The 50,649-nt window shown below is 33.9% G+C and overlaps 4 protein-coding genes across 4 annotated transcripts; 3 read left to right on the forward strand and 1 right to left on the reverse strand.

Moving 5' to 3' along the window:
* Positions 1–8,069: 8,069 nt before the first annotated feature.
* Positions 8,070–14,334, forward strand: LOC147400970 (putative methyltransferase PMT9). The gene is made up of 8 exons (XM_086442037.1): positions 8,070–8,498; positions 8,625–8,789; positions 9,226–9,408; positions 9,504–10,098; positions 10,776–10,888; positions 10,981–11,201; positions 13,197–13,547; positions 14,007–14,334. The coding sequence occupies exons 1-7, from the start codon at positions 8,244–8,246 to the stop codon at positions 13,375–13,377; spliced, it is 1,713 nt and encodes a 570-aa protein (XP_086298163.1). The 5' UTR covers positions 8,070–8,243; the 3' UTR covers positions 13,378–13,547; positions 14,007–14,334.
* A 3,821-nt stretch (positions 14,335–18,155) lies between these two features.
* LOC147400971 (manganese-dependent ADP-ribose/CDP-alcohol diphosphatase-like protein) lies at positions 18,156–23,602 on the forward strand. The gene is made up of 2 exons (XM_086442038.1): positions 18,156–18,296; positions 22,301–23,602. The coding sequence occupies exon 2, from the start codon at positions 22,324–22,326 to the stop codon at positions 23,284–23,286; it is 963 nt and encodes a 320-aa protein (XP_086298164.1). The 5' UTR covers positions 18,156–18,296; positions 22,301–22,323; the 3' UTR covers positions 23,287–23,602.
* Positions 23,603–26,435: 2,833 nt separating this feature from the next.
* LOC147400972 (high-affinity nitrate transporter-activating protein 2.1-like) lies at positions 26,436–29,301 on the reverse strand. The gene is made up of 2 exons (XM_086441546.1): positions 28,961–29,301; positions 26,436–26,960 (listed from the first exon to the last, which is right to left on the reverse strand). The coding sequence occupies exons 1-2, from the start codon at positions 29,085–29,087 to the stop codon at positions 26,446–26,448; spliced, it is 642 nt and encodes a 213-aa protein (XP_086297672.1). The 5' UTR covers positions 29,088–29,301; the 3' UTR covers positions 26,436–26,445.
* Positions 29,302–40,451: 11,150 nt separating this feature from the next.
* On the forward strand, positions 40,452–46,888 carry LOC147400973 (eukaryotic translation initiation factor 4B1-like). The gene is made up of 3 exons (XM_086442039.1): positions 40,452–41,940; positions 45,174–45,584; positions 46,490–46,888. Exons 1-3 carry the CDS (start codon positions 40,685–40,687, stop codon positions 46,512–46,514), a joined length of 1,692 nt encoding a protein of 563 aa, XP_086298165.1. The 5' UTR covers positions 40,452–40,684; the 3' UTR covers positions 46,515–46,888.
* The last annotated feature ends 3,761 nt before the right edge of the window (positions 46,889–50,649 follow it).

Genomic DNA, 50,649 nt, shown 5'->3' on the forward strand with positions numbered 1-50,649 from the left:
GCACATATTTGTGGGGATGCGCAATTGTGTATCCCAAGAAAAAATGTATGATTCTAGCACATCCCACGATAAGAGGGTATAGGGGAGTATGTCAGAGGAGGGGAATAATAAAATCACGATTCTTCTCCTGTATGAGAGTAAAAAGAAGAATAATGATAAATAGACTCCTCACGTGATTGTATATAGAATCATAGATTTTTTTCTCGGGATACACAACTGCACATATTTATGGGAATGTGTAGTTGTGTATCTTGAGGGAAAAATCTATGTTTCCATGCACAGCCATGCGGAGAGAGTTAGAAAATCTCAACTCTAAGAGAAATATAATCTATCCAGCCTTAGATGGGGGTATTTATGTCATTTTATTAGTTTTTCATTTCGTCATATCTCACCATCAATTTGAAAAAGTGGAAGCTATTTGTTGATAAAGAAGCAAATGTGACGTGGCACATTGGAGTGTTGTCCTCTTAAGACTTTCGCTATATCTATTGAGATCAACTTTTCCGCAATAATAATCAGCCCATGCCCACGAGATAGTGGGAAGGGAAAGAGGACCAAATGTCCGAAGTAAGGGCGCAACTTGGTCATTTAAAACCGAGAACTAGGCCGCCAACGGGTCGGATGAAGCTATTTTAATATCCGTATCCAATTCTACATGTGATAATCCTCATTCAATTTTTTACCCACTTATACTAAAGATATGCATATCCGACTATTTATTTACTTTTTTAAAGGATATTGTTATTCGACTTGTACTCAAATTTCAAGTGGATATCCAAATCAGATAAATACTTTATTGTGAAGATGATGGAAAAAAAAGAGAGAGAAAGGTGTTAGAGTTGAGACGGAGAAAGTGAAGGTTATGATTTTGATAGTGAGAGAGAGAGAGTTAGGGTTAGGATTAGAGTTTCAAACGCAAATGACATCGGATTTGAGAAAGTGTTTAAAGAGTAGTGTAATAGGGAGAGAGTTATAGTTTAAATAAAGAGTGCGAGAGAGATACATGTAGAGAGAGAATACGAGAGATATTTGAAGCTTCTATTATCGGTTAATAGGTCAAAAAAGAAGAAGCCTTCGTTAGAGAGAGGGGATCTTCGAGTTTTTATATTATGTGCAAGGATCTTCACGTGAGATAGAAGACGAGAGGAAGACGTTCGATAGATGGAGAAGATGGTCTGATTTTGGGCATCAGAGAGAGAGAGATGAATGAATTTAGGGAGAGAAGGGTTGTTGTTAAAACAAATTGTGAGAAAGGGTTATTTTTAATTTCTAAACTTTGTATATGCAAAATGATTTCCAATTGTCTTATCTCGATCTCATCTGTCGGATCACACGATATCTAATGGTCTTTAAAATTTGGTACGATCCTTGGTTAACATTAGGCCTCCGAACGTCTCTCTCTCTCTCTCTATATATATATATATATATATATATGGGTCCCGTTCGCCACCCTTAGTTTTACCACACACTTTAACAAACGCGTTTTGTCTTACATGGGTTAGAAGTTTCGGAATGAGCTGATTTTTGGTGAGGATGATCTCTATGGTGAGGAAATCATCCTCACCAAAAATCAGCTCATTCCAAAACTTCTAACCCCATCAAAATTGATTTACAAAAAATGGACGGTCCACGATTTTTCAACGTGTAAACATGGGGCTAAACATTTCTGAATGGGCTGATTTTTGGGGAGGATGATCTTCTAATCATAGAGATCATCCTCACCAAAAATCAGCTCATTTCAAAACTTCTAACCCATGTAGGACAAAAAACGTTTGTTAAAGTGTGTGGTAAAACTTAGGGTGCTGAACATTTCCCTATATATATATAGGGTCTCATTCAACACCAAACATTTTTGTCCTACATGGGTTAGAAGTTTTGGAATAGGCTGATTTTTGGTGATGATGATCTCTACGTCCTCACCAAAAATCAGCCCATTCCAAAACTTCTAGCCCCATGCTTACAAGTTGAAAAATTGTGGACCGTCCATTTTTTGTAAACCATTTTTGATGAGGTTAGAAGTTTTGAAATGGGCTGATTTTTGGTGATGATGATCTCCTCACTAAAAATCAGTCGATTCCAAAACTTCTAACCCATGTAGGACAAAAATGGTTAGGCAAAATGTTTGGTGCCAAACATTTCCCATGTATATATATATATATATGGGCGGTTCATGGGACATACCCGAAAACATAGTTAAAAACGATATGGCTGAACCGTTGGATCTTGCGCAAACGAACGGTGGAGATCTACGCTTGTAATGAAAAGAGACTTTATATCTAATTCGCACAATCAGACTGAATGAGTGCATATTTCAGTATAATTCGGTCTTCTTCCCTCTAAAATTTTTTATTTAAAAAAAATTTAAATTTAAATTTAAAAATAAAACATTATGTTTACTCTCTCATTTTTATTCTCTCTTCTCCAAAGCTTTGCCTTATACATACGGATATGTTTGATCCAAATTCAGTTTGATTAGCTATCAAATGGGGTCTTTTTTGGAAACCCAAATCCTTGATCTGAACCTGCGTTATCAAATCAGGATGGATTAGATTTTGGGACTGATCTGAATCATTTACAACCCTAGAAAACCCTCCTTAAAAACCCACTCATTCACTGAATTTTGACATAGTATTTCACATACAAGAACACCGATTTTCATATATTCTACTTTTAATTGTTCAATTTCTAACGTAAAGTCGCTTCCTGGTATTTCCAAGATCTAATTAAGTAAATGGGGTCATTGTCCTCCGGACTTTTAGCAACACAATCATGCAATTAGAGTATAATCCAAAGATTCAGTCCTAATTTCAATATAATTTTTTCAAATTATTTTTCTGTAATGAAGAAAGAGCTCTTTTACTATTAAAAGTAAATACTATACATATGTGGTTGTAAGTTCATTCTCAACTTACCTAACCCCAAAGCTCTTTTGGCCTCACATTTCATTATGACATCTTAATAAGGCAATGGTTGGGCCTGTTGTATTGCTCTTCAAAACTCGGCTGATTTCTTTCCAGGCAATTACTGACTCTTCAGAGGATTGATGAGATTCTATATTTGTAGATGAAAGTTAGGCTAGCTGATTTCTTCGTATATATCATTTAGAATGAACCAGGCTAGCCTTACTCTTACTGAGGGACGTCAGGCCTACATGGATTATCACATTTGAAATCCCACATCACAACCTTCTAATTTTCACGAAAAAACTCAGATTCAACGAAGGAAAAAAAATATTTGACTATCAAACTCTCAAATTTAAAATTAAATTTCAATGGTGAAAATTACCTTTTGTTTAACTTTCTTTTTCAATGTTCTCACAATTTCGTCTTCTACAACCTCGTGGCATCAGATCGTGTTTTTTATGCCACAAGATGATGCAATCAATAAAATTTTATTGACACGCCAAGAAACTCTAAGGGCTCTCATATTTTTAAAGGTACCGCACCTCTAAAAATAAATAAAAAAATTGTCGGGTACTCCATGTCAAAGGGCACCCCTCTTATGTGCCTCTTATCCGTCAACGATTTCAACAACTCAAGTGATGAGGATGAGAGAGAGAGAAGGGTGGAAGGGGAAGGAGGAGGAAAAGAAGATTTTGGCTGGTTTCCGACACATTGGAGAAGACAAGTGGGGGTTTGGGTGCTTTAAAAACAATTTTGTTTTTTTTTTAATGTTTTTGTGGAACTTTGGCCAACCCTTAGATATCCGTGTTGTGTCAATAAAATTTCTCCAAATAAAATAGTATGATATTTCAAACAAACACCCCCAAAATATTGGGTAATCTTGAGGCACCATCCAGGTTTTTGTGATGATTAGACACCCTCGTGGACTTTCAACATAAGCCTTGACTTGGGTATTTTATGAGATACTAAGAAAAAATCTTTGAAATGCTCTCATCTTCGATCTCTAGAATAATAAAAAAATCTCTCTCTTGTTCAATCTCTAGATTTTATATCCATAAGCCTTCAAGCCTTTTTTTTTTTCAATAACAAAAGATAAGACTTTGGACAAAACGTAATGAAGGAACTCAGGCACTCAGCCCTTGGTAAAATTAATAAAAAGTAGAGAACTCGACAAAAAATTAAAAGATTGCACTCAACGATAAAAAGTGGTGACTCAATACTAAGTTTTGAACTCGACAATAAATTAAAATGTTGCACTCAACAATAAAAAATGCTGACACTAAGTGGTGAACTCAACAATTAATTAAGATATTAAACTCAATGATAAAATATTGAATTGGACAATAAAAGTGGTGAACTTAACATTGTAAATGTAATCCTTTTTTTTTTTTTGACTACGATCCTGGATAGATTTTCTCGAAATACTTGAAGTGCATATATTATAATTGTGAAATGAACACTTGGACTCAAAAAAAATTTAGAATCTCAACTTTCTTCTTCATTTTTCGTTATAAATCGTTGAAATAAATCGAAAAAAGTATATTTTAATTTTCAAAATCTGAGGTATTCATTCTCCATTCATCATTTGTGGTGAAAAAAAATTGATTGCAATCTCCATTGGAAACCCCAAATATGTGAAGAAGATGAAGATGAGGCTCGAAGACAATTAAAAAAAGAAAAGTTTCCTAAATCTAAGACACCTCCCAAAACTTAAAGACCATTTAGAAAGAAACCCCTCAGTCAGGTCCTTTGAGTAATTTTTCTTAAAATATATTGAAAATCGACGACTCAGCTGATTTTTTTGTTGTGACCCTACCTTTCTCCTATGAATAATAATTTTCTAACCACTCTCCCTCCTCTAGCATACTCCTCGATACTCTATTGACGTGGCAGGTGCTAGGATCATAGATTTTTACTCAAGATACACAACTGCACATATTTATGGATGTGCAGTTGTGTATCCCAAGGAAAAAAATATTTTATCCTCACACATGTCACAATAAGCGAGTATGGGAGAGTATGTCAGAGGAGGGGAGTCAGAAAATCACAACTCTTCTCCTATATAGAGGGCAAGAAAAAGAATAATGATAAATTGACTCTTCCCTTCTGACAAACTCTCCTCACATGGTTGTGTATAGAATCATAGATTTTTTCTCGGGAAACACAATTGCACATATTTGTGGGGATGTACAGTTGTGTATAAGAGGGAAAAATCCATGCTTCCATGCATAGCCACATGGGGAGAGTTAGAAAATCACGACTCGAAAAAAAAAATATATAATCTAAACACCCTTAGATGAGGGTATTTAAGTCATTTTATTAGTCTTCCATTTCGTCATATCTCATCATCACTTTGAAAAAGTGGAAGCTATGTGTTGACAAAGAAGCAAGAGTGACGTGGCAATTTGGAGTGTCGTCCTATTAAAACTTGCGCTATATCTGTGGAGATCAACTTTTCCACAAAAATAATCAGCTCATGCCCACGAGATACAGCGAAGAGAGAGAGAACCAAATGTCCCGAATAAGTTCCAACTTGGTCCATTTCAAAGAAAGAACTGGGCTGCCAATGGGTCGGATGAAATTATTTCCATATACTTATCCAACTCTACATCCCATTATTCATATTCAATATTTTACCCACTCATATTAAGGATATTCATATCCGACTATTTATCTACTTTTTTAAATGATATTCGTATCCGACTTGTACCCAAATTTCAAACGGATGTCCAAGTCAAATAAATATTTTATTATGCAGATGATGAAAAATAATCTTAATTTTGGATTAGACATATATTTTGCTGTGAATTTATTGTATTAAGCTCATAGTTGGATTAGATATAATGCATATCCATATTTGATCCTAAAAATATTCAAATAAAAATAATTACAAATAAATTTACCCAAATTTGTAAATGGATAAAGAATTTTTACTCATACCAAAATAACTCGAGTCAGTTGGGTCGACTAAATGGATGTTAGCCGACCCATTGCCAGCGGGGGAATTGAGCAAATTGGTATATTTGGATAATTTTGATTTGATTTGGAATAAGTTTTAATTCGGTTCTTGATCAAGAAATTGCAAAATTAGTTCCATTTTCGATTCAAGATTATTATAGAATTGACCAAATAAAGAGTCGACTCCTTACTAAATAAGAAATTATATGAAATTTATAAAATAAAACACAATGGTGAGTTGCACTCCACCTATAGATGTGGGTTATAAATTACAGGTGTCAATGGGTTGATTCCACATATATCCAGAATTGAAACCTAAATTTTAGATTTCGATTCTTGTTGATTTCGATTTTAGGTATGAAATCCTTGGAACCAAAACCAGCCTGACAAATACTCGATACCCGTTAGGTACCCACTAAGGTAGATTTTTTTTCTTCTTTTTGAATGAATAAAAAAGTATCTAATAAAATAGACAATTATTTATAAATGTAACAATTTAAATTGTAATTCCTTAATTCAAAGTTTAACAATAAATTCTTCAAGTAAATCACACTTTTGAGAATAAAATCAGAAACAATTATAGTATGAATCCTTTATTTGTCATTGAAATTGAATAAAAATATGAAAAATAAATGGAAGTACATGTAGAGAAAAGGAAAAAATTATAGACTTCTCATTTTCTTTATATTTTGATTTTACTTCAATTACATTTACTTTAAGATACTCTTTGTAAGTTTTTAATTAGACTAAAAGTTTTATCATAATTTTATAAATTTATTAGTTGGGTACATATCGAATACCCAAAGGAGACTCGATTCTTATCAAATCCTTAAGATAGCTACCTAGAATCAAACCAAAAAATGATCGAGTTCATATTGATATACCAAAAATTGACTAATCGATTTTGAGTACAAGTAATTAGGCATGCATTGACACTCTTAGTATAAACGTCCCACTCCAACTATAATGGAATAGGGTCCACCTTTAGTATAACTTACTAATGGTATGTGTGGTTGGTGAGGTATTGCATGTAGCAGGAGGCGATTTGGGCGAGAGATATGGTACTCTAGGAGGCTATCTGCCTCACCCATGTTAGTCGAGCTTATGAGTATAAAACACTGCCATAAAAAATAACAATAAAAATTTACTATCTTTTCTTTTTTCCTCTTTAATCTCAAAGACAATGCTCTATGTAATAAAACATAACAGTAAATCATTTTCCTTTGTCTCAAGACTTATATCCCATAAACAACATACCTTGAGGACAATTGTTTCTCCTATTATGTCTTCTCTTTTTTCTTTTTCAAGAATACCCTTAATTCTATTATCTTTTTAGGTTTACTTATTTTCAAAAATACTCTTACAATTTTTTATATTATTTTTCTTATTTTAAATAATATCCTTCTAATTTATTTTTTCCTCCTTCACCTTCTAAACCCCAATTAGGCGATACCCATACGGGCATAACTCTAATATTATCATAACTTGGAGCACCAAGAAAGGTGGTGCATAATTGGCTATTTGATTGTTAGTGACTTTTCACATGAAAATTTCTTGTTGATTATTATTATTATTTTATATATATGGGAAATGTTCAGCAACAAACATTTTGACAAATATTTTGGCAAAACATTTTTCAAGACATGGGTTAGAGGTTTTGGAATGGACTGATTTTTTGTGAGGATGATCTCTACGGTGAGGAGACCATCATCACCAAAAATCAGCCCATTCCAAAACTTCTAATCCCATCAAAAATGATTTACAAGAAATAGACGATCCACAATTTTTCAACTTGTAAACTGGGGCTAGAAGTTTTGGAATGGGCTGATTTTTTGGTGAAGATGATCTCCTCACCGTAGAGATCATCCTCACCAAAAATCAATCCATTCCAAAGCCTCTAACCCATGTTTTGAAAAATGTTTTGCCAAAATGTTTGTTGCTGAACGGGACCCTATATATATATATTAAAATATATGATATTTTGAAAGAAATGGAGATTAGTTTGATTTGATTTACTTCAGATATATGATTAATTCGATTCAATCCGATCCGATCCTTATTTTGTAAAGAGTCACCAATCCAGGTCGATTCGATTTGGATTTGGCCCAACTAAACCAAACCGAACCAAGACCCATAGTCCGAAATCACCTTCGCCTCAAATCCAAAACTAGCAAATCTGTCTGCAAGTAGTCCAACAACTCTCGTCATTGTCCTCTTAAATAACAAATGAAATACTCTAAAAACCCGCGAAAGAAATTATATCAGAAACTAGGGTTTATTAGTTTATTATAATTTCTAAGATCGAAAACTGTTCTGCTTTTTGGGTTTTTTTAAAGAAAGTTTTGGATCAAAATTCAAACCTTCGAGCAGATCTGAAAAAAAATGAAGCACAAGAGTGAAGTTCATTACAGTAGAAAGTTCATATCTTCTGTTCTAATTGGTGTGATTATCTTTTTCGGATTGATCTGTGTTTATTATGGATCCTCGTTTGGTCCTGATCTTTCGAATGCGGATGACGAAGGAGGTGGAGACGATGGAACTGATCCTGTCTTCGGTAGTTTCGTTCCAAGAGTTGATGACTTCGACGAACTGTTTGAAGATCAAGAACACAATCCAGATGTTCCTAAAAGCATACCTGTATGTGGTGAATTGTGTTTGTTTGATAGTTCAATTTCATTTAGTTTGGTTTCATCTTTTTTTTTTCTTTTTTCCATTTGGGTTTGTTTTTTTTTAGTAAAAAATGGTTATTGATCTTGTTTCTAGGTCTGCGATATGAAATTCTCGGAGTTCATCCCTTGTTTGGATAGAAATCTTACTTACCAGCTTAAATTGAAGCTCAATATGATTTTAATGGAGCATTATGAGCGACATTGTCCTCCTCCGGATCGTCGTTACAATTGCCTTATTCCACCCCCAATTGGTTACAAGGTTAGTAATTGATTTTTAGCTAAATTATGGAATTTGAAGTTTTCGATTTAGTTTCGAGTCCAACATTTGTAACAAAGTTCGGATTTGGTTATTATTCGGTGAGGGTTTGATTTGCTTAATTAGGATAAATTCGGGAAAGTTTCTTTTAAAAGTCAGCAAAATGTTTGGAGTTCATACAAAATATTGTCTTTGGATTTCTTACCAAAACCTATCATCTTCAACCTCTCTAAAAACCCTATTCTTCTTGATGTTTGAAAATATTGAGAACAAAAAAATTGAAGGTGAAGGGTAAAATTTTTACCATTTTACATGATTAATTGAGGAATCATCGATTAATTCAGCTAACCCCCAATTCAGTGAATTTTACTTTTTTTTTTGAAAAATTTGTATAATTTTGTGACTATGATTCCAACTAGGGGTGTTATTAGTGTTTCAGATTCCTATTAGATGGCCGATTAGTAGGGACCAAGTTTGGAAGGCAAACATACCTCATACACATCTTGCAAAAGAAAAATCAGATCAGAGATGGATGGAAGTGAATGGGGATAAGATAATTTTTCCTGGCGGAGGAACCCATTTTCACGATGGAGCCGACAAGTACATTGCAGCTATTGCAAGGGTATTGTAGAATTTCAATTTTTCTCATTTGTAGTTTATGCCTTTTTGTAGTTGTTCTTGTCGTGATGGTCTCTTACAATTCTGGTATTGAAGTAGATGCTTAAGTTTCCGGGTGATAAACTAAACAATGGTGGAAGCATTCGGAACGTACTCGATGTGGGTTGTGGGGTTGCAAGTTTCGGGGCGTACCTTCTTCCGCTCAACATTATAGCAATGTCAGTTGCGCCGAATGACGTTCACGAGAACCAAATACAGTTTGCATTAGAGAGGGGAATCCCTTCGACTCTCGGTGTGTTGGGGACGAAAAGACTTCCTTATCCAAGCCATTCATTTGAAATGGCTCATTGTTCTCGATGTAGGATTGATTGGATTCAGAGAGATGGTGTTCTCTTGTTAGAACTTGATAGGCTACTGAGACCAGGTGGCTATTTTGTGTACTCTTCTCCTGAAGCCTATGCACATGATGAGGCGAATAGAAGAATATGGAGTGTTATGAGTGATCTTCTTAAAAGGATGTGTTGGAGAATTGCTTCAAAGAGAGACCAAACTGTTATATGGGCTAAGCCATTGAGTAACAGCTGTTACTTAAAGAGAGATCCAGGGACTCAACCCCCTTTGTGCAGTTCTGTTGATGATCCTGATGTATCTTGGAATGTACCCATGAAAGCATGCATCACATCATACTCAACAAGTAAGTGGTGTTATATACAAATATCTCAGATATTGGCCTTTAAGAATTTGGATTTGTGATATGACATCAAAGGGTCTTAGAAATTAGAGCTAAGTGGTGAATGACATGCCCAGAAGCCTTATCTCAACTATTTGGGGTCAGAGCACATGAATTGGTTTCAACATTCACATTTTGTAGGGCTATTCTTTCAACTTTCAAGGCATGTGTCTTGACCCAAAAATGTCCGGTAATACTGCTTTCTTCCCGAAGCAAAGTTAGATGTTGATTCGTAATTTGTTTACTGCCTACCCCAAATCTTTTGGATGTGGTTTTGATGATATGATTTGTTATGTGTTTACTCAATCTCGGTGATGAAACTGATACACATGAAGAATTTGAGTTTGAGCTAACTGAATTTCAAACCCATCAAAGCCATACCTAGATTTTTGCTTCAGGCATGGCTCTTTTCAACTATATTATCGTCCTAAAAAATTCAGTATAGTATCTTATTTTGGTTTGATTATTTCTTCCATATAAATGGCTTGACTTTATTTGCAGTGACTATCCTCAAATGGATGGATTAGATGTTAATTTGCATACTTGTTAGAACTTCTTTGTTTTTTTGCTTTATAATACTCACTTATCCAGTTTTTTTCTTTTCTCTTGTTTCTTAAACTTAATTTTATTTGGGGAAGCAGAGATGCATAGAGAAAAGGGTGGTGAATTGGTTCCATGGCCACAAAGGCTTACCACAGCACCCCCTCGTTTGGAAGAACTTGGTATTAGTTCTGAGGAATTTCGAGAAGACACTGTAAGCTTCTGAAGTTTTCTGTGGATATTGCTTTATCTGTTTGGATTCATGTCTTTCCCATTATCACATTTATGTCTTGAAATGTAATGCAGGACATCTGGCATTTTAGAGTGATTGGATACTGGAAACAGATGAAATCTGTCATACAGAAGAATTCTTTCAGAAATATCATGGATATGAACTCAAACCTTGGCGGATTTGCTGCTGCCCTTAAAGATAGAGATGTGTGGGTGATGAATGTTGCTCCGATCAATGAGTCTAGTAAACTAAAGATTATTTATGACAGAGGCTTAATTGGAACTGTTCATGACTGGTATGTCATTTTGATCTGACCAGTACATCCCTCGCTTCCAATTTGTGCCAATTCTTGATTTGACCTTTTATATGCATTGACCATTTGTGTTTTGAATCTTAGTATACAAAAATTACTTCTGTGGTACTAGTGGATGGTTAGTTATTTGGTAGGCTGGCCTGAAATCCTGAATATTGAACCTTTGTCATATACATTAAATATAATCCAGACCACTGGTGTCTCCATTAGAAAACTCAATGCAGAAGGTTAGGATCTAAAATCAAAGTATTATTAATGCTCAGAGGTTGCAAAAAATATTTCCTGGAAAAACAGAAATATGAGTATGAAGGAAGGAAGGAATCAATTTGATGTATTATGTGACACAGAAATATGAATATGGAGGAAGGAATCAACTGGTCGGTATGGGTATTGGTGGCTCATGAGATAGACAGATTTATTGGTTGGTTTAGAAGCTGTTCTTTAATTAGATCTGGAGAACTTCTTTAGAGGGGTGTATGATAAGAATGACACAAGGCCATTCCATGGAGGGTTTTTGGTGGCAATTTGAACTTTGGACCTCCAAAGTTTCAGAAAAGAGAGTCTTCAATTTTTTTAATCTTCAGATCATGAACTCTATGCAGTATTCCCCAAGGTACTTTGAGACTAGGTTTTGGGGTTCAGTTGGAACGGAAGGAGAGAGAGAGGATTGGGAATAAGTATTATTATGTTGAAATATCTAAACTATGGGCACGCCATAATTGTGGGCATGGGAATATGATTCTCATTTTCTTTGGAGAAAAGAAAGCAGCTTTTCTGTGTGTAGCAAACTCAACCATAGTTGCATAATCACTGTGGGTAGAAGTCACCATGCTTACCATATGAGGAAAAAGATAGATGAAGTGATTGTGGATCTGTTTGTATTCCAGTGGCCTGAATAAATTTATACAATTTTTTCACAGCGTGTTGTTTGCATGGTACTCTTCATTCTTAACTAGGTCTCTTACGTCAACTTACTCAAAAACACACTAAATTTTTTTGCAACTGTCTCACATGATGCAGGTTTATCTATAGCATTCTAACGATTTTTCTTTAGTTATTTTTATTGTTGTTCAGAAGGATATTAGTTGATTAGCCACAACATGCACTGATTATTTAGTCATTAATCATGTTAATAGACACATTGCCACTTCTACATAATGTACATGTTGCCAGTTTGATAAGTGGGATCACCGTCTCATTAGGTCGTTGTGTCATCTTGTTTAAATCAGCTTTGAACTATTTTCAAGGAGTAAAAAGCAGCAAATAAAGGAACTCACATATGAGTAGTCAGAAATCATCTGAGATTTCTGTTTATTTCAGATTACATGGGTTAAGGCAAAGAAAGGTTTTAAAGCTAGGAGTTGATTCTAAGAGACTAGAATTTGATCCCTTCATATTAGCAAAAAAAGGAATGAGCAAGAAAAAACTAAAGAGGCCATTTGGAAAGTTTTTATCTTTTTTTGGTAAAAAAGACCTTATCTTAGCTTAGCTGTTTAGACCAAGGGTAGTTTATGGAATAGTAGTGGCATGTTTTCACCACTACACCCAACATTCTTATAGTTTCCTTGTTTCAGGAGGTTTGTTTGGTTACTCTGTGTAACGGACCTAACAGTCACAGAACTACTTGAAATCTCAGTAATCATTTCTGCTTTGTGTTTTCATCTTGTGCTTATCTGGAGTTACAATTGCAATAATTTCATTTTTAATCCAATTTTAGATGGATTTGGGATTTTGTTGGTAGTTTCTTGAAGATGATGCTAACCAAACAGAGGTTGAGGGTGCATACCTGCATGCAATGTGAATTCATATTTGAAATATTCTAGATGATAATAATTTCTATATGTAACATATAAAAAACCAGTGTCTAGGTTTTTTAACCTGAATATCACCATTGGCCGTGGCCTGCCTTCATAATTTTTCTGCTTGTTCTTGTTTAAGCTTTAGTTAACAACAGGTTTTATTGTAATGTAATAACAGGTGTGAATCATTTTCTACTTATCCCCGTACCTACGATCTACTTCATGCTTGGATGATATTTTCGGACATTGAGGATTGTGGCTGTAGTACAGAGGATCTACTCATAGAGATGGACCGGATGTTACGGCCAAATGGGTTTGTCATCATAAGAGAGAAACCCTCTATCATAAACTATATATAGGAAATTTTTAATTGCTCTGCTCTGCAGTGGGATGGCTGGATATCAGAAGTAGAACCAAGGGTCGATGCCCTCACCTCCAGTGAAGAAAGAGTTCTGATTGCAAGAAAGAAGTTCTGGGAGGAAGGTTCTGCGACTATGTAGATTCACTCTTACAAGTGCTATGTTACCAGGTTAGAATATTTTTCTTCCCACACAAGTTTGAGGGCTGACACTATTTTTCTTCCTGAAACTCATGCTGTCCAGTCCCATAGTTTTCTAATTAATTTTTTTTTTTATCTTTCTTTTAATATCAATTTTGTGTTAATCATGTTTATGTTATTTGGAATAGAATGAGCAGTTTCTAAGATTTTAACTCCGAAAAGAGACGAGAAAAAAAAAACGTAAAATTAATGTGTATTACTAGCTATTAACTAAATGTAAAAAAGAAAAAAAGATATCAAAAAAAGAAAAGAAAAGAAAAGAGAAAGTTTATTGTTCTTAAACACCTAACAGGATAAATTTTAGTAAGAAACATGGATTATTAGATTCTATATGATAACTTAACAGTTGAAACTAAAATAGTCTCAAGTATTACAAAGCTTTGAAACTACAATGTCCATTTGCTTCCCTTATTCGACATTTTTATTCAGGTAAAGATAGGTAGACCAACACCAAGACCTGCTAAAATGGGACAGCTTTTTCACCTTCAAATGTGTGGATTTAGCGTCAGGAGGATTTTCATGATGCAACTCCATGAACATCATCCTGAATGGTCTTGTTGGTTCTGTCATTCAATCTAGCAAAAAGAAAGAAAGGTTTTGAACCATTTATGTGGTAACACCCAGAGACTTCATTAACTAACTTTGTTTCACTTTCAAATATATATTGCATTTTCAAGTTTGAATTAGTTATGTTTTAATTTTGGATCAAGTCCTATCTATATTTTGTAATCTGCTCCAAGGCTGAAGGGGGGGGGGGGGGGGGGGGGGCATAGGCTTTGAATCCTTGATGAATGGAAGAATTCCATCATGAAGTTGTTCTAATAATAGTGTATATTTGCTATCAATTTTCTTAATTCTATTGATTTGCTCACTCAGTCTGTCAACAATTGGGATATGGTGTAGACATATATGATGAATAAGACCTGTTTTTCAACCTTTACTATGAGGCACGTCAGATCTCTAGTCTATTATGAATGACAGTGCAATTTATAGTTGCTGAGATGAAAATGATTAGGTCAATAATCAGTTTTTGACCATGTAATTTTGGTTTTAGAGATATCAATGGCATTTGGTAATTACTTTAATCAGTTGTTTTAAGAGAAACAAAAAAAAGGGTGAAAAATATATTATTTTAGTGAAAAACATTGCATAAACAAAAACAATTTTTTTTGTTGAACAACAGTTCTGGGCTGGGCTGGGCTTGGATGAGGTCTGTTCCGTGGATGTGACTTACTTCCCATTGGGCCTATGTTGGCCAAGCTCAAACTTGAATCTAACGGGTTTGGGTTGGATTTGGGTTTGTTCTCAGAGTTCATAAAAAAATAAAAATTGACATACTTTCGAAGACTGTTAGTCATTTGATACACCTTTTTATCAAAACTGGGGATCAATATCCATCTTAATTGAAAAATAGTTGGAGGAGTACATTTGTTATTCTATAATATAATTTTTTTTTTTTTTAATAAAATCTTATAGTTAACTATACACAACATGGTAGTAGATCGGCTGGAAAATTTTGAATCCGTCTCTACTTTTGGGTTGCAATTTACCAACTGATCTGGTGGGTCGCAATTTACAATAATCAATGACCCCCTTGATTGAAATACATACTTTTTTTGCTACGAACTGACCTTCGAATATTCATCAAGCCATCGTAAATCAATTGAATTTCTTTTGGGCTTTTCAATCGGAATCCCGAGAAAATTTCAAGCCCAAGAATTGGTCCAAGCTCAGCCAAGGGATTGTCTTTCAGAGACTGAGGTCAAGGACATGAAAACACATTGTTTTCAGTAGTAGACCGAGGACGAGAGGTATTTGTTTGAAAATATAAATGTAGAAATTGGGAGAAATTCAATAAAGGAAGAATAAGAACTTCAAGGCTCAAATCAGATATGATCTTTTTTAGACAAATATTTTCCCCTACTCCTTTAAACTACAAGTACACAACGGGTATAGAAATATTTTGCCTTCATGATACAATTAAGTCAACATTCGGAGATGCTGAATTGGATTATGTAAGGTCTAATTGCAAAATGGAGCATTCTTAAAAATGTTTTCTACCGATGCCAAACTCTTAAGCTCAGAAATATGAAAACATAGAAACTTTCGATGTAGAAATATGATTTCCAATTGATTTTTTATAATCATTGATGTGTTTGTTGACCAAATAGTCATGGCTCAGGAGACGTTTGATTGTTTCTAATCTTAGATTTAACGATTTAGATCGGACCCCATTCAAGGTACAATCATTTATGATCGAGTACTACCTTGATCCAACGTGTCTGATCAGATATGATAGGTGCAGATACGTGTCTGGTCTTTAGATATAACGATTCAGATCGCACCTCTTTGAAGGTACAATCATTCTAATCGAGTATTATCTTAATCTAATGCATCTGATCGGGTACCGATCATACTTGATCAATTAGACGTGATGGATCAACCACAACTATTATATGCTTTTAAATCTCAAAAACTTTCTCCAACTTCTTGAGAGAAGTGTAAAGTGCACCACAAAGCACCCTAAATGTCTAATTGTCATTTCGTATGACATGCTAGTATCTTGAAGCATTGGATCAAATCTCTAAAGGTATAACACATAAGATAACTAATTTAGTTTGCTCCCTCTGGTTAGATATCCCACATTATCACTTGTGAGCAATATAGGACTCAACTTTTTTATACTAAAAACCTCAAATTTTCAATTTAAGAATAACCACAACAAAATCAATAAAAATCGAATTTTATATTTTGAAATTTCGAACAATATTTCATTAGCCTATAGACATAGGAGTGTTTCAAATATAAATCAAATCACGAAGAGTTGTTTTAAAAAACAACCCAACTCTCTTTCTCACTCTTTGTGAATGAGAGTTTGAAACGAAATTGATAAGATTCTATTTTTAAGTATTCTTTTGATGTGAATGTTTTGTAATGTTCTAGTAAGATCATTGTTTTAAATTTGAGACCAAGACAACTCGTCCAATCCATCTTGGTATCGTCCACTAACGAGACAGATTGACAAGTCAACTCAAACTTGATGTGTTTCTCAAAAATCAAGTCTATTATGTCATTATTAAACGAGTTACAAATAAATCAGAGGACTCGATCTCATTCATGGACGAGACGAGACATTAAAACGAGTTTTAAAACCATGGGTAAGAAGAATAAGATACGAACGTTTAAAAACTTGCTCTACTGTTGGTTGGACTATATCAAACGACATTGCACGGAAGAATTTCCTTACCCTTATTGGTTACAGCTCTAAGAAGTCTCTATAAAAACCATGAAAATATATGTTAAATTTCTTTAAATCAAATGGTAAAGGTGAGGCATTCTCAATTGTTACAAAAAATTAACACAGTAAATCAATTACCTCCTTTTCTACATAAATAGAATTAGATCTATCACGTTTAACAAACAATATTGCATTTTTTTTAGATTTGAAATATTGAAATCTAAATGGATGAATTATATAAGAGTTCAAATTTTGAATTTGTGGAATTTGTTTAACTTAAATTTGATGAATATGATTAGTTAAATTGAATTCTTGTATAAAGTATCTAACTTTCGAATCAGTTTTGTTGATATCTCATTCTCTTTCTATTTTGATCTGGAAATTCTAAATCAGACATCAATCTAAAGGTATGTGAGGGGAAATTTTAATCTGGGTTGGTGGAAATTGGTGAAACAAACACAAACCTTTATCAGGAAAATGATAAGATTCAATGTAGTTGAAAACCTTAAGTTTGATATCACGTGTAGGTGATTAATCATAATCATCCTCACACAACTAAGAAAGGGAGACCCTGCCGAGTACGAAACCTAAAATAATTGGGACTTTAATTTACTACTCTAGAGAAGCTGAAAAATTTCTAGCTTAATCTAAACTAAAGATGTCACACAATTGACAATTTCGAAAGACTAGACAAATTATGTTCTACCAGTCAAGTTTCTAGATTGGTTATGTATGCGAAAAATCCCCAATAGTCCAAATCATCTCAAATAATTTTTTGCCTTAGAAGTCCTCAAATATCCCGCATAAAATAAAGAAAATTATGCATATTCTTATAAATAATGGATCAAGTCAAAGATGCATCTTTAACTTTTTAAGATAAAAGCTTATTGCCTTAAGAATATACAATTTTTCGTGTTTCTCAACTCCAATGTACTTTCTTGTAAACCAAACAAGAATTGCTCACACGAGCCCTAGGAAGAAGCAAGGAGGGGTTTGAGATTTATCCTTTTTTTTTCTTTTTTTTTGTGGTTGTTTGTATTGAGATGTTTAAGATTAGGTTCTTTATTTTTTATTTCAGTCCGACTTGGGAAGTTTTATTTTGTTTAGATTGAGAGAAGAGAAAATTGATTATTTTCTCTCCATTTCTCTTATTTGGATTGTTAAGTAAGGAGAGAAGATAAAAGAAATAAAGAGAAGATGCGGGAAAAAATGTTAAATTTGATTCTCTCTAAAAGGAGGAGAGGAGGAGGGAAGAGAAGAGAAGAGAAAGAAGTATTACATTTTTTGTCCTTCGTTGTTTTCAAAATTTTCAAAGATGGGTAATATTGGCAGGCCAATTATTGCTACTTACACCCCACGTAAACATATAAATTTAATCGGATTTCAGAAACCGTATGGAACGAAGGAGCGAAGAAACCTTGAGAGGTGTAACGAAGGAGGCGAAGAAACCTTGAGAGGTGGAACGAAGGAGGCGACCTGAGGTATCATCTCTCTCTCTCTCTCTTCTTTTTTTTAATTTGATTCCATGAACCCTAGAAACTTTGTTCAGCTCAGATTTGATCTAGGGTTTAGTGAAAGGAATCGTTAAGTAGCTTAAATATTGTTTAATTTCATCCATTTTAAAGCAATTGAACCCTCACTAGGGAAATTCATCATAATTGTTAATTTTTTTTTAAATTTTTTGGTGTGTTTTTTGATTTGGGATCTGAGTTGCAAATTTGATATGCCCTGTTTCATGTTGTATGTAAAATGGGTTTTCTGTTATCTAAATGGATTAAAAAAATTTATGAATCATATTGCTTTTTGATGTAAATTTTTTTTTTTTTTTTTTTTCTATTCTAACATATAGCTTTCAGATTTTATAGAAAGATTTCAGTTTGATTTATTAATCCAAACAAGATAAAGTTTCCCAAGTCCGACTGAAATAGAAAATAAGGAATCCTAATCTTAAACAAATCTCAATACAAACTACATAAACAGAAACAAAACAAAACAAAACAAAAAAGAGGATAAATCTCAGCGCCCTCCTAGCTTCTTCCTAGGGCTCTAGTACATTGGAGTTAAGAAACACAAAAAATTGTATGTTCTTGAGCCAATGTGCTTCTATCTTAAAAAGCGAAAGATGCATCTTTGGCTTGATCCATTGTTTTTGAGGATAGACATGATTTCCTTTATTTTATGTGGGATATTTGAGGACTTTTGAGGCAAAAAATTACTTGAGATGATTCGGTCTATTAGCGATCTTTCACATACATAACCAAGCTAGAAACTTGACTGGCAGAACATAATTTGCCTAGCCTTTTGAAATTGTCAATTGTGTGGCACTCTTTAGTTTAGATTAAGCTAAATTTTTTTCAGTTTCTCTCGAGTAGTAGATTAAAGTCCCAATTGTTCTAGGTTTCGTACTTGGTGGGGTCTCCCTTTCTTAGTTGGGTGAGGATGATTATGATTGATTACCTACATGTGACATCAAACTTAGGGTTTTCAACTACATTGAATCTTATCATTCCCCTGATAAAAGTTAATGTTTGTTTTACTAATCTCCACCAAATCAGATTAAAATTTCCCCTCACATACCTTTAGATTGATGTCTAGTTCAGAATTTTCAGACCAAAATAGAAAGAGAAGAATAGATCAACCAAAACTGATTCAAAAGTTAGATACTATATGCAAGAATTCAATTTAGCTAATCAGATTCATCAAATTTAAGTTAAACAAGCTCCATAAATTGAAATTTAAACTCGTATATAATCCATCCATTTAGATTTCAATATTTCAACAAAAAAAAAAAAAACAATATTGTTTATTAAACGGGAGAAATCTAAATTTATTCAGGTAGAAGAGGAGATGATCGACTTATAGTGTTAATTTTTTGCAGCAATTGAGAACACCTCGCCTTTACCATTGATATTGAGAGAGATTTAACAGATTTTTCGTGGTTTTTCTAGGTTTCTTAGAGCTGTAACTAATAAGGGAAAGGAAATTCTTTTGTGTGTCGTTCGATACCGTCCAACCAACAGCAGAGCAAGTTTTAGAATGTTCGTATCTCATTCTTCTTATCCATGGTTTTAAAACTCGTTTTGACATCTCATCTCGTCCATGAACGAGATCGAGTCCTCCGATTTATTTGAGACGACTCGTTCAATAATGACACAATAGACTTAACTTTTGAAAAAAAACATCAAGTTTGAGTCGACTTGTCAACTCGTCTCGTTGGTGGACGATACCAAGACAAATTGGACGAGTTGTCTTGGTCTCAAATTTAAAATCATGATCTTACTAAAACATTAAGAAACAATCACATCAAAAGAATACTTAAAAATAAAACTTTATCGATTTCATTTCAAATTCTCATTCACAAAGAGAGGGAGAAAGAGAGTTGGGTTGTTTTTTTAAACAACCCTTCATGATTTGATTTATATTTGAAACACTCATATGTCTACAAACTGAAAGGTTATTGTAACAAGAGAAGAGAGTTGGGCAATGTCAATTGGATGCCAATAATAGCACTGGTAAAGATAAATTTGTTGCATAGTTAAAGATTCTAAGTAGGAGATTGACAAGGACATACATTGATATAGTAAAAAGATGGTTATTTGATGATCACTATGTGGTTGGATCAAATCATGAAGACATAGGAGTGTTTCAAATATAAATCAGATCATGAAGTGTTGTTTTAAAAAAACAACCCAACTCTCTTTCTCCTTCTCTTTGTGAATGAGAATTTGAAATGAAATCGATAAGGTTCTATTTTTAAATATTCTTTTGATGTAATTGTTTCGTAATGATCATGGTTTTAATTTGATACCAAGACAACTCGTCCAATATGTCTCGGTATTGTCCACCAACGAGACGGGTTGACAAGTCGACTCAAACTTGATGTGTTTCTCAAAAGTCAAGTCTATCATGTCATTATTGAACGAGTCGTCTCAAATAAATCGGAGGACTCAGTCTTGTTTATGGACGAGACGTCAAAACGAGTTTTAAAATCATGGGTAAGAAGCATAAGATACGAACATTTTAAAACTTGCTCTGTTGTTGGTTGGACGGTGTCTAACGACATTGCACAGAAGAATTTTCTTGCCTTTATTGGTTATTGCTCTAAGAAGCCTATAAAAACCACGAAAAATTTGTTAAATCTCTCTCAATCTCTATGGTAAAAGCGAGGCGTTCTCACTTGCTACAAAAAATTAACACTGTAAGTCGATCATCTCCTCTTCTAACAAAATAAATTTAGATTTATCATGTTTAACAAACAATATTGCATTTTTTATTTATTTGAAATATTAAAATCTAAATGGATGGATTATATATCAATTTAAATTTTCAATTTATGGAACCTGTTTAACGTAAATTTGATGAATTGATTAGCTAAATTGAATTATTGCATATAGTATCTAACTTTCGAATCACTTTTGTTGATCTCTTCTTCTCTTTCTATTTTGGTCTGAAAATTCTAAATCAGACATCAATCTAAAGGTTTGTGAGGGAAAATTTTAATCTGGGTTGGTGGAGATTGGTGAAACAAACATTAACTTTTATCAAGAGAATGACAAGATTCAATGTATTTGAAAACCCTAAGTTTGATGTCACATGTAGGTGATGAATCATAATCATCCTCACCCAACTAAGAAAGGGAGACCCTGCCGAGTACGAAACCTAGAACAATTGGGACTTTAATCTACTACTCAAGAAAAATTGAAAATTTTCTAGCTTAATTTGAACTAAAGATGGCCACACAATTGACAATTTCGAAAGGATAGGCAAATTTTGTTCTACTAGTCAAGTTTCTAGCTTGGCTATGTATACGAAAGATCCCCAATAGTCTGAATCATCTCAAGTAAGTTTTTGCCTTGGAAGTCCTCAAATATCCCACATAAAATAAAGGAAATCATGTCTATCCTCAGAAATAATGGATCAAGTCAAAGATGCATCTTTGGCTTTTTAAGATAGAAGCACATTGGCTCAAGAGCATACAATTTTTTCGTGTTCTTAAATCCAATGTACTCCCTTGTAAACCAAAACAAGAATTGCTCACACGGGCCCTAGGAAGAAGTAAGGTAGGGTCTGAGATTTATCCTCTTTTTCTTTTTTGTTTGTTTCTGTTTGTTTGTATTGAGATTTGTTTAAGATTAGGATTCCTTATTTTCTATTTCAGTCGGACTTGGGAAGTTTTATTTTGTTTAGATTTAGGGTTGAAGAAAGTTTATAAATAGAGAGATGTAATCCAAGATTCAAAGGCTTAATTTAGTCAATTTCATTGTTTTTGGCTGAAATGTTGGGTTTTTTTGGTGTGTATGTGTGTGTGGGTGTGTATGTGATACATGCCATGCCATGAGAGAGAGGTCGATTGAATTTACGAGTACTAGTATACTTGTATCTTGCTGTCAAAATTTAGAGCAATTTGTCTTCGTAGGAAGTAAAAAACCACCCATTGTTTGGATGGTTTTCTAGTTTCTCAAGTGTTTGTTCTGCTTTTTGATAGGATTTTCTAGCTAGCTACACATAATGGCCTCCATGAATGGATTAGTGACACCACAAGGGAAGCAACCACTTTTTTCTTTTGGAGTTATAACTGACGTTCAATATGCCGACATTCCGGATGGCCGCTCATTCCTTGGTGTTCCCCGGTACTACAGACACAGCATTCAGGTCCTTCAAAGGGCAGTCAAAAAATGGAATGACCACCGAATGCTCAAATTTGCAGTCAACTTAGGGGACATTGTTGATGGGTTCTGCCCCAAAGAGGAATCTCTAACTGCTGTGCAGAAAGTTGTCAAGGAATTTGAGTCTTTGAATGGTCCTGTGTACCATATGATCGGCAATCACTGCCTTTACAATCTCCCACGCAAAGATCTTCTCCCATTATTGAGAATACCAACTCTCCACAGCCATGCTTACTATGATTTCTGTCCAACCCCCGAGTACAGATTTGTTGTTCTAGATGGTTACGACATCAGTGCCATTGGTTGGCCTCATGATCATCCAAATACACTAAAGGCGTTGGAGATTTTGCAGGATAAGAATCCAAATTCTGACAAGAACAGTCCAAAGGGAATGGAGGGACTCGAAAGAAGATTCCTCATGTTCAATGGGGCAGTCGGTAGGGAACAGTTGGTATGGCTTGATGAGATTCTTCAGGAATCAACCAAGCTTGAACAGAAGGTAGTGGTATGTTGCCATATGCCTCTAGATCCCGATGCAGCAACCGAAGCAGCACTTTGTTGGAATTACGATGAAGTGATGGATGTGATACATAGATATAACTGCGTGAAGGTTTGCCTCGCAGGCCACGATCACAAAGGCGGGCACTCGGTTGATTCCCATGGGATTCATCATCGGGTCCTTGAAGCTGCACTAGAGTGTCCACCAGGATCAAATGCGTTTGGCTATGTGGATGTCTACCATGACAGATTATCTCTTTGTGGTACCGATCGATTAGAGAGTGCTGAAATGGTCTTCTGTTCATAAGGGGATTACAAGTAAATATTAGCATAGTTCATCACTTGCAGTCATTATTCTTTGTCGTCGTCATTATTTATTTGGAAGAACGTCCTACGTGGAAATGTTTGAAGGGCCTTTCCCAAGGTTTCTTGTGTTTGTGCTCTTTTCCGTAATAAAGATACGATATTTACTGAAAATTACTTGAATTCTTTGTATCTTAGGATTAGTTGCAATGGGACCTACCTATTTTTGGGGGCATCAAATGTGCCTTTGTTATATACATTCAAAGATGAATTCTACTTCCCGTAAGCAGGCTTATATAAGTCATTTTTATGTTTGGAAATGCTGTCTGAAAAAGCTTCTGCTGCTTCTCTTTTTGAATTTTGTGGCATCAACATGACTGCGTTTTACCAACATTGAATATTTTTTTGTAATTTCAGTGGAAGAAACAGGTTTTGAACCAAATCTGTTTTTAACTTTTGTCCTACGGTTGCACATACCCTGACTCTAGAGTCCCAATGTCTAAAATGGTAAATCAAAAGGTCTACCTAGTTTCGAACACACGATCAGGGCGAAAACCATGTCGCCTGCTTTACTACTTATTATAAGTTCAGTGATAAATATGCAAACATTTATAACAAATCCGACATATCACTTGGCAACACATGTCCCTTGTATTTGGTTTTTTTTTTTTTTTTTGAAGTATAAAATTTTATTAATAAGAAAGAAAAAGGAACAACCAGAAATAAAAACAAGAGCAACCAAAAAAATATAAAGAAGAACGCTACAAAAAAGAAATACTACACGTCCTAAATCGAACTCTATCTAAAAACAAAGTCTTAGAAAGAAACTCCCACAAAAGTTCTGCTCAACGTGAACCATAAGTATAGAAGGCCCAAAATCGATATGTACTCACCTTACTCTAGAACACTCTGTTGTTTCTCTCATTCCATAGGCCCCAAGTAATGACAAAGGGAAGGATAGTTCAAAATATGTTTTTTTTCTAAGAAAGAAGGTATTAAAGGATCACTCTTCTAAAAACGAAAATAAAGTTTAAGGTAATACCTAATCCACCTAGAAACGATACAGAAAAAACATCCAAATATCTCAGGAAAAAGGACAATGAATTAAAATATGAATCACAAATTTTCCATCTCTCAAACACATGGAACAAAAATTTTAAGTAATCCAACCACGAGAAATTAAATCATCCAAAGTGAGAATTCTCCCTAAGAAAGCAAACCACACAGAAAAAAAATTTAGAGGGAACTAAGGTGGACCAAATATTGAGGCTGAGAAAGAAATTGAGGTCACTTAAATCCATAGTATGTTTAGGATCTCACCGATTGCCTTGAAACTGGGAAAATGAATTTCTTCCAGGTTGGGGTGATCGGGTGAGAAAATATTTTCCCACCAGGAGAGCAGAAAATCATTTTATGAAAAAATGAATTTGTTGCAAAAATGTGCAATTATACAACTACAATCACATTTTTCAGCAACAATGATCCAAAAAATTGCCTACTGGTATACTCAAAAGCCTTTGATAAAAAGTGATTGAATTAAATTAGAAATTATTAATTATTGACTTTAACGAAGTATGTAAAGATGTCAATAATTTTCTTACTAGGACCCATCTAAGGCCTATAATACTATTAATCCGGTATGGGTAGGCAGTAGGCTAACTTTTCATGTATAGATCCAATAAGGGGTGGGCCAACCTATGGTTCAAATCTATCTTCTTTTAAAAATAAAAAATAAAAATAAAAAATAAAAAATAAAAAACAGTTATATCTTGGACAATTACGTTTTCAAATTTCCATATTTAGCTTTCCAATAAATTTAAATTCTTCTTTTCATTCTTTTTTGATTTTTTAATTGGATAAATTTTTAAAAAATTATAAAAAAATTTGATATTTTTGAAATATTATTAATATTAACAAAGTCATCTCGTAATGTTGACAATTTGATAATATTTTGTCAACATTGACATTAACAATATTTTGAAAATATCAAAAATTTTGATAATTAATTGAGAATTTACCCTTTTAATAAACACAATCAATTTTTGGTTAATTATTAGTGGATGAAGGTGGATTTTGAATCCAAGTCCTGATATTAACATTCATAGATTTTAACCAACTTGGCGAACTGACACTTTCCTATGAGCCTGTATTCAGCTTAAGAGGATAACAGTAAATTCATCAAATGTTCGTACAATGATCTTAAACTCAAATTATCATTTTCCTAGAAAATATAATTACAAAATCCTGTACATGGCTATTTTCATAAATGACTAATTCGGTAATCTCGACAACTTATTTAACTGTTTTAGTAATTCTCTCTTTTAACTTCTAAGTAGGAAAATTAGATCATGCATGTACTCAATACAACTGATTTCATGTATGTTAATTATTTAAAACTCTATATGATCTAAGGAGATCTTATCCATATGGACCCACAAACCATTGTGTCTTTTTTTTTTTTTTTTTTAACTTGTAAAATTTTGGTCTAAATTTGAAAATTGTATCATGCATGTAATAAATGTAGTTGAGTTCATGTATTCTAATTATTTAAAACTATATGAAATAAATTTGGTACCAATGCCTTATCAATCTTGATAGTTTATTAATCTTGATCGATCAAAAAGAAAGATATTTGCAACATTATGATGAAAAGTTATACTGGAACTTCTCAATTTTAAAAGAATTGTGATAATCTGACTATCCCACGTAGCATACTCAATCGACTATTCGGATGCGACAAGTTCAAAAATTGTAGATCTATATGCCTCAGGATACAAAACTGCACTTCATCATAAAAAATGTATCTCGAGGGAACCATGTATCCTAAGACGTATAGATCTGTGGTTCTTGAACTTGTCACGTGAGGAATGAGTCGTGATAATATGACTTGTCAGGTGGCATATTCAAATGATTTCATGATGTGACAAGTTCCAAATATAAGCGCATCCCAAGGGAACCATGTATCCCGAGACTTACGAAACTTCGATCCCTGAACTTGTTCAAGTCATGGAGTCATTTGAGTATGTCACGTGACAAGTCATATTATTACGACTCTTTTAAAAATTTCAATATAAATAGCTAATTCTATTTATAATAAAATCCATTTTTATTACCAAATAAAAAGAAGAAAAAATAAATAAATTTGGATCTCTCTCTCTCTCTCTCATTTTTTCTCTCCAACTCTTTGAGCCCTCTTCTTGGCCTCCCTCTTCTCCACGTAGAAAAACCCAAACAACGACACAACAGAGAAAGCAGAGAAGCAACCAGCGGCTATATCGAGGGACACGTGTCGACCACTGATACCTTCGATGTCAAACAAATTGGTGGTCTTCTTACCGTCCGTTGTTTGACCAAAACCCACTTCGTCTCCAGCTGAGTTGTGCGCGTAAGCCCTCACGAAGTAAGTTGTTGTAGGGACTTCTCTCCCTATCTTCCACTCCAACCTCTGCAACCCTGCTTTTTCGTTGGACGAGTTGTATGGTCTATCAACGATGTTGATAGGGCAAGTCTTGTCTTTGCTCAGTAAATCATGGGTTTTCCTCCATGATCGATCTTTTTGGCCGATGGGTGCGTAGCATAGCTTAACCTTCACCTTCTTGTAAGCTTCATCAGTCCCAGAAGGGAAGTTTTGGTTCAATCCCCATGTCACAGTTATGTTGTCGTCTCCAGCTTTCAACACTGCAAATTTAATCAAATTCAAAGAAGAAGAAAAAAAAAATGAAAATTCACTAAACATGGACAACTTTAGTCGAATTTTTCTATTTCAGTATGTTGTTCATTTTAATTTCCAAAATATGCATGAACATGAGGTAGTGAGATCATAAGTATTTATTCCAATTTTAAAGATAAAAATTAAAAGGTTAGATAGTGAGATCACATGTATATATTTTAAAAGTGACGATTTTACAGATAGAAGTTAGAGGAAATTTTCAAAACGTGATCAACTTTTGATGAAAATTTGATTCTTGCTCACTGTTTATTTTAATTCCAAAAAACATGAAGTGCAAGATTGCAGATTTTTCAAAGTGAGGATCTCGCTGCGATAAAATAACGAGATTGTCACTTTGAAAGACAATCAGTGAAGGGGTCTCAACGGCTTGGATTTGGTAGAAATTGGAAGAGTAATTGATGTAGCTTCATGCATTGAACTCCGCAGGGGAAGGGAGGATGAGAGAGTGTGGATAGCAAGCAAGGATGATAGGTTTTCGGTACATTTTTTTTTTACCATTCCTTGTATAATGATGGTGCTAACTCCTTCCCTTACACCTCAATTTGGGGTCCGAAGGTGTCAAGTAGGGTCGCTTTTTTCACATGGATAGCTTCGTTAGGAAGGATCCAAACGACGGATTTTTTGATGCGGCATGGGTGGTATGGGGCAAGCTATTGTGTCCTATGTATGGACAATGGAGAATCTTCGGATCACCTTTTCCTTCATTGTAATTTCATGTATGGAATTTGGGTACATTTCTTTAAGTTATTTGGATTGGTACCTTGCTTGCCCAAAGCAATAAAGTACATTTTCACATGTTGGTCGTCAAGTGTATTTTCTTTTGGTGGCGTGAAGAGGTTGCTATGGAGTATTACACCATTCGCAATATGTTGGGGGGTGTGGCGGGAGAGAAATGACCGTATTTTTTAGGGGAAACAAAAAGATGGCACAGAAACGATTATTTCCATCTTGGGCCTTTTGTTTTGTTGGTCTAAAATTTTCAAAGAATTTAGGAGGATTTTCTTCGAGGATTTTATCTATAACTGGGATGGGATGCTTTGTATTTCTAGTGGGTAGCGTCTGATGTAAGGTCCTGCTAGGTTGGTCATCTCGACTGGCCTAATTCTATTTTTTTCATGAATATAATGCTATTTATCAAAAAAATAAAAAATAAAAGTGAAAAGCCCCATGAGCTTATATGGAGAGAGACAAGGCAATGAGTGTCATGTATTTTTAAGGTCAAATACCTTTTGATATGTAATGGTGAGATAATTGCTATTTGTTTTGAAGTGACGATCTCCTTTATTTATAATAAGAGATTTATACTGCTCAGTGGGGGACATCTTGGCATGGTGGTGCACATGCCCATAGATGCATTTTCTCCAGCATACAAGTAAAACAAATTTATGGACATGTGTGCCACTACGTCAAAGTGTCCCCCACCGGGGACTCTTAAAATGAACAGTGTACTACTGGAATTGAAATTGGAATTTTCCCATATTCAGCTAATGAAACGGTAATTTACCCTTTAAAAAATATGAAAATTCACGATTTGAGACCATTAAAATATGTGGTGCAGAATTTATTATTATCATTATTTTTTGTGCGTGTGTGTGATTAGGAGACCCATTGATCCATTTGATCAAATTTTGGGTAAATTTTTTTTTTTAGGGAATCAAATTTTTATAACTTTCTAGCACCCATTGATCAAATGGATGCACTGTTGGTACTGTTCCGGCTAAACCAGATTCCATAACAGCGCACGTTAGTAAAAAAAAAACTAAATCAGAGTCGGTGGAGGAGAAGAGATCAAGAAAATACAGAATATCATTCCTTACTTAGACAATTAGTATACGCAGGGCGCAATAACCCATCCATAGAAGAAATAGGCGCAAGTTATTAGCTAATAACAAAGGAAGAACTATTAAAGAAATCCAATTTGGCGAAGATGAGGTTTGTAGTTTATTACCATCTCCATGTTTCGGTGAAGCTTGCACCACTAGAGTTTGTTTAAGGGAGGAGAAGAGCACACTTCCATAACAAGTCCTAGCCAAGAAGAAAAGAAAAAGAGAAGAGATGAGATGACGAGAACCCATTTTCGATCTTTGTTTGAAGAAACAAAAGGAGGTGGAGATGAAGCTGCATAGACACTTGGCGATGGAAAATAGAGTTTGGGCTATGCTTCCTTAAATACAAGGTTCAAGGCTGTTTATACCCAAAAAAAAACAAAAAAAATTTGACAGCTTTCTAAGTGTAAAAATACAAAGAGAACTTAAGAGGCTTTTTAGAGTTTGATTATAGATTAGATGACCCTTAAGAATGGTGAAGGGGCATAATCTTAGGTTTTAAATTCCATAAAGAAAATTTTGGATCGAATGTGTTTGGGATTTAGTGAATTGTTTGATTTGGTTGAGATGATGCGTATATGATGGTTGCCTCCTTTCAATTCTACATTTTTTTTTTCCTACCTTTTTGTCCTTCAAGGCTAGATCATGGGATATTGTAACTTAAAATATAATTAAAATAAATTTTTTTATTATCTAAGAGAATTATATTATTTAACCAAAACATTTATTCACATTTTCATTTGTGTGGTGAGTTTTTTTCAATTGTACCCTCCTTGAGATACCTATTTTTAAGAAGATGCTTCCTTATTTTGCCAAGATCTATAAATTTTTTTTTCGGTTTTTTGACGTGTCTAGCTTTATATCATAAAGATCTTGCGGTTTATCTCTCTCCAGATATTATAGATTGTAGCACAAAGGGAGGTAGAAACCAAACTTTTGCACCAGATGAAAGAGTGTCGTTGAGCACCCCTTTTGTTTCAGACAATGTTGTGCCAGTAAACTTCATCTTCCCTCGACCTTATCGAGTCCCAAGCTGATTTGTAGGAGAACTTACATGAAGAGGTATCTTTCCAAATAATTTGATCTCGCTCATTAGGCCAAGGATGAGCATTTTCTTTAACCTTTAAAGTGATTTCCGCCATTCTTAACCCATCCTCATTTAGATTAGCCCAGCCATTAATATCTGCAAAATCACTAACCATAACATTCGAGTGGCTGTCCATTTGGAAGATCGCCCTTCTACCAAATTAATCAATTAGAAAGCCCCCATCAAGCCACGGATCTTTCCAAAACAAGGTATTGTGACCATTCCCAATAATGAATCTAATGTTCTTTGATGCCAAATCATTAACTTTTACTATGCCTCTCCATGCCCAAAAAGCATCATTCGGAGGTAAACCTCTCCACACCTCCCCATTACACATATAACAAGCACAAAGCCAAGAACTCCACATCAAGTCATTGTTTATAACTTTCCAAACAAGCTTCATTAACCCAATTGTATTTAATCTCTAATTTGTCTTATCCCAAGCCCTCATTTTTGAGGACGACATATTTGACTCCAACTTACCAGATGAAGGGAAGAAGAAAGAAAAGATTCACTCTAAAAAAAATGATTAGGTAAAGATTCGATTTTTAAAATCACACCTCTGGGGATTGCAAAACAAGTGGGCCAATAGATTTGAAAAGAGGAAAGAACCAATTTAATCAACTCTACTTTACCCGCAAAAGACGAGATTTGGTTTCCTACCCTCAACTCTTTTTGAGATTTTCTCAACTAAAGGGTAACAAATGTTAGTAGATGATCTAGAGGAGAGGAGTGGGAGGCCTAAGTAACAAATTGGGAGGGTCCCTTCTTGGAATTAGAGAACGTTTAAAATAGGATCTTTGTTGGAACAAGACACAATAAAAAAAAACGTTGCTCTTATCATTATTGGCTTAAAGACTTGAAATCTAGAAAAAAGACTCTATGGACGCTCCAATTTAAACGGGTCCCATTCGAAAAGGACTCAAAAAAATCATTTTTTGTGAAAAATTGTCAATGGGCCTAAGGGTCCCAATAATCCCTAAGTCAAAATCTTCAAAATTTGATATTTTGTTCAAATCAAAAGTCCTAAGGCTCTCAATAGTCCTACAAACCCACAATAAGGCTTATCTAAACCTTTACCATCTTTTCAAACCATCATTATTCTAACCCTAACCTAATCAAGTCTAACCCAACCTCTAAACCCAATGGACCTAAACCATTACCCAATCTTAAGCTCAAGCCCTTACTTTAACCCAAATCCATACCCATGTCCATGATCATAACCAATCAAGATTCATATAATCAATGATCATCAATAAGGGATACTTGTCACTACCACAACCCACCTCCCAAAACCATTTTACCCAACCTCATCATTACCCCTAAAAGCTATACAATCCATACCACAACCCACACCCCATGTCATAACTTAACCCCTTCACATTCTCCTCAAAACACTTAACAAGTCATCTCCATACCCCTCACACTCTAATTTTCTTAATCAACTCACCTAATCCATTTACCTCATACCATTAGACACATGTCACCATCTCTTTCAATCTCCCAAAATATCCACAACTCTCTTACACAATTATTCTTTTTAGTAACACTCACATCCCTTAACCCTACCTAACACTCAACCCATATGAGTTGAAGAATCCAACTCATTTGAGTCAAGAATGATCCATTACCACCACGTTCTACATATACCTCTCCAACCTCGAAATAACAACATCTTAATGCCTACACCTCATGTCATTATTTTTTTACCCTCCACATTTGGCATTTCTATCCTTAAAAGTACTTCCAAAATCATATAAACCCCTCTCATTCTTGAATACTCCCCTCAAGTCATTTATCTCAACTCTCAATTTCTCTAACCTCTATCAATTCTTTTAAAAAAACTCTTTTAACTCACAACTCACAATCCTTACACTAAAATACATTCACTATCATCCTCAATTTCAAAATACAAGAACAAGAAGACATATTAAGATATCAAGAGGAAAAAAATTTAAGAAAAGAAGACTCTAAAAACAAGGTAGAGTAATGATAAAGTGATGTAAAAACTCTCCCCTCTCTCTCCTTTCTATCTCCCTCTTCTATCTTCCCCCTTCACTTCTTTAATTTTTGTTTACAAAGCCCTAAGATGTAATGTCAGCCTTCCTTTACCTTCGGTAAATCGAACTTCAGTTCGATCAAAGGTGTAGGGTTAAAACCATTTTAAAATAAAATTTAGCCATCTTTAATCTCTATTCACAAGTGTGCACACCACAAAAATATTTTGAAGCAAGCACTAGTTGGGCCTTTCTCATTCTATGAAAATAGGCCCATAATCACAAAAGCCGATACTTTTCCCAAAATTATGTGAGTTTGAGGCAAAAAACATAGTGGAATCCCTTCTTTCGATGGGATGACCCTCTTAATTTAAGTCGATATCAAAAGCCCCTTGCATCCAAGGACATAAAATTTTCATTTAATTAAATTTTTTATTTTCTTTTATTTACCTAAAAATGGTCATATCTTTAAAGGTTATACCACTTAAGAAGAAGAGAGACGGGTGCTAACACCTTCTTCTCTTTCTAATCGAACCCTTACCAAGATCCTAAGTGGGTCAGTGTCCAAATCCATATGAGAGTCACTATGATGCAAAAAATGACATTTAAAAAAAAAATACCTTCTCGATGACCATTCACACTCTTTTATAAAAAAAATGGCGGCGACTCCAAATCCTCGTAGAAGTGATCTTCATATTCGAAAATCACATATTTACAAACTCTAAAAGCACTCTAGTCTTTGTTGCATTCTATTTAGAAAAATATTTTTCTCTTCTATCAAGAATACTTTTGTGTTAGGATACCGATGTGGTGCTTGCTAAGAGCTTTGATGATTAAGTTAGTTGAGAAAGAGGAAAATAGGATGAACGAAGAGTTATATAACACAATTTTCTTAAGGTTTATTTGATTGCATGACAATTCAATTTTCATGGATTTTGAAATCCATCAAAAAATGGGTGGAGTGAAAAGAAAAATGATGGATGTTTGATTACCTTTGAAAAAATAGGAGGAAAAAAAATCAGAAAATAGAGAGGAGGAAGTGGAAGAAGAATAAAAAGAAAATGAGAGAGAAAGAGAGGAGGAGGATGAGTAGTTGGTGGTGGTGGTGGAAAAGAAGAAGAAGAGAGAGAGGAGAAGAAAAAGAAAAAGAGGGGGGGGGGGGGGGGGGATGTTGGCTAGCAGAGAAGATGACGACGACAGAGGAGATGGACGTAGTGGTAGTAATAGAGGTGACGATCGACAGTGGGGGTAGTGGTGTGGACGAAAAATATATGAGATTAGAATTTTAATTTAAGGGTGAAAATTATGAGACAATTTCATTTTTTCATGGATATAAGTGAGAAAATGAAATCCACACTTCGTTGGGCTTTTAAAAGACTATGACATAAATCAATTAAACACATGGAAAATAACATTTTCCATAAAATAAAATAAAAATAGTTTTTCATCATATTTTTTATGTGCATTCAAACACACCCTTAGTGTCAAATCTAAAATAAGAAAAAACACCCCCTTTGGACTGTCTAATGATGCACCCTGGACTGTTAAGGGACATACCTTGTGTAATTTTTTTCCTTTTATAAGAAGAAAGGAGATTATTGATTTCTAATTGAACGACTCCTAAATGTTCCTAAAGGTTTAGTGGTTTCAAAATGCTCGGGCAAGAAATATAGAAAATAAGTTAGTTTTATACGAAGAAGTGGTCAAAAGGGGGAGGAAGATTGGCTTTTAGCCAAGTTATGAGGAGTGTGTGCCATGTATTCCAACCAAACAACTTTGAAACATCCTCTTTGACATGAGATTTGGTTTGTGAGAGGGGTCACTAAGAGCTAAAACCATATTGGTTATGAAAAATAATACCCACTTTGCAGCCTAGGCATCAAAGTACATGGATCTCTTGTTCATAGAGTGTCCTCGTAAATATATTTTTATTTGAAAACCATTTTCTCTGTCAACACTCAGGAGCTTGATACACCAATAGTGTTAGAATCAGCATATATCCCTAGTGAAGGTCGTTACATGGATAATATGCTAGGATTGTGGTTGTTATACGAAACTGAACAAATTTTGAAGAAAAATGATGAAGTCTTATCCTTGGTGGAACCATGGGGGATCATATTTGAGAATAAAAAATGTGTGTTCTTTTGCTAGAATATGCTTATTATGAAGTCACATTATTCCATAATAAAAATGAGTGCATGGAGTCCTCCATGTTATGAATTAGAATGTAGGAAGCCTAAGTGTGGGTACTATGCGTAAAGTGAAGGTATGTTTATACGAGAATTCTATAATGAGAGTATCATATTGATGCATTTGTCTTGTTGCACGATATTTGTGCGGGATAGAATCTCATTTGACCATGGTAGCAAATTACGATCTAAAACTTCATCAATGGTCAAGAAGTGGCTTATTGGATTGTTGGATGTGGTTTGGCCCACACACAAAAACTAAAATACTAAAATCTTATATAAATGTATCGTGGCAATACGAGTACACATTAAGATGTAAAATTCAATACAATATATATAATAGATGCATTGTCAATTTTAATAAATCCTCTATACCTCCTTAAAAAGCAAATTGATATTTCTTCCGTCATTATTTAGTACTTATTTAATTAAATTAAAAAAAATTAATTTTTTAATTATCCACTCCACATTTTAAAGAGTATGTTTTTTTTTCATAATTACTCAAAAAATATTATTTTATTTAATTGTTTTTTACTTATCTAGTCCACATTTTTAAGAGTTTGTCTTTCTGCAAATCGATTTCTCTTTAGTCACTTATTTAACAATTAATTAAATTAAAAAAAATATTATTTTAATCAATTTTTTTACTTATCCCCTCCATGTTTTTAAGAGTCTATTTTTTTCATAATAAAAAAATTATTTTATTTAATGATTTTTTTTACTTATCGATTCCTCGTTTTTTAGAGTCCATCTTTCTACAAATTGATTTTTCTTCTGTCATTTATTTAATAAAAATTAATTAAATTGAAAAAATAATATTTTTATGTTTTCTTACTTATTCTTTTCATGTTTTTAAGAATCTATTTTTTCATTTTTTTCATAATTCATCAAAATATATTATTTGATTTGATTTTTTTTAACTTATCCATTCCACTGTTTAAGAGTCCATCTTTGGCAAATTGATTTTTCTTCTATCACTTATTTAACAATTAATTATTAATTAAATTATAAAAAATATTTTGTTTATAACTTTTTACTTATCCACTACACATTTTTTAGATTTTATTTTTCTCTAATCACTCCATAATATTATTTTATTTAATTGTTTTTTTTTTTTTACTTATCCATTCCATGTTTTATGAGTCCATCTTTGCACATATTGATTTTTTTTTTACTTATTTAAATATTAATTATTATTTTATTTATATTTTTTTACTTATCCCCTCCACATTTATATGAGTTCATTGTTTTTTTTTTTTTTTTTTTCTATAATCATACAAAAACTGTTATTTTTTTACTTATCCAATCTACTTTTTTAAAGAGTTCATCTTTCCACAAATTTGTTTTTCTTCCATCACTTATTTAATATAAATTATTTAATTATTAATTAAATTAAAAATAGAGCAATGCTAAATTGACACAGTTTTTGCGCACACCTTTGATGTGTTGGCTCACAGCCCAACAAACGCTTGACATATGGACGAATGACATCAGCAATAGAGAGAGCTTCTCTCTTGCCCGCTGCCCACATATTTAGTTTTTTAGATTTCAAATCTCGTTGGGCCCACATTGAGAATCCAACGACACAATCTTTTAGATTTCATGAAAATATTCATTTTAAAAAAATATATTAATTTTCGAACTTGATCTAAGGTGTTGAAAATGGACAACTACCAAGCACCCAAATTTAAAAATAAAATTCAACAATGAAAAATAACTATTAATTTATTATTATTATTATTTTAAAGTTCATATAATTTTGTCCTAGACAACTCTATTACATCAGATCATGTTTTTGAATGTCACAAGGTGATCAAATAAAAAAGTTTGCTTGTTTCACTATGGGCAGGAGAGAGAAAGGGGTGTTAGCCAAAAACAACGTCCATTTAGTATCACTCTTAAAAATATTATGTTATAATGATTTTTTTTTACTTATCCACTTCACGTTTTTAAGGACAGTAAAAAAGTATTATTTTAGTTAATGTTGTTTTTTTACTTATCCATTCCTTGCTTTTAAGCATTATTAAATTTTTTGGTCACTTATTTAATAATTAATTAAATAAATAAAATATTTTTTTTTCTTATGCACTGCATGTTTTAAGAATTACGAGTTTTTTTATTTCATTTTTCTATAATCACTAAAAATTATCATTTTATTTAGTGATTTTTTATCAATTCCATGCTTTTAAGAGTCTATTTTTCCACAAATTGATTTTTGTTCAGTCGCTAATTTAATAATTAATTAAATTAAGAAATATTATACATTGTTACTTATTACATTAATTAAATTAAGAAATATTGTATGACACTTACAATGTTTGTATTAATTAGAAACTTTCTACCATATTAATGATTAATTTTATTTATTAAAAGATCTACTAATTAATTATTTTATCCAGAGATCAACTTTTTAGATCAAATCTACATGTCATACACATGAATTTTACTAGCATTATTTAAAGATGAGATAATCGTGTCAAAGGGTGGGTTTACAGTGGACGTTGTGGAGGCACTTGCCCCCACAAGAGTTTTCAACGTCTATGGATTAATGAGCTATTACAATAGATCTTAGTGGTAGATAAAAAAAACCCGTCACTATTGCCCCCCATGAATTTTTTTTTTCTACTCTTAGTTGTCCTCACAATTTTTTTTTTCACTCTTAGTTGCATCCCCCCACCCTCGCCCCCAAACCCATGAATTTTTTTTCACTCTTATTTATTTACTCATTTCTAGAATATAAAAAATTAATGTTAACCCTATGTCTTCTAGCACTAAAAATCCAAAGAGTTGAGTTATTCTCCTCGTCCCTTTTAATTACTATCAATTTCATCTTTTTGAATTGATTTTGGAGGCATGTATGCATATATTGTGACATCTAAGTTGAGGTGATCAGTTATCAAAACTTTGAGATATTTTATCATTAACTTAGGTTTATTAAAATACAAGAAAATTGTCATCTTATGAGGTAGAGTTTACATAATTATCAAACTTTGAAGGGAAGGTTGTATTGAAGTTTTCCCCTTACATAAGAAGTTCCAACATAGCTTATCGACCTTAGCATCACATTGTTATATGCATATAGATAGATATATGTGTTGGAAATCGAGCACAGAATTTGATTTCTTTAAAAGAAATAAATAAAGAATTATAATCCCTAATTAAATTAATTTGTCTAAGAGGTGCGTAAATGCTTCTTGAAGATAGTTGAAACCTCTCATTTGTGTAAGGGAACACAACAACACTATCCTCAGGATTCAACCTAGCCTGGACTTGATCACGTTCCTCTACAAATTTGCACTACTCAATAAGAATTTGTATTTTGTCTTTTTAGGATGTCCAAAAGAAATATGTAGAAAAAAATGAAAATTCTTACGAATAGTAAAGTAAAAATTGAGTGAATTGTGAAAAATCAATGGGGTTAGAAGTTTATATAGTGGTGGAGATGAACTTGAGGAAATATATCATAATAAATTGATATATGTCTTACAAAACCTTTAATTAAGGTACATTGTACATATATTTATTAGATACATATCCCACAATACCTTCTAACTTTAAGTTTATTTTTAAATTCATTCATTTAGAATTAATAATGAACCTGGATTTATAAATCAACATAAATGTTATGAACATTGATCAATACACCTAGATCCATTAATTTGAGTTCATGAATTTAAACTAGATATAATTAACCTCTTTGGTTCATCTCTACACACTATACATCCCCTTTAGAAAGAAAATTAAAACTCAATTTAATGTTAAATTTATTTATATAAATCATACGCCCACACATAATTTTAAAACTCGGTTTCACGTCTCGTCTCATTCAACATTGAAACAATGATTGTTAACCATTTAAAAAATCTGAAAAAATTCAGAAATGATTCCGATTAAAAAATGAAACCAAAAAAAGAAGATAAGAAAAATCAATTTGAGGGTGAGAGCATAGGGTTTCAAGCTTGAAAATCTGTTGTCTCATTTAAGTCGGATGAAATTTTATAAAATCTCATTCGAGACATCTCGTTTATCTTTCGCTAAGTTGTTGTTTCGATTGTCTCATTTGTGTCAGATGGGATTTTGCAAAATCTCGTTCGAGACATCTCGTTTATCTTGCGATAAGCGACTGTCTCAAATGGGTTTGTCTCATCCAGTCAAGATATCGAGTTAACTCGGGCGATACGTCTCGGTCTCATATGAGTTTTAAAACCATGTGCCCATATGCCCATAAATATTTGAGATAGGACCCTATGTTTCCTAACTTATGACATGCTCTCCTTGACTTTGGTCTTCTCTTAAAAACTAATGAAAATGACAAAAATTCTCTCATCTTTAACCTCTGGTCAAAATCATCGTTTCATCTACTGGAAATCAATCAATTTCAACCACTTGGAGACAAACTTTTATCCGCATCTTCAAATCCCAAGAACAAAAAAGAATTTTTAGAGGAATCAAAATTTTCTACATAAATTCAAGTTTTTCTTTGAATAAGAAGTTAATGCGAGATTGAAGACAAGGTTTAATAGGTTAAAAATAATTTATCATATAGGGTGAAGAGCTTAAAAATGACAAATTTCAAGAAGAGAATTAAATGGATTTTCACTGGAGGTGGAAGATGAAGGCATTTAAGTTATTTTCCAATTATCCTCTATGATAGACTGAGGCCAAGAATTATGTCATAAGTTTGAAAACACACAGGATATCTAAAAAGTCTTCCAAAACAGAGGGGTATGTGTAAATAACCCTATTAATATATGTGGGCTCTGTAAGCCCATACACTGTTATATAACGGTTGTTGTGCTTCCTTATTCAACCTCATAAAAGCAAACTGATGAGAATTCATGTTGCCTATATAGTAGGCTGAGGGCCCACAAGATAAAGTTGGTAAACCAATACATCACTAAACAGGCAATCTTAAAATGGTATTTTCCATCATTACCAGCCCTCCAAAGATGGAGATGGATTCATGACCCTCACACCCCAAAAAAAAATGCCACGTGGGAAAATTTTGAATAGGGCCCACTCCATCAATCATTCTAATTGTTGGACTTTTAAAGATTCTGTTTTGGTGTTTATTGAGGCCATGGTTGTAAGACTTCGCAACCAAGTTTAATATCTTAAACTTAACAGCGAAGTTGACATTAAACTTCGTTGCCAAGTTTTGAGTCATTAAACTTTGCATATTTAGAGCTTTTTGCAGGTTTAGGAAGCAAAGAGTAGAGGACAGTATTTAATATTTACTGTAAAGGAGGTTTTTGCAAATGCAAATAGTGATGTTGTACTAAACTAGTTTGGTGGGTAATTAATAAGCCATTAAATTGTTGATTAGTTATACATTCTTAAATTATTATTAATTATTCAAAGAGAGAGAATTCTTGGTCTTTTTACCTCTTTACTTTCTTATATACATATTAAATGATTTCTTTTTAAACATATCTCCTCTATTAATGTAATGTTTTAAATATACATTCTAACAAAATACTACACTAACTTCCTATAATATTGCACAAAAATATCGATATTTTTTCTTGAGATGCAAGTATTATACACTTGAGGATAATTGATGATTCTTGGCCATTGTGTTGATGTGGCAGTGTGTAAATAATCATAGATTATTTTCTCTGAGATACAAGGTGAAAATTTTATGATTCTCTGCAAATTACCATGTTAGTATAGTATAGTATTGAGTAATCTCCAAGGAAGTCAATTAAGTATTTTTCTATTTTAAAAATTAGTTTTAACTCTTTAACTTGTGTTTTTCTATCATTTTTATAAAAAAAAATGTTGAACTGACTTCTTTTGACATTGCGCTTAACAATATGCTAATGTAATAGTATATCGAGAATCATAAATTTCTTGTCTTGTATCTCGAGGTAATAATCTATAATGGATTTATAGTATCACGCTAACATAATGTCGATGGAAGTGAGAAGGACTCTTTTTATATTACATCCACGTTTTAACTTTGATCATTAAAAGGATAATTTGGTTATGGTTGTTAAGCATTCACATCTGTTTTTGACTCACTCTAAGTAGGAGTTGATCTACATGTGTTAAATTTAAGGATTCATTTGTAATGTATCAAATTACTGAGGAGTTAAATATAAAATTTAAAAAATAAAATTAAAATGTAATCCTAGCTCTTGCTCTATCTAATCACATGTGTTTTCACCCTCTCGTGTGGAAAACATGATCCATATGTATCATGTGTGAAATTTATTCCTTTAAGGATTCACTTGTAATATAGCAAATTAATGAGGAGCTAGATATAAAAATCGAAAAATAAAACCATTCAGAAATTTAATTAAAAAATAATAATAACCTAAAGCTCTTACTCTCTCTCTCTCTCTCTCGAATCTAATAACAACATTTCATTAGCTGGCTAATGTTTCCTGTGTCTTTCTGTCGCTCTCTCTGCAACCAAAGAACTCGTAACCCTCGTTGAGCGCATGTTAGCGGAGCTTCGGCTCCGTTGAAGGAGCACCTCTTCTCTCTCTCTCTCTCTCTCTAAAAGACAACATTTGGGTTTTTTTTTTCCCCTCTTTGCGACAGTTTTCGATCATCTCTGTAACAAAAATGTCGAAAGCTTGGGGAGGAATCGGTGCTTGGGCCGCAGATGTCGAACGAGCCGAAGAGGAAGAGCGCGAGCTCCAGAACGCCGCCGCTGCAACACCTCAATTACCAGGCGCTACTGAGTCTCAAGCCTTCCCGAGCCTCAAAGAAGCCGCAGCCAAGCCCAAGAAAAAGAAAGCCATGACTCTTCATGAGTTCAGTAAAAGCACTTACGTCGTCCATGGTGGAACGAGGCACGATCTCTCGATAGGCTCAAAGGGTTTAACCTCCGAAGAGATGATTCGATTGCCAAAAGGACCGAAAGAGAGGTCGGCCGAAGAGATGGAGTACGGTCGTCTCGGTGGCGGCTTCATCAGATCGGGAGGCATGAGAGGTAGTAGAGGTGACGATGGTGATGGGTCTTGGGGTGGTGGTGGTGGTCGAAGATCTTACGGAGGTTTCGATGACGAGCGAAGGCTTCCTCCACCTAGGGTTTCTCAAATTGATCAGCCTTCTAGGGCTGATGAGGTCGATAATTGGGCAATGTCGAAGAAACCTCCACCTTCAATGGGTTCTGGACGGATTGATCGGTATGGTTCACTTGGTAGTGTAAGCGAAAGGGGTGGGTCAAGGGCTGATGAGGTTGATAATTGGGCAATGTCAAAGAAACCGATACCTTCTATGGGTTCTGGACGGATTGATCGGTATGGTTCGCTCGGTAGTGGTAATGAAAGAGGTGGGTCCAGGGCTGATGAGGTTGATAATTGGGCAATTGGCAAAAAACCGATCCCTGTTAGATCAAAAAACTTTGGTTCAGGTTTCAAGGATTCAGCTTTTTCAGAATCCGATCGATGGAGTCGGGGAGGATCGCAGTATGTGGACCACGAGAGGCCAAGGCCACGGCTTGTTTTAGAACCGCCCCAAAGTGATGGAAGCTCAAATGAGTCTGCTGTGAAAATGACTAAACCCAGTCCCTTTGGTGCGGCTCGCCCAAGAGAAGAAGTCTTGGCTGAAAAGGGTTTAGATTGGAGGAAAATGGATTTGGAGATTGAGACTCGGAAGGTGAGTCGACCGACAAGTTCTCATTCTAGTAGTAGGCCATCAACCTCACAATCGAGTCTGCATGAGAGCCAACTACAACGAGTGTTAGAAGGAGAAACGAAGGCTCGACCAAAGGTGAACCCTTTTGGGGACGCCAAGCCTAGAGAAGTTTTGTTGCAAGAGAAGGGGAAGGATTGGCGGAAGATTGATCGTGAGTTGGAGCACCGCGGCATTGATAGGTTTGTGTTTCTTTCTGTGTAATTACCGGTTACTTGTAGTTGTCGCTTGGTGGCCATCGATGGTGGTCTCCTTTTATACATTTCTGGATATAATTTATTTTTATAAAATGTTTGTGTGGGGGCAATTTAGGTGTGTAGTTAGCTTTTGCTATGATATGAAGTAATGTTGCTTATGTGATATTTGTCTTGCTGTGTGGTTATCTTCCTATCCATCACATTTGGCCCAAACTGAAATGGGTGGTCTTGGGTAGTCTAGTAATGAAATTCCCCTACCACAGTACCTCATGAACTAAGTCCTATGAATGGAAATTTTGGAACTTTCTTTAAAATTGTTAGGAATCTCCTCTACTATTTGACAATATTTTCACCTTCTTTCAGAACCTTATATTACTTCTAGAAAAGGATTAAAATTATTTCGGAATGGTGGGGCATTAAGTTGCCTAGCTATGATACAAGCACTGATGTGGGAAATGGTGATATGACTTTTTTTTTCTCTCTCTGTCTTTTATGAATTTTAAGACACAGACATAAGTGCACTATTATGCCATTATTTACTTTTCTATTTTATTTTGTTGTTTTATGAGCTAAGTACCTGGTTTTAGTATTTACACGACACTTTTGATATTTGTGGCATTATTCACACCTCAATTTGCTAGAATGTACTATTTAGTTTCTTCTACAACATTCAATAAAAATTTTGTTTGAAGTTAACTTTATGTGCTAAGTCTGGATATACAATACAAAAAAAAAAAAAAAAAGGAGTCTGGCATTGGTGCAATTCATCGAATTTTTTTTGTAGTGCTCTACACTTTAGCGGATTCAGCTTGTTTATTATTTAGTTAAGTCTTAGTTTAGATCAATTCACTTAGCAAAAAAAAAATAAATAAAATAGATCAATTTATTTAAAACAATTTTTTAAATAGAATAAAGAATCCTTGCTCTACTGATAAAGAAGAGTCCTTATGTCTTGTTCCTCAGGGCTCCTTCCATTTTGAATTCATGTGAAGAGTGTGAATTCACTATGTAGGGTGTAGGATTTGATACTTAAAGGTGAATGCTTCCATTTGTATTAAGCTGTTGCATACTTGCATTTGAATTGAGGAATAACCAGATTATAAGGACTAGAATTGGGCGTTAGATGCAGTCTTTACGAGGGTGAAAAGCATCACTCTTTCTTTGGCCAACTATCTTCCACGGCTTAAAGGAGTTAAATATATTAACTTTGTTTCTGTTTAATATGGTGATAGTGGAGGCAAAAGTCCTCTCTTTTGGTGGATTGGATCGGAAAAGAGGCATGGTATTCACTATAGTAGTGAGGAGCTGAAATGACAAGTAGATGTGTAACTGACTGTATACAAGTATAGTGGCTAGAAAAATTCTTGAGGAAGCATATGATTCATGAAAGGAAAAGCCTGCAGGATATGTTTTCTACGATTGGTAAGATTTCATGAAAGGGAAAGCATATGCAGTTAGAGTTCCCAGCACCTACTGTTTTCTACGTTTTCTGTACAACTCCAACGGGGGACGACTGATGGAAATATTAAGATAGGGAGTAAGATTGACAGATAGAGTAAGCCTTCAATTCATCTTGACTTCATCCAATTACGTAGTATTGCTACTGTTTAGAATTTTCTTCAGGCTTCATTTTTTTTTATTGGTATCAAAATTTATTGATAAGGTGGTTGAGTAGACCAACTAAAAGATACAGAGACAGAACTAAGCACAAGAGATACTACAGACCGAATCCCATCTTTCTACAAAATCATCAAAGAACACTCTCCTAAAGTCTTTAAACACATTACACCAGAAAAAAAAGGCAAGAAAGGATCGAGAAGGACACAGCAGAAGCATCCACGCCCTTCCCTTCAAAGCACCTACTATTCCTCTCCTTCCAAATCACCCAGCATATTGCAAAGGGAGTAAACCTCCAAAACACTCTTCACATTACCAAAAGAGCTACCCTACCCCTTCCAGGACTGGAACAGCGCCAAAACTGAACCCTGGAGGCAACCCTCAACTCCAAACCTATCAAAAAAGAAACTCCAGCCCTGTCTCCAGAAGGCACAGGGGAGAAGCAAATGATCAATGGACTCCTCAGATCCTAGGCAAAGTAAGCACTAGGCTCTGTCACACCTCTTATCGTTAGCTGGTCCATAGTCATAGTTTTCTTCAACACAGCACACCAAATGAAGGCCACCTTTGAGGGAATTTTCCAACCCCATACCTCCTTCATTGGGAAGGTAGAATCTGAAACCAACATCAACTGATAGAATGAGCTAACTGAGAAAGCCCTTTTTCCACTACCCCCGCCCCCCAACACACACACAGACACACGCCCCAAAGACGACCATCAACTCATAGAATGAGTTTCATTGGAGGCTTCTACGACCTTATCGGCTTAAGACGAGCCAAATTGAAAGAAAACTAAAATTTTTTACCACATAAGCATTATTTAGAACCTTAGATTTTCATTTTGAGTTATAGAATTTGAGATACCTTTTAAAATTGGGTGTAAGACTGGGGCATATGTGTTGATGGATAATCCCATGCACGCACCCATGCACAACACATCCACACCCAATATCAAACTTTATTTCCTTTTCTCTTATTTTAATTATTATATGTTTCCTATGTGCCACCTAACACTTTTGACTACATTGGTATCTAATCATCTATACCGTTACCATATTAAATGATTTGCTAGATTTTTGTGTTTTTGAGAGAAATATTGTTGTCTATATTTTTATCTACATCTCTAGGAAATGTTGTACTATTTGTTTATGGGCATGATATTCTTGGTTGTGTTGTCTGATTTTTTTGTATAATGCTTAATCTTATAGCTTATACACCATGCGGTTTACACTTAAAAATGCTGTTGAACTATCGAAAATGATATAGGCATCCTATTTGAGATGAGGCATGATGCCAACGAAGATAACGAGGATCACATTCAGACTTATACCCCCCCCCCCCCCCCAAAAAAAAAAAAAAAAAAAAAAAAACCAAAGCATCACATTTACATCTTTCAAGTTTAACATTCTGGTTTGGTATTAAGTCCATTTCAATTAGTTAAGCAAGTATAGGAATGATGAAGGTATGCATGTTTGGGTAAGTAATATCTTTATCTTCCATGTTTGGTCGAAGCTGTTTTATTTTATTTTCTGAAAAAAAAAAGAGAGAGAGAAGAAACTCTAGGTGATGAATGTCACTTGTGATTTCAACAAATGTTGCAGGCCTGAGTCAGAGGAAGAAAAGCTGCTGAAAGAAGAAATAGTCCTTCTAAAGAAGGAACTTGAAAAAGAAGCTGTAATAAATGCAAATGGTGAATCCATTGAAGGGTCTGGTGGAGAGCAAACTAGTCTACATGAGTTAATACTTCACAAAGAAAGGGATTTGGAAATTTTGATCTGCGAGTTGGATGACAAAATTCGCTTTGGGCAGAGAGCCACAGACAGGCCTGGTTCTGGATCAGGCAGGGGGGTTGGCTTTCATCAGAGACCACCCTCTCAGACTGGTGTTCCAGAGGGTTCGAGAATTTTAGAGTTCATGAATAGGCCTCAATCACGTGGGATGGGAGACGACAAAAGAGGTTTCCTGGGTAGCAGGGAAAGGGCCGGATTTCTTAGCAACAGAGACATAGGCAGGTATAACATTCTAACTTAAATTTTTTGCCACGTAAGTTTGTTTGCATCTGTATCATTGGTTCTTTCTGTTCTGACACCATAGTTCTTATAGTTTTCTATGCATCCTAAAAGTGGTACTTCCATAGAATGGTTCAAAAACTCTTTTATTAGGTATCCAGAGTTTTATGACAACGATTGCCTGTATTTTGAAGTTGCATTCTTTACCTTAGATGCCCAGATACAGATCCTGATGACGTCAGCAGTAGAGGGAATGGGAATACAGCTCCTTGTTTCATGAAATCCAGTGCTTGGATATGGATAGAGTCTGACTAGCCTTACTAAGTTAGTAAGGATTTCACCCTTACTAAGGGTCCTTGGGCTCAACTTGTGGCATCCAAAACCATTATCTGACGCTTCAGGGTTGTAGAGGACAAAACTCTAAAAAATAGTTATTTTTCACTGTTGAATTTTAATTTTAAATTTGGGAGTTAGGTGGAAGTTCAGTAGCCATCCATTTTCAAAACCTTGGATCAAGTCCAAAAGATTTTTATTTGTGTTTTTTTTTTTTTTTTTTTTTTTGAATTTTTGAATTTTTTTTTCTTGGATCTGATTTTTTCCATGAAATCTAAGGACTCTGGTGTTGGGTTTGCCAATTTGGTAATCCGTTTGAGCAAAACAATCCTTAGTAAGGCTTGAAATCTTACTAAGTAAGGAAGTGTTAACTGGTATGGATATTGTCATCCCATCCAATATCTGGACTCCATGTTTTATCATGTAGCTTTTATGCCAAGTATCGTCAATGTGTGTGAGTGTGTGTGTGTGTGTGTGCATAACATTTTGATAGTTATATCAGTGCATATTATTTAGTACCTTTTGAATCATATTGAAATGCCTGATAAAATACATGTTCCATCTCATTTTGGCAGATCCAAGTCCAGGGAGAGATGGTGAAGCTGTTGGTGTGAATACATTGGGTTTTGTTTCTTCACTTTGACACCAGAACTGAATAACATTTGGATTTATTTTTATTTCCTTCATTTTGTCCTCCTCTGGTTTTTTTTTTTTTTTTTTTTCAGTGAGAATCGACAAGAAACATCGAAGTTGGATGACCCCTTCTCATAATTTATTTTTTACTTCTTGTTAACTTTGTAAAAATTGCATTTTTGTTTCCCATGTTGAACCAAGCAGCTTGTATTGTACTGGAAACGTATCCCTTTAATTAAAATTGCACTAGACTTTTAGGAGACTGCTTCTTGTTTGCAGTAATTCAAGTCGTGTAACAGTAACTAATTTGGTTTCTCTATGAACTTGGCACACATAGTCTATCTTGCTTCCTCTCCAGATATTACTGTTTAGTTTCTAAGTCTCCAAATGAGTCTCTTTGGTTGAGAATATTAGCATTTACAATATGTGTTATAGTTTCAATCATATCTGTTCCCAGCCCAATCAAGCTTCTATCCCTTCATGATTTTTCAGTTATATTCAACTATGAAATTCAATCAAGCTCTTCTTTGACTTCACGGAGTACAGATTTCTATCTCATCTAATTTGGATTGGTGTATGATGTAATGTACAAAATAATAATATGTAATAGAAATCTTCCATCAATATTTCATATTTTACATTGACTACAACAACCCCAGTGTAATATTTGTCCCTTTGGTTCAATAATAAAAGAAAATATAAAAGAGAAAGAGTATCTTTACTATTATAATGAGAGAAGGCAGGTTAGAAATAGGTGGATACCTAAATTTTGATTCCATTAATACCGCTATTTTAACATTTAAAATTAATATAATATGAGTCATTTTGATCAAAAATCAAGAAATGATCAGTTTTTAAATTTAAAAAAATTATTGTTTTTACTATGTAATATTTAAAACATGGTTTTTAAACTCGGTATCATGTCTCGTCTCGTTCAGCTTGGATACCGAGTTGATTCGGACAATATGTCTTATATCATTCGAGGTGTCTTATTCGACATTGAAACAATGGTTTTTAACCATTTAAAAAACCTGAAAAATTCTGAAATAATTCTTATTAAAAAATGAATCTCAAAAAATATATAATTAAAAAAAAAAAAATCGATTTGGGAGAGTGAAAGAATAGAGGGTTAAAGTTTTAACTCGGTTAACTCGGACGAAATTTTGAAAATATCGTACGATACATCCCATTTAACTCACGAGTTAATTATTTTCTGTGCAGTCTCATTTGTATCACTCGAAATATTGGAAAATATCGTCCGAAACAACTCTCTTATCTCATGATACGCGGTTGTCTCAAAATATTTTGTGAATTGGTCTCGTTCAACTTCGATACCGAATTAACTCGGGCGAGATACGTCTCAGTCTCGAACAAGTTTAAAATTCTTGATTTAAAATCACTCTTAATTAATATTTTAAATTACAAATAAACCATCCAAACTTGTGTTTGCACATAATCCACCATCTAGTCTATATAAATAGAATTCAAACTACCTTTTTTTGAAATGAAATGGGATTCAATTATAAAATTGTGAAACTGAAATCTTAAACACATGGGTTCTATAATGAAATAAAATACTTTACTTTTTTCTCTAAGATCTCACTGGACTAGGAGGGTTAGGTACCTTATTTTCCTCATGACTATTGAAATCTTGATTATAGTTTAATTAAAAATATTAATTGAGAAATCATTTGACTATGATTAATATTGTTTAAGGAATATCAAATTTTCTATTTCGATAAAAATTGTACATAATGGGTCGTGATCCTTATAATATTACATTATTCTAATTATATGGGGCCGACAACAAGAATCATATTTTTTTTGTTTTAATTCTACTTATGGATACATATTTATTTAAAATAAAAAAAAAAAAGTTAAAAACATGTGTTCTTTAAATTTTAAAATAATATTAAAATAAAATAAAAAAACCCATTTTCTCTTATAAAGAATTCAAAGAATCTGCATGTGAAATATGTTTGGTAGCCTTGCTTTGCCTAAATAAGCTTTTTAGTACCCTGACTGACTCATAGGATTCCACTGATTCTCTTAGTAAAACTTGATTTGTTTATATTCATTCAGGTGTAATATCCATCTTTAGGATAATATTCCAACCTTCCAAATCTCTTACATAATTTAGATGGTAAATAAAAGGTCAGGATTTGGTGACTCAGAGAAACACGATTAGAACACGTATCCCAATGAGATAAATCCTGGGATTTTGTCTTTTTTTTTTTTTTTTGCGAGTCAACCGATTCCAATTTCCAACCCATAAAATAATCACATAAAGCTCATCACATTATTATAATAATCTGATCAAATTGATTTTGAGCTTAACAAATCAAGTGACCTACCAAATTGATTAATTAGTGTGTCCACCATTTGGTGAGTGTGAATCCTGTACTCCCTCTAGTTGGTTTACAATCCAACTCCCAGTTTCCATCGCATACCATGTGGCATTCTCTTTTGGACCCACCAACTACATGAATGTTTTGCCAATCATTTTACCCCCAATATATCAAAAATCAGTTTGATAAATGAAATCAAACATGTGACCATTGGATTATTTGAGGAGCCAAAAATCATTGATTGGGTAGTTACAGTACAGGCAGATTTATTAAGATTGGTATTTTACTTAAAAGGGGTGATTCATTACAAAGACAATTAGAAAATGAAGGTAAATTAGGACTTTTAGGGAAATAATTCTCACTGAGTCCAGGTACGTAGTCATTTGATTCAACAGACCCCATAAAATAGAGGACGTGTTCTTTCTTTGTGCAATTTTTTTCTTTTTCCCTTTTTATGTGATCGATTATTGAGTCTTGGAGAAATTGAGTTACAAAAAGAGCGTTTGATCATCCAAGACAAGGAGAAGAGTATCCAAATCTTTAATTAGCATTTTTAATGTATGGTGCAAGGAACACCAATTTTCAAAAAATATGATATTGATAATAGCATCTTATCCACAAATCCGAGTTCAAAATCATTATTGGAATGAATCGATACCCATCCATTTCATTGAGAAAAAAAAAATTCAGTAATATTATATAAGTTTTTCTGAAGAGATTTACATGTTTATGGTTCAAATCTACCATTAGCAATTTTTCAGTCTCAAGTATGTTTAGTAATCGGTTCAGTTAAGCTTTTAATATTAAAAGTAAAATACTTTTAAAATTATTGTCGTTATGATTATCGGAGTACATATAAATAAATAAATGAAAGTTCAGAGCCTTTACGGGATATGATCTTTTGATTAAAGTCCTATTCATAGCGGGCCTTTTTGGGGATTTTTTTTTTTAATTGGACCACTTTTCTCTTAACTTTTAGCTTTTTAGTAAGTGGCCTCCACAATATGGCATTCGAGTACTTATAATATTATGTATAGTTGTGTGTCCCAATGAAAAATAAAATATATGATTTTAGCACATGCCATGTCAGGAGAATATGTTAGAGAGGGGTAGTCAGGAAATCATTTTTCTTAGAATCACGATAATTTGACACACGCCCTCATCATAGAACCGTAGATCATTTTTCTCGAGATATATAAGAAAAATGATTTATGATTCTACATATCTCGAGGAAATGATCTATGGTTCAATGAGGGGGGTGTGTGACAGAGGGTGGGCATCAGAAAATCATTATTCTTATTCTTATTAGAATGTCGTCTATTGAAGTTGAGCTACAAATACATTAATGCATCATAAAAAAGTAGATGATTATGGTTAAAAGAGAAATTACCAATTTGTTGCAGGATATAATTATAAATTTGACCAGCTCTGAGTGGTTGAATCGGTGATTAGAGGGGAGATATAATTAGAAATTTGACCCTCGCACAAATATAATAATCATGGACATATATTGTCATGTGAGATCAAAATTAGTTCTCATGAATTTTAAAGAACTAAAATCATTTTATATTTTCATTTCCATTTCCATTGAGAAGCAAAGAATCAAATAATAATAATAATAATAATAATAGTAATTAATTTACACAGAAAAAAAAAAGGAGGGGGGGAGGGGGGGAACAAATACATGTGAATTGCACATAAAAGCTTATACAATTAGTGCTTCCATCTCCATCAACTACTATTTCTATATAGAA

The sequence above is a fragment of the Akebia trifoliata genome, chromosome 5 (assembly GCF_017979445.1).
Source record: "Akebia trifoliata isolate Shusen 1 chromosome 5, ASM1797944v1, whole genome shotgun sequence".
Taxonomy (NCBI): domain Eukaryota; kingdom Viridiplantae; phylum Streptophyta; class Magnoliopsida; order Ranunculales; family Lardizabalaceae; genus Akebia; species Akebia trifoliata.

Bases quoted from the DNA above. Each gene is read 5' to 3' on its own strand.
- LOC147400971 (XM_086442038.1), top strand. From the start codon at position 22,324: ATGGCCTCCATGAATGGATTAGTGACACCACAAGGGAAGCAACCACTT.
- LOC147400972 (XM_086441546.1), bottom strand. From the start codon at position 29,087: ATGGGTTCTCGTCATCTCATCTCTTCTCTTTTTCTTTTCTTCTTGGCT. The intron at 26,961-28,960 runs GTAATAAACTAC...TTAAATTTGCAG, and splicing joins TTCACCGAAACATGGAGATG to TGTTGAAAGCTGGAGACGAC.
- LOC147400973 (XM_086442039.1), top strand. From the start codon at position 40,685: ATGTCGAAAGCTTGGGGAGGAATCGGTGCTTGGGCCGCAGATGTCGAA. The intron at 41,941-45,173 runs GTTTGTGTTTCT...CAAATGTTGCAG, and splicing joins GAGCACCGCGGCATTGATAG to GCCTGAGTCAGAGGAAGAAA. The intron at 45,585-46,489 runs GTATAACATTCT...TCATTTTGGCAG, and splicing joins AGCAACAGAGACATAGGCAG to ATCCAAGTCCAGGGAGAGAT.
- LOC147400970 (XM_086442037.1), top strand. From the start codon at position 8,244: ATGAAGCACAAGAGTGAAGTTCATTACAGTAGAAAGTTCATATCTTCT. The intron at 8,790-9,225 runs GTTAGTAATTGA...TTAGTGTTTCAG, and splicing joins CACCCCCAATTGGTTACAAG to ATTCCTATTAGATGGCCGAT. The intron at 9,409-9,503 runs GTATTGTAGAAT...GTATTGAAGTAG, and splicing joins ACATTGCAGCTATTGCAAGG to ATGCTTAAGTTTCCGGGTGA.